Genomic DNA, 72,089 nt, shown 5'->3' on the forward strand with positions numbered 1-72,089 from the left:
TAACTCAGTGCTCTACCACTGAGCTACATCCCCAGTCCCAAGAGCTATTCCTTTATAATTTGTGTGGCTATTAAGAATAACTTGCTTTTATGTAAAATATTTCCTTCCTCAGTGTCTATGTATCCCCAAATAATGCCAGCCTCTGTCCATTACCAGTTCCAAAGCCACACCCACATTTTTAGGTGTATGTTTTAATAACACCCCATTTCAGCTTTTCCCCTTTAATTCCTTAGTTTGCTTTGTGCCACTGTTATAGAAAACCTGACACTGGGAAATCTGTGAAAACCAGAAATTTATTTCCACACAGTTCTGGAAGCTGGGAAGTCCCAGATCATGGCACCGGTACCTGGTGAAAGTCTTCTTGCTGTGTCCTGTCCTGACAGAAGACAGATGGACAAGAAAGAGCAAACTCACTTTTTGCAAGCCCTTTGTAGAGTGGGATCAACCAACTCGTGGGCACATGGCCCTCATGATCTAAACACACCCAAAGGCCCACTTACCTGGTAATGCACTATCTTCCCACCCAACCCTGTGAGGCAGGAAGCTGACCAGTAAATGCCACACTACACTCCCAGTCTCTGGCTTCTGATAGGTTCACCTGATGGGAGGAGCCAACAGGAAACCAGCCAGTAGGACGAGAGATGTCAGTGTCTTCATGCAGTTGCCTGGCAGCCTGCTGCCCTCTACTCCAGGCCACAGCTCTGGCTGAATCTGCATTTACAGTATAAGGCGCAGGTCCTACTGGGTAGTGAACTCTCTTCCAACTGCTTTTGAAGGGCTAATGATGAACGTTTATCTGCTGTGGCTTGGGCTCATCATGGACTGCACCTCACATGGGCTATCTGAAATTTCATCTGTAATTTTCTAAGTAGCTCCTTCATTAACTGTTTCCTCACTGTAGTTTTTTATGTGCTACACATTTCTCCTCTGAGCCCTGCCTAAAATAGAAATCTAACTCGGGAGGCAGAGATCAGGATGATCCAGGTTTGAAGCCAGCCCGGGCTAACAGTTTGCAGGAACCTATCTCAAAAAAACCTTTCACAAAACAAGGTTGCTGGAGTGGCTTAAGGTGTAGCCCCTGTGTTCAAACTCCAGTATCATAGGGGGAAAAAAATAGAAAGCTACTTGAGAATCAATGACAAGGGTGGGATGGAAAAGTGGAGGCTTTGAGGCCAATTCAAGTTCTACATGCAATGATATGGTTGAACTGAGCATGGTTGTACATGCCTGTAATTCGAGCACTTGGGAGACAGAAGCAGGAGGATCACAAGGGAGGCCAGCCTGTGCCACATAGCAAAAAACCAAGTGAAGTAGCTCAGTAGTAGAGCTATGCCTACCTAGCACGTGCACAGCCCTGGGTTGGACCCCCTCGGTGCACATAAGAGTATATGGTTAATATAAGACATGAGGCTGGATGGGTGTCTAGCTCAAGTTGTATATCGCATTACCAAGGGCATGAGAGCCTCACACATTATCCTCACCGTTCCAGGGCTTGGGAGCTTCCAGTGGTTGGCTAACTTGGTTCCAGTGAAGGCTGTCTTCATAGCTTTCCAGTGGGAAGCATTTTGCTATGTCCTCACAGGTGACACAATCTCACTCACTCTCCTCTCCTTAGGAGTCTAACCACACTGCGAGGACCCATCCTCATACATTCAGGAATCCCTTCACTGTTACACCCCAACCCCAAATTCCACCAAGTTTCATTGTAGGGCTTTATTTTGAAGTATAAATTGAGGGGAGAGGGAGGGACAACACTCAGTACACAGGAAGGGGGGACAGAAGGAAGTTCACAAAAGGGACATTAATCTCTGCTAAGATTTGACTATCAGTTAGCACATGAGGGCAAAGTTCAGCGAATGAGAGATGTGACAATTTAGAATGCCAGACAGAAAGAACACTGAGGGAGTAGTTTACTTCCATGAAGGAACAAACCCTGTGACCCTGAGTTCCACATGGTCAATCATTTTAATTATGTAAACCAGGAAGGCAGTAGCAGTAAAATGTTTTACAAGTGCAATTTCAATGGAACTTACAATGGCAATTCTGCCACGATAGAAATTATGTCTTGGGCACCTTTCTTTCCCTACACTAAATGTTCAGTAACTGTTGGGGGCGGAAATGAGCACAACCAACGCTTGCAAAAATACGAGTCAGGGTCCAAGGATTGATCTTTCCTGGGAACTTCATTCAGGTAATTGTTTTTCAAACATTGTAAACTGTACTTTTTTGTATAACTGGCTTTGAACTCAGGGCCTTAGGCTTGCTAGGCAGGCACTCTACCACTTGAATCATTCTGCACCGTAGGTACAGTTCTTTAAAGGTAATCTAGTTTATGGGTAAGATACTCACGTGTATTAAAATTATGAAGGAACAATCAAGAAAGACTATCTAAAAGCTTAGACGGTTGAGAATGCTGTACAAGGTTCCACTCTAGCTAACAGCTCTGTGCCTAATTAGGACATCTAACTTAAAAGTTATTTTGGAACAACTGTTATCACCTAACAGCATGTGTGGTCACACCATCCAGAGGCACATACTTGCACATGATAAAGGGTTTATGGGGGGCTGGTTTTTCTCACCTATGGTCCCACTGCAGGAACCATCATCCATCCTTATCGCCCCATCACTGACAGGTTGCCAGTCTTCATTGTGTACAATTGAGCTGCTCCCTTCTAACCATGATGCTAAAGAATTAAAATTACATCTGGGCACCAGCAGCTCACGCCTATAATCCTAGCTACTCAAGAGGCAGAGGTCAGGAGGATTGCGGTTGGAAGCTAGTCTGTGCAAAATAGTTTTTGAGACCCCATCTTGAAATAAAACCATCACAGAAAAGGGTTGGTTGGTGGAGTAGCTCAAAGTGTAGGCCCTGAGTCTAAAGCACAGTACCTTTAAAATAAATAATAACATAAAAATACCTTTTGTTGTGGTGTTCAAAACAATTTTGTATAACTTTTTTTGTGAGAGGGGGGTTTGGATTCAGGGCCTTATGCTTGCTAGATAGGTGTTCTACTGTTTAAGCCGCTCAAGCCAGTCATTTCTTGTGTTGGGTATTTTCAAGATAGTGTCTTAAGAACTATTTGCCTAGGGCTGGTTTCGAACTCTGATCCTCATTTCTGCCTCCTGAGTAGCTAGACTACAGGCGTTCAACACCAGGTGACCAGCTTGTGTAAATTTTTAAATTAACTTTGTCCACAGCTTTAAAAAGACTACATGTAAGAGATTCAAAAGAACTAAGGAATGGAGGATATATCGGGTAATAAGGTAAAAGGATGGGATAATTTATGCTATTTGGAATCTCTAAGGACTATTTTTTTTTGTTTGTGTTGTCATACTTCAACTGAGGAGTAATTTGGTGACACAGAATTTAATTCCATGTTTTTTCCCTGAACAACACCTAAGAACTTTTGATGTACTAATTTTGTAGTAGGAAATAAAACACTTCCATCAATGAAGAAACATGTTCAGTTTTTAAGTACATATGAAAATTTTTAAGCCACACACATAAAAATAATATTCACGATGGTTTCAAGAGCAATCAGCATAAATCTCAGGTCTACATAACAATATTTTCCTGGAGTAGCAAGTAATGACACACTTCCAGTGAGATACACAGATATAATTAAATAAACATTACATAAATGGTTAGACATGGAAATTTCATAAGTTAAGAAATCCAACTTATTCTTATGCAGTAAGTATTCAGACACCAAATTTTTTACTCTGTAGAACAGAGAATGAGCATTTTACCAAACATATATTTTGTCAATATTTTCCTTAAGACATAAAAAATTTCCATCAGCCAGGCACTGGTGGCTCGTGCCTGTAATCCTAGCTATCTGGGTGGCTGTTATCAGATAGTGGCTCAAAACCAGTATGGACAGAACAGGTCACGAGAACCCACCCCAAAATAACCAGAGCAAACTAGATTGGCAGTGTGGCTCATGTGGTAAGAAAGCCTGCTTTGCAAGTGTGAAGCCCTGAGTTCAAACCCCAGTCAAGGGTTTGAACTTCAAGATGGAAGAAACAAAACATCCTTTTGTCAACTTCACAGGAAAAATAAATAGATTATAAAGTAGCAAGCCAGTGTGGTAGCACATCCCTGGAATCCCAGCATTCAGGAGACAGAGGCAGGAGGATCATGAATGTAAGACCACCCTGGTGACAAACTCCTTGTCTCAAAAGATAAAATCAAGCTGGAGACGTAGTAGCTCAGTGACAGAATACTTGCCTGATGCTCCAGATATCAACGTTGATCTCCAGCACCACAGAAAAAAAAAAACTTAATATATAAAAAATTATATATCATATATATGCAATATTTATTGCATATATTTTAGACCATAATATATAATGTATACATAACATAGGTGGTATTTATTGTTTGTATTATTTTAGACCACAGATAAATTCTTAGAAAAATGTCAAATTCCCTATCTGGTACATGGATGTGGATGCTGGTGACTCAAATTAAGTTGTCAAGAAATGGAAATGGTATTCAAAGTCCTTACTTCCCTAAAATCATTTCCCAAGTGGGTTTCTAAACAAGCTCTACTAGACTTTTAAGAAGTAATTATAGCTTTTCAGGGCTAGATGGGCTCATCTGTCCTCCACAATGTCAGATAATCTGAAAAACATTAAAAAGGCTGGAGGCATAACTCATCTGGTAGAGCACTTACCTAGCAAGCATAAGGCCATGAGTTCAAATCCCAGTACTGCACCTCACTCCTACCCCCAAAAACTACCCAGCTAACAAAGAACATCACCCTGGCTGTTGCTGGGCTCGTTTTCCACATGCCACTCGCACTCCGTGAGGACCATCTGTTGAGCATCTGTAGAGCCTTTGTCAGTCTCACTCGTTTTGAGTGTACTACCATTTCTCCTCTGAACCTTGGCTAAATACTATTTAAGTCTAAAAGGCATGCACATAAATGTTATTTGAAGAAAACAAAAATAAAACAATAGGAAACCCATGTGAAAATTGTTCATTTGTTTAGGTCAAACCTCACACATGAGGACAACTAGGAAAAGCCAAAGAATTAACAAGAGCATTTTTAAATGGTTCATTAATCATTTTAAAACAACATAAACATTATACTGAATGGCAAATTAGGGACACTTCATTTCACTTGGGGTTCTAATGTAGTTCAAAATGAAAGGAAACAAACACATTACTGATTTGATTTCAAGACACCACCCATTAAACTCATACACTTTTGCATAAGCAAAATGTACACAATTAGGTCACTTTCAAGGTTTATTTTCAAGAGTGAAAATAAGAATTACACAGTCCACCTATGTACTGCAAGAACAAACCACAATATGTATTTATACATTGTAAAACATTTCCTTTAGGGTGTGAATTTTCTGGAGCTTCCACTGAAATCATTTTTCATCAAGCTTTTCATATTACTTTTGTTTATAGTATTCTGCTACATAAGGAACGTTCACAGGACTTTGAAAATATTTGTAGGACTGACAACTTTCTTGTATGTTTCACATTCTTAAGTTTTAACTCGACCTACATTCCTACAGGTACACCCAAACACCTTGTTGTCACAGTTTATCTCTTTAACATGTCCTTTTTTATCTATGAATTGGTCAGTGGTGGCTATGGGTGTTTCCACATGCTTTATTTATATTGATGCGAGTACTCTCCACTACACCTTTTCCTAAGTGGCAGAAAGACTATGTGAACTTCAAGATACTAATACAAAGATTTCTTGACCAGGACTTCAACTGCTTAGTAGATAATAGAATTGACAAATAGGATTGCATCAAATTAAATAGCTTATGCACAGCAAAGAGAACAATGAATAGAATGAAGAGATGACACAAAATCCTTACGATCTTCCACAAGATTAATATCCATAATGTATAAAGAACTGAAAAACTGTTATCAATTAAAAACCAAATCAATAAATAGGCATATGAACTTAACAGACACTTCTCAAAGGAAGTACAAATGGCTGGGTGCTGGTGGCTCACACCCGTAATCCTGGCTACCTAGGAGGCAGAGATCAGGAGGATCGAGGTTCAAAGCCAGCAGGAGAAATAGGTTTGCAGGATGTTATCTGAAAAATGCCCAGCACAAGTAGCTCAAGTCTACTTGTCTAGCACCTGTCTAGTGTGAGTATACACCCAAATGTATCATTATTAGCAACTTTACAGATGCTCACATACCCATGTTTGTAATGTACTATTCATAATAGCCAAGAGCTGCTGGAGTGGTTCAAATGATAGAGTGCCTTCCTAGCAAGCGTGAAGCCCTGAGTTCAAGCCACAGTACCATCAGGGAAAAAAAAAGCATAGTAGCCAAGATATGGACTCAATCTAGGTGTCAGTCAGAAGACGAATGCATAGAGAAAATGTTGTATGGATGGTATATATAATCACAGCTACTTGAGAGATGAAGATTAGAGGATCATAGTTCTAGGCATTCCTGGGCAAAAAGCTAGCCAATCCATTTCAACAAGGTGGGTGTGGTGAGGCAAACCTGTATTCCCAGATACACAAGAGGCAGATAGGAAGACTGTGGTCCAAAACTGCTCAGGCAAAAATATCAGACCCTATCAGAAAAATAACTAAAGCAAAAAGGGTGGGGGATGTGCCTAGCAAGAATGAGGTCCTGAGTTCAAGCCCCAGAACCGACCTTCCCCCACAATAAAAAAAAATATGGTACATAACACAATGAAGTATTAAGCCCTATCATTTGCATGAAAATGGATGGAACTGGATGAAATCATGAAAGCAAAATAAAGACGGTCTATTAGAAAAGAGAAAGGGAAGGGGCAACAGAAGCTAATGGGGAGAATATGATCAAAGAACATTATATGCAGGTATGAAATTGTCACAATGAAACCCATTATTTTATAAAACTAATATGCCCTAGCAAAATTTTTTTTTATAAAACCTCATGTGATAATAAGACATTCTCACATTTTGTTTTCATGGCTTTCAATGAAGCTGGAATAATTAAAGGTTTATTACCACAGTGTTTACATACACGGGTCTTCTTTCCAGTGAGTTCATGTATTTGAGGAAACTATTTGAGAACATCTGAAGGCTTTGTCTCATTACTTAAACACGTACGTTTTCTTCAGACTGTGAGTTTTTTCATGTTTTCTAAGGGAACTGCGATCACAGTAGGCTTTTCTACATTGTTTACACACATACGGTTTCTGTCCACTGTGAGTTTGTTCATGTCGTCGAATGTTACTCAAGGAACTAAAGGCTTTCCCGCATTGCTTACACTCATAGGGTCTCTCTCCAGTATGAGTTCTTTTGTGCTTTTGAAAGGAACTAGAAGCACTGAAAGCTTTGCCACAAAGTTTACACAGATAGGGTTTCTCTCCTGTGTGAGTCCTTTCATGCAGCTGAAGGGAACCAGAATAAATGAAGGCTTTCCCACACTGCTTGCATTCATAGGGTTTCTCTCCAGTGTGAATCCGCTCATGTATCTGAACATAACTGGAACCATTGAAGGCTTTCCCACAGTGCTTACATTCATAGGGTTTCTCTCCAGTGTGAATCCTTTGATGTTTTAGAAGGGAATTGGAACCACTGAAGGCTTTCCCACATTGCTTACATATATAGGGTTTCTCTCCAGTGTGAATCCTTTCATGGTACCGAAGGGCACTAGAACCACTGAGGGCTTTCCCACACTGCTTACATACAAATGGTTTCTCTCCGCTGTGAGTTCTTGCATGTATTTGAATGTAACTGGAACAACTGAAGGTTTTTCCACATTGCTTACATTCAGGGTGTTTCTGTCCATTGTGAGTCCTTTCATGTCTGTAAAAGGAACTGTGACTACTGAAAACTTTCCCACATCGTGTACACACATAGGGATTATCTCTAGTGTGAGTTTTTTCATGTATTTGAAGAGTACTAGAACGAATGAAGGCTATCCCACATTGCTTACATACATAGGGTTTCTCTCCAGTGTGAATTCTTTCATGTATCTGAACAGAACTGGAAGATCTAAAGGCTTTCCCGCATTGCTTACACACGTAAGGTTTCTCTCCAGTGTGAATTCTTGCATGTATTTGAATGTAACTGCGCTTTCTGAAGCCTTGACCACACAGCTTGCATTGATGCCGTTTCTCACCAGGGTGAGACCTTTCATGATTCCGAAGAGACCTGAGGCACTTAAAAACTTTCCCACATTGTTTACACACACAGGGTTTCTCTCCAGTGTGAATTCTTCCCTGTATTTGAAGAGCACTGGAATGACTGGGAGCACTGCCATATTGCATGTGTTCATGATGTTTGTGTGTACTGGGAGTCCGTTGATGCTTCTGAAAGGATTGTGCACAACCGAAGGTTTTCTTGGGATCCTTATATTTATGTAGCTTCTCTCCATATTCCTGGTACTCATATGATTTTTGTCCAGTGACACCGATGAGAGGCATGTTTATGGATGGATGACCAATGAGGACTTCACACGCATGGCTTTTATGTGATTTTACTCCACAAGTTTTCTTCTTCACAATATAATCTGGAGAGAAGATTTCTCCACATTGACTACTCTCCTCATGTTCACAGAGTCTCTGTATCACTTGACTTCTGGAAAAAAAACAAGCAGAACAATACTAAGAGTTTATTTCTCAATGACTTGCTGGTAGAAATATTAGTTGGACTCCCTGTAAGATTTTCAGAAAATGAACGGGTTCCTGACTCTGCAAAAAGGTCCAAGAACAGCTATTATCAAAACAGTGATACTGCTATGCAATATTTCAATTAAGTAAACACTCAATGTCTGTATCACATTTAAACAGCATTGAGTATTCCTTCTGCAAAATGACTGGGATCAAAAGCATTTGGATTATAAAATATTGGTATATACATAATGTATATTATTGGATAGTAATACATAATGTGTATATTGGATCAGTCATCTAAACACAAAATCACTTTTATATCATATCATGCTCACAATATTTTGCATGGAATACATTTTCTGTACAATAAGCCATCATAAAGTACCATATGTGGCATCATGCTGGTTTTCCAGAAATATCCAATATAGGGGCATTTTGGATTTCAGACTTTCTCATTACAGATCCTAAACTGAATGCATATTTTTCTATTTGAAACTTGATTTATTAGTATCATTTGTTTGTTTTAAAATTTTCCTGTCACTTTCAGATTACTAAGGGACAATGCTTTCTCAGTGAAAGTAGAGATTACCGTAGATTTCTTCTGGCATTATTGTACTCATCTTCAACGTTCTGCCCTTCCTGGTTGTTTCCTAAAATGTAGATCCAGAAAAATCATTATGAATTATTACATTATACAAAACTAGTCAAGACTCTACCTTGATTCATAGTATACATGTTTGGTATAATCACCAAAATGTTCCCTTTCCATATTCCAAATCACTGAGAAGCAAAAAGAACTTATTTGATTGACTGAGTAAGGTAATGGTGTCACCCTTACCTATAAAAGCCAGATTTCTGAAGGTTTCCATCATCACATCTCTATACAGTTTCTTCTGGGAAGGATCCAGCAAAGTCCACTCCTCCAGGGTGAAGTTCACAGCAACATCCTCAAAATCCACTGACTCCTAAGACATCACATATATTTCCAGGAGGGTGAGACTCAAAGCACTGCTGACCTAAACTCATTTATTAAAAGTTCTTAAGTGGCTGGGGATGTAGTTCAGTGGCAGAGTGTTTGCCCAGCATGTGCAAAGTCCTGGGTCTGATCGCCAACATCATTTGGAAAAAAAAAATCACATAATGCCATGTTCTCCAAATGTGCACTCTTGTCTTGGTTGCCATACTTGGTTGCCGTACTCTTATTCTCCATATAGCAAGTCATATAGCCTGTACACAGCAATTCTGATACTGAATTAGAAGTATTTGGTAAAGCAACAGTAGAACAGTAATACCCATTGTCCTGCTAGATGACTCCAGTTTTTCCATGTGCACTGGGTCTGTAGTATCTACTAAGTCCAACTATTTGAAGCACAAAAGAGTTAGCATCAATTGTCCTGAGTCTATATATATTTTTTTATAAATGTTTGAGTTCAATCTTATGTGGTATCTCAGAACTACTATTGGGATCAGTCTTACCAATCTGAGTGTAAAGAGAGGCTTAGTGTTCCTAACAGTTCCTGCCAAGTATATGCTATTTGTTTAACTTCTTTTGTCCCTCAGAATGTTTGCAATTTTCTGACATGCTCATCAGAGGGAACCTACCTGATCAAAGCCAAAATATAATCTGGATGATCAGCTAGTCTGATATATACAATTTAACACCTCTTGTCATATCTTGGGAATTTAGTGAATCCTAAGTAATTAAACCAACAGAAATATTTGGAAGCTTGTGCTCAGGTTCGTACAAACCAACTGTTATGGTCTGAATATGGAATGTTCCCACAGCCTCTTGTGATGAACACTTGGTTCCCAGTTGTGTTTCTGGAAACTTCAGGTGAGACCTAAGCTGGAGGAACCAGGTCATTGGAGGGATTTCTTGAGGAGGATCTTGTCTCTGACCCCTTCCTGCCCTTTCCTCCTCCACACACCTCTGCCAAGGTGATATTCTGCCTCTGCACGTGTGGAAAAATGACAGAATGATCCCTCCAAAACCATGAGCACAATAAATCTTTCCCCCCTTAAGTTGTTCTCTCAAGTATTTTGGTCACAACATCAAGAAAGCTAGCTAACACAGAAAACCGACACTATACAAGTGGGGTTGTTGCAGTAAGCAAATTTGTGCGGTTCTTAAGCCTTTGGAACTGATTTGTGGGAGGAATTTGGAAGGTTGAAGATGTGGGCTAGAGAAGCCCTGTACTGCAGCAATGTGGACAGTGAAGGTCAGGGAGATTTCAGATGAGAACAAGGACTCCATTGAGAACTGATTACAGGTCATGCGTGTTACATTGTGCCAGAGAATCTGACATTTTCCCTGTCTTTAGATGTTATCACAGATTGTGTTTAAAGGTGATGGATAAAAGGACCCAATGAAGCCCACAAGAATAATTTAAAAGAAGACATACTACAAGTACTCAATGAGAATTTTATAGAGATGATACTGGATAGGGTCAACCAAAATGTACAGGAGACACTCAAGAAATTCCAAGACAATAAAAATAGAGAATTTGAAAAAGCAAAAGAAGAAATAAAGGAAACCATAGAAGCACTGTATAAACACCAAAGTGAAAGAGAGAACACAATGAATAAATGGATAAATGAACTCAGGACAAAAATAGACAACAATAAAGAAGAAAACAGCCAGGATATGGAAAACCTCAGAAAAAAGAACGAAACAGAACTGCAAAACAAAACGGAAGGCCAATCCAGCAGAATAGAACAAACAGAAGACAGAATCTCAGAACTTGAAGATGAAATGGTAATTAAAGGAAAAACCGAAGAACTATTAATTAAACAACTCAAGACCTGTGAAAAGAAAATGCAAGAACTCACTGACTCCGTCAAAAGACCAAACTTGAGAATCATGGGCATCGAAGAAGGAGAAGAGGTGCAAGCGAAGGGAATGCGTAATATATTCAACAAAATAATAACGGAAAATTTCCCAAATCTAGAGAAAGATATTCCCATACAAATGCAAGAGGCCTCCAGGACACCAAACAGACCAGATCAAAATAGAACTACCCCACGACATATCATCATTAAAACAACAAGTTCAGAAACTAAGGAAAGAATATTGAAGGCTGTAAGAGAGAAAAAACAAGTAACATACAAAGGTAAACCCATCAAAATAACAGCAGACTTCTCAACAGAAACACTAAAAGCAAGAAGAGCGTGGGGTGAGATCTTCCGGGCACTGAATGAAAATAACTTCAATCCCAGGATACTCTACCCAGCAAAGCTATCATTCAAAATAGATGGAGCAATAAAAGTCTTCCATGATAAGCAGAAACTAGAACAATATGTGACCACAAAGCCACCATTTACAAAAGATTCTGCAAGGGATCCTGCACACAGAAAGTGACACCCAACTTAACCATGAAAAGGCAGGCAGCACCAAACCACAGGATAAGAAAAAGCAAGACAGTAGAGAGTAACATCAAGTTAGGTACACACAATCAAACCTTCAAACAACTAAGATAACTAAATGGCAGGAATCACCACATACCTATCAGTACTAACACTTATTGTTAATGGACTTAATTCACCCATCAAAAGACACCGTTTGACAAAATGGATTAAAAAAGAAGATCCAACAATTTGTTGCTTACAGGAGACCCATCTCACCGACAGAAATAAGCATATGCTTAGGATGAAAGGCTGGAAGAAGATTTACCAAGCCAATGGCCCCCGAAAACAAGCAGGAGTAGCAATACTTATCTCTGACAAAGTAGACTTCAAACCTACATTGATCAAATGAGACAAAGAAGGACATTCCATACTAATAAAAGGGGAAATAGACCAAAAGGAAATAATAATCATCAATCTGTACGCACCCAATGTCAACGCACCCAATTTCATCAAACATACCCTGAAAGACCTAAAAGCATTTATAAACGCCAACTCAGTGGTTGTGGGAGACTTTAACACTCCATTATCATCAATAGATAGGTCATCCAAACAAAAACTCAATAAAGAAATCCAAGATCTAAAATATGCAATAGATCAAGTGGACCTAGTAGATGTCTACAGAACATTTCATCCAACCTCTACACAATATACATTCTTCTCAGCAGCCCATGGAACCTTCTCCAAAATAGATCATATCCTAGGGCACAAAGCAAGCCTCAGCAAATATAAGAAAATAGAAATTATACCGTGCATACTATCTGACCACAATGCAGTAAAAGTAGAACTCAACAACAAAAGTAAAGACAAAAAACATGCAAACAGCTGGAAACTAAATAACTCATTACTTAATGAAGAATGGATCATCGATGCAATAAAAGAAGAAATTAAAAAGTTCCTAGAAGTCAATGAAAATGAAAACACAACCTACCAGAACCTATGGGACACAGCTAAGGCAGTCTTGAGAGGAAAGTTTATAGCCATGAGTGCATATATTAAAAAGACTGAAAGATCCCAAATAAATGACCTAAGGATACATCTCAAACTCCTAGAAAAACAAGAACAAGCAAATCCCAAAACAAATAGAAGGAGAGAAATAATAAAAATAAGAGCTGAAATCAACAAAATAGAAACCAAAAAAAACCATACAAAGAATTAATGAAACAAAAAGTTGGTTCTTTGAAAAAATAAACAAGATCGATAGACCCCTGGCAAACCTGACTAAAATGAGGAGAGAAAAAACCCAAATTAGTAGAATTAGGAATGCAAAAGGGGAGATAACAACAAACACCATGGAAGTCCAGGAAATCATCAGAGACTACTTTGAGAACCTATATTCAAATAAATTTGAAAATCTAAAAGAAATGGACAGATTTCTAGATACATATGATCATCCAAAACTGAACCAAGAGGAAATTAATCACCTGAATAGACCTATAACACAAAATGAAATTGAAGCAGCAATCAAGAGTCTCCCAAAAAGAAAAGCCCAGGACCTGATGGATTCTCTGCTGAATTCTATCAGACCTTTAAAGAAGAACTGATACCAACCCTCCTTAAACTGTTCCATGAAATAGAAAGGGAAGGAAAACTGCCAAACACATTTTATGCAGCCAGTATTACACTTATCCCAAAACCAGGCAAAGACACCTCCAAAAAGGAGAACTATAGGCCAATCTCCTTAATGAACATTGATGCAAAAATCCTCAACGAAATAATGGCAAACCGAATTCAGCAACACATCAAAAAGATTATTCACCACGACCAGGTAGGCTTCATCCCAGGGATGCAGGGGTGGTTCAACATATGAAAATCAATAAACGTAATAAACCACATTAACAGAAGCAAAGACAAAAACCTCTTGATCATCTCAATAGTTGCAGAAAAAGCCTTTGATAAGATCCAACACCATTTCATGATAAAAGCTCTAAGAAAACTAGGAATAGAAGGAAAGTTCCTCAACATTATAAAAGCTATATATGACAAACCTACAGCCAGCATTATACTTAACGGAGAAAAATTAAAACCATTCCCTCTAAAATCAGGAACCAGACAAGGATGCCCACTATCTCCACTCCTATTCAACATAGTACTGGAATTCCTAGCCAGAGCAATTAGGCAAGAAGAAGGAATAAAAGGAATACAAATAGGTAAAGAAACTGTCAAAATATCCCTATTTGCAGACGACATGATCCTATACCTTAAAGACCCAAAAAACTCTACTCAGAAGCTTCTAGACATCATCAATAGCTATAGCAAGGTAGCAGGATATAAAATCAACATAGAAAAATCATTAGCATTTCTATACAGTAACAATGAGCAAACGGAAAAAGAATGTATGAAAACAATTCCATTTACAATAGCCTCAAACACAATCAAATACCTAGGTGTAAACCTAACAAAAGATGTGAAAGACCTCTACAAGGAAAACTATACACTTCTGAAGAAAGAGGTTGAGGAAGACTATAGAAAGCGGAGAGATCTCCCATGCACATGGACTGGTAGAATCAACATAGTAAAAATGTCAATACTCCCCAAAGTAATCTACATGTTTAATGCAATTCCCATCAAAATTCCAATGACATTCATTAAAGAGACTGAAAAATCTACTGTGAAATTTATATGGAAACACAAGAGGCCACAAATAGCCAAGGCAATACTCAGTCAAAAGAACAATGCAGGAGGTATCACAATACCTGACTTCAAACTATATTACAAAGCAATAACAATAAAAACAGCATGGTACTGGCACAAAAACAGACATGAAGACCAGTGGAACAGAATAGAGGACCCAGATATGAAGCCACACAACTATAAGCAACTTATCTTTGACAAAGGAGCTAAAAATATACGATGGAGAAATAGCAGCCTCTTCAACAAAAACTGCTGGGAAAACTGGTTAGCAGTCTGCAAAAAACTGAAACTAGATCCATGTATATCACCCTACACCAAGATTAATTCAAAATGGATCAAGGATCTTAATATCAGACCCCAAACTCTTAAGTTGATGCAAGAAAGAGTAGGAAATACTCTGGAGTTAGTAGGTATAGGTAAGAACTTTCTCAATGAAACCCCAGCAGCACAGCAACTAAGAGATAGCATAGATAAATGGGACCTCATAAAACTAAAAAGCTTCTGTTCATCAAAAGAAATGGTCTCTAAACTGAAGAGAACACCCACAGAGTGGGAGAAAATATTTGCCAATTATACATCAGACAAAGGACTGATAACCAGAATACACAGGGAACTTAAAAAACTAAATTCTCCCAAAACTAATGAACCAATAAAGAAATGGGCATGTGAACTAAACAGAACTTTCTCAAAAGAAGAAATTCAAATGGCCAGAAAACACATGAAAAAATGCTCACCATCTCTAGCAATAAAGGAAATGCAAATTAAAACCACACTAAGATTCCATCTCACCCCTGTTAGAATAGCCATCATCAGCAACACCACCAACAACAGGTGTTGGCGAGGATGCAGGGAAAAAGGAACCCTCTTACACTGTTGGTGGGAATGTAGACTAGTACAACCACTCTGGAAAAAAATTTGGAGGCTACTTAAAAAGCTGGACATCAATCTACCATTTGATCCAGCAATACCACTCTTGGGGATATACCCAAAAGACTGTTACTCCAGAGGCACCTGCACACCCATGTTTATTGCAGCACTATTCACAATAGCCAAGTTATGGAAACAGCCAAGATGCCCCAACACTGACGAATGGATTAAGAAAATGTGGTATCTATACACAATGGAATTTTACGCAGCCATGAAGAAGAATGAAATGTTATCATTCGCTGGTAAATGGATGGAATTGGAGAACATCATTCTGAGTGAGGTTAGCCTGGCCCAAAAGACCAAAAATCGTATGTTCTCCCTCATATGTGGACATTAGATCAAGGGCAAACACAACCAGGGGATTGGACTATGAGCACATGATAAAAGCGAGAGCACACAAGGGAGGGGTGAGGATAGGTAAGACACCTAAAAAACTAGCTAGCATTTGTTGCCCTTAATGCAGAGAAACTAAAGCAGATACCTTAAAGCAACTGAGGCCAATAGGAAAAGGGGACCAGGAACTAGAGAAAAGGTTAGATCAAAAAGAATTAACCTAGAAGGTAACACCCACGCACAGGAAATCAATGTGAGTCAATGCCCTGTATAGCTATCCTTATCTCAACCAGCAAAACCCCTTGTTCCTTCCTATTATTGCTTATACTCTCTCTACAACAAAATTAGAGATAAGGGCAAAATAGTTTCTGTTGGGTATTGAGGGGGGGGAGCGGGAGGGGGTGGAGTGGGTGGTAAGGGAGGGGGTGGGGGCAGGGGGGAGAAATGAACCAAGCCTTGTATGCACATATGAATAATAAAAGAAAAATGAAAAAAAAAAATAATAAAGGTGATGGATAATCTGGTAGAAGAAATTTTAAGGCAGTCCACCATGCAGGCTGTGACAGGGTTATTGATGGCTGCTTTTACTCAGGTTTAAAGTGAGAATCGGGAGAAAAAGAAGAGCATAAAGACCTGAAGTTCTAAAGTTGATGAGAAAAGAAATGTGTCCAGGTGACGCTAAGGAAGATGCAATTTCTGAAGAGGCGAAAGCCACAAAAAAGAAGCCAAGCAGTTTCCACTGGGACAATAGGAAAGATGCTTTGAGGACATCTCAGGAATGTAGAAGGTCTGCCAATGAAATCTACAGGTAACAAGTGGAGCCAGCCCAAGAGAGAAGTCATGTGCCCAAGCCCTTGGGAGCACACCTCATACCATCAGCGTCTCATGCTTAACAAGGAGGTACAGAATTTAGTTTTTGCCTGCTGGGCTTCAGTCCTGCTTTGGTCCAAATCTTTCCTTGCTCTTTTTTTGTTCCTTTGGGAATGACAACATTTACTGTGCCAGTGTATATTAAGTGTAACTTGCTTTTGACTTTACAGGGACTCACAGTTTGCCTTAACTCTTAGAAGAGACTTTGAATTTGAACTTTTATTATTATTATTTTTTGGCCATACTGGTACCACTTGAGCCACACCTCCGACCCTGAATTTGGACTCCTGACCAATGCTGGAACTGTTAAGACTTGGGGGACTCTAGGAGATGGACTAAATGCATTTTGTATTATGAGAGGACCATGAGGCAGAATGCTACCATTCAAATATGAAATAACTCCCACGGGCTCATGTGCTGTATGCTTAGTCCCCAGAAAACTGTGTCATTTGGGGAGGTTTAGGAGGTAGAACCAAGCTGGAGGAAGCAGGTCAGTGGGGGCAGGTCCTCAGTGCCATCTTGTCCTTGACCCTTCCTGACCCAGCACAGAAGGCCATGCAACTGTAGAATCAACCTTCTAAAACAATGAGCCCAAATAAGTCTTCCTCCCTAAAGCTGTTCTCTCACATGCTTTGGTTACAGAGATGAGAAAGTTAATACATCAACTTCCCTTAAAAACTAAGTAAGACTCATAAAGTAATTCCCTATGCTAATGGAAAATCATTAGTTTTACTTGAGAATATCAAAGAGCAATGAAATAAAGGGAAGGAACGCACTTGTTTTTAGAGCTCAATGTCAACAAGCTGACATTTCTCATGCAAATGTATAAAATTATATAAATCACAACACACTTTTGACTAGTCAACAAAACTACTTTACCAACTCTAATACATATAAAAAATGTCTAACAACACTTAAAATTTTGGGACCAGAAAGAGAAAGACTACCTAGCATACACAAAAGACTTTGGAATTTCACTATTAAGGCACTGTTGTACTATTAACAGAGAAATTAAAATAAATTATGGGAAATGAAAACAGCCTACAATGGGCTCATAAACAAACAGAAAACATCTGTGATAGAGCAGACACTATCAGCAGCAGCAGAAACATATACTATATTCCCACCTATTCCATGAACAATAATCAAAGCACACAAAATAGTGGGAAAAGTAAGACTTGAACCCACAGCATTTGCAAACAAATGCATTTTAGATGAAAGAATAATTTCTTTGCATGAAAATGAACAAAAATTTAAATATGAAAATTAAGGAAGGAAAAGAGATAAAAAGAATAAAACAAGAGTCATGGCCATAGTTCAGAAAATACCTAAATAAAATCTAGGGGGGTGAGCGGGAGGTGGCCCAAATAATGTATACACATGTAAGTAAATGTAAAAGCAATAACATAAATAAATAAAATCTAAGTTTGAAGACTATAGCAAACAAACAAGCAAGAAGTTATGCATAAATGGAGGATCTGTTTATACACTCCAATGCTTTTCCTGTAATATGAATGACTGCAATCTGCAGACTGCTCGTTCTTCCCTAATGTCCACAGAACATATTGTGTTTTATACCTGGAAACGTACTGTTTTTTTTTTTTTTTTTTTACAGCACTGAAAAGCACCCTTGAAGAAGCCCCTCAACACAGTGGCCACTGGAACTGAGGAGGAAATAATTTGGTTCCTGTCTCAGATACTAGCGGTTATAAAATATAGTGGGACAGAGAAAGTATCCACAATGCTTTTTCTTCCTAATCCTTTTCTACTGTTTTTTTGTTTTTTTTTTTTTTGTAGTACCGGGGTCTGAACTCAGGGCCTAAACCTTGAGCCACTCCATCAGCACATTTTTTCAAGATAGGGTCTTGAGACCCATTTGCCCGGGCTGACTTCGAATCTCAATCCTCCTGCCTCCTGAGTAGCTAGGATTACAGAAGTGTACTACCACCACCAAGCTACTACTCACTTACTGAAAGTCCTAAGGGAGCAAAACTGAAGGAACAGTGCTTAGTGAGGAATCACACATGGTTAACATAGGAAAAGTAACCAAAGAATCAGGACGGTGGTCACCTATGGGCAAGAATGGGATGAGTCAGGCAGGGAACCACTTACTGATGACCCTGTTAGGAATCTTAATGAGAATTCCAAGAATATTATTATTGTTATTATTACTAAATCTTACAACAAATTTTTTATTCTTTTCTTATTATACCCTGTTTTTTATTCTTTTCTTATTATACCCTATGTTGGATAATTTTAACAAAAAATTAATTTTGCGAAAGGATATACTAATTTCTATATGCTTGTGTCCCCTGTAGCATGGCAAAGTAAGTTGTAATTCACAGATGGGCAGCAATAAACAATAGAGCCCAAGTTACAGCATGACAGCCCCAGACCCCTAGCAAGCATAGGTCACATTGCAGGCTGGCCATCTGGCAAGAGAGTAGGTCAGTGAGAACAGACACACACAGGAGGCAGTCAATGTCTCGACATCCTGTTTACAATGCAATTTGCTCTGGTTATCTGCAGAGGTGTGTATGTTTCCATGTTGACACTGATGACAATATGGCACAAAAAAAAATCTGGAGGACATGCAAAGGCTTATTACTCAACTAACGCAGAGCTTCACTCTTGTAGATACACAGAACCAAGGTCAGGAACAAAGAGGCAAACACAGAGAAGCAATGCATATTCTGACAGAACCTGTGAGCAGAACAAGGGGAGGAAAATGTCAATTATCTCTGAGAAGAAAAATTTGACATAAGCCTCTATAGGGGACCCAGGTTCAGCAGGCCCTATAATTTATTAGTTTTTATCTCCAGAAACCCTACCAGATTGTGCAGTAACAACCAGAGAAATGTCACTTCCTGCTTCTGAAAGTAGGCAGAAAAGAAGCCACTTTGAAAATTGTGGCTTTCAAAAGTTCAATTGTGAAGAAAAACAAAGTATATCCCCAAATCCGAATCAAATGGGTGATCTTTCTTTTCTTTTTTCTTTTGTCTTTCTCACTCTCTCTCCCCCTCTCCCTCTCAATGGTACTGGCAGGTGAACCCAGCACTTTGCACAGAGTAGGCAAGATGGAGATTTCTAAAGCCAAAAGTGGGCTGGCATAGTAGCTCAAGTGGTAGAGCACCTGCCTAGCAAGTATTAGACTCTGAGTTCAAATCCCAGTACTGCAAAAAAAAAAGAAAAAGAAAAATCATCTAAAACCAAAGGTTTGGGAGCAAGTGAAAAACCAAACTTTAACCTTTGTCTAAAATCTCTGCCACAACACTGGAAAGGAAAGAATCTAATTTCCACAGGTACCCCATTAGCCTAAATAATAAAATGTCAACTTACTGACATTAACAACAACAAAAAAGAATTACAGAGAAGGAGGGAAATACAGCCCAGCAACGAAAAAAATTAATTGAGAGAAACCAAGTTTGAGAAACCACAGACAATGAACTCACTAGACAAAGTTTCAAGCATCTATCTTGACTATATTCAAAGAGATTAAGGCAACCATGGTGAAAGAATTAAAAGAAACCAGGAAAAGGTTGTATGAATAATATGACAGCAATAAAGAACTGAAACTTCTCAAAAGGAGCAAGGCATACTATGCTGGGTGCCAGTGGCTCATGCCTGTAATCCTAGCTACTTGGGAGGCTGAGGTTGGGAGGTTTCCCAGGCCACCCTGGGAAAATAGTTCATGAGTCCCCCATCTCCATCAAAATAACTAGAGCAAAATGGACCGGAGGCATGGCTCAAGGAATATACCACCTGTATTGGAAGTGTAAAGCCCTAGTCCCGCCCAAAAAAAAAAAAGAAAAAAAAAAGGAGACAAGCATAATGGCAAACATCTGTAATTTCAGCATTCAGGAGCCCGAGGCAGGAGATTTTGAGTTTTTTGAGACTAGCATGGGCTAGAGTGAGTTACAGGCCACCTGCAATTATTTAGCAAGCCTCTGTCTCAAGAAAACAAAAACAAAAAAACCAAAATCAAGTCAAAATATAAAAACCCTGAAAAGAACCATATAGAAATTTCACAGGTGTAAAACAAGAATTTAAATGAAATCATCACTCCAGTTACTCAATGACAAGACAAAGAATAAACTTAGGTGAGGTTACCATTGAATTTATGCAGCCTGAAGAAAAGAAAGAAAACAGGATTAAATTGAGATGATGTCTCCAGAATATATACATTGTAAGAATTAGTCAAAGGTCTCTTTGAGAGAAGTTAGAACTCTGATCTCATAAAGAACAGAATATCAGACAAGAATTAAATGGCCACAATAAATGCTTTGGTTCTTACTTCCTGTATTCACAATAATATGTTTGTTCATATTGTTACTATCGATAATATACTGGCTGGTTGTAAGGACTAAGAAAAATAAATGACAGTGATTGTATATGGGATGGGGAGGAGCTGGAAACATTACAAGGTATCTGCAAGGCCTGTGAAAACAGTGCAGTGTTATTGTAAACTGCGTTTACATTGGCTGCAATGGTACTGTTAACACTGGGAAATCCCTTAACATTTTTAAGTTTAATAAACATACAAGACAGTCTAGTGAAGGAAAGAAAATGGATCATAAAATAAGAACATAGAAACAGATGAGAAGATTAAACAAACACCCAGAAAAACAGGCCAACGGGCAAGCAATAGTCCAAAACTGGGGATATAAAAAGCATGCCCAGAGAGTCCCATATGCCAAACAAGAGAAAGAAAACCAAGGTAGTAGTACCTCATGAATTGCTTTAGAATGAGTGGGTGCTACTATGAAAGATAAAAACAACTGTCAACTACAATATGCTTACCACGTTCTCAAAGTGAAGAACATACCTACTTAAAGAAAAAAAGGAGAAAACAGTGACAATGTGGTACATATTAATCCAATGTCAACAATATTTAAATGTAAATTAGCTAAGCACAGTAATTAAGAATGTCAGGGTACATAAGAAAATGAGATCTGTGTTGGCTACATGAAATACCATTTGAAATACACAGACATAAGGGTTAGTTGGAGAGAGAATGTTCACAGGATGTGAAATATCAGTTGGATAGGAGGACTAAGTTCATAAGACCTATTACACAATATGGTGACTAGTGAATACCAATAAATTGTACTCTGGAAAGTCACTAAGAGATTACATTTTAAATGTTCTCACCACAAAATGATAAGGATGTAGTAATGTATGTATTAATTCAGTCGATTTATCACCTCCACAAAAAGTACATAGTTAACAGCATCATTTTACGTTATAGATGCATTTAATTTATATGCACCGGTTAAAAAATATATAAATATTTAAAAAGATAAAAATGACAAAGACAGATTAAATGCAACGCTATGAAGAGAGATACATTTCTAGCACAAAAAGAAAGCTGAGCTAGCTATATTAATTTCACACTAAACTGGCAGTAGTAGCGTTAGGAAAATCACAAAGGAATGCAGGGATCAAATGATAAAGGGATCCATTAAGACATTATGTTGTATTCCCCTAAAGAGAACATCAAATTACATGAGACAAAAAAGATACAGAACCAAAAACAAAATTACAGATCCACAATTATACTTGGAGACTGCAACAGACCACCACCAGGAATTGACAGTTGAGACAGAAAATTAGTCAGAATCAACTGAAGTCATCTGATACTGCAATGAGTAAGTTCAGAGAACTCTAAATACAGAGAGCTAGCTCTAAATACAGAAATGGATCTTTTACTTTAGAAAAACTGAGAAAGAAGAGCAAGATAAAGCCAAATTAAAAACAGGAAAACAGGCAGGGTGCTGGTGGATTACACCTGTAATCTATCCTAGCCACTTGGGAGCTTGAGATCTGGAGGATCGAGGTTCAAGGCCACCCAGTGCAAACAGTTCGAGAGACTGCATCTCAAAATAACCAGAGAAAAATGGACTGGAGGTGTGTCTCAAGAGGTAGAGCACCTGCTTTGGAAGCATGAAGCCAAGTTCAAAAGTCACTCCCACCAAAAAAAAAAAAAAAAAAAAAAGCTGGAAAACTATAATTGTCAAAGACACCAGTGAAATTTATGCATGACAAATCAAGAAGAAATCAACAAAACTAAAAGCTGGTTTTCTGAAAAGACCATAAAACTGACAAGCCTCACTTAGCCAAACTAAGTAAAAAAGACAACACAAATTACTAATGACAGTAATGAAAGTGGTGTCTTCCCTATTAATCACAGACATTAAAAGGACCATCAAGGGACTAGCAGAATGGCTCAAGTGGTAGGAGTGCCTGCCAAGCAAGTATGAGGACCTGAGTTCAAACCCCAGTGACTCCAAAAACAAAAACCCCCAAAAACAAAGTTTCTTTTCTTTTGTGGTCCCTGTTACATTTTCCCCACTGTCAATTTATTCTTCCCATTTCCTTTCTTTTCTTTGCAGTACTGGGGTTTCAACTTTGGGCCTACACCAACCTTATTTTTGTGATGGGATTTTTCTCAAATTTATTTCCTCGGGCTGGCTTGGAACCACGATATTCCTGACCTCTGCCTCCTGAGTAGCTAGGATTACAGTTTAAGACACTGGTGCCTGGCCTATTCCTCCCATTTCCATAGAAAAGAGCCTTGCAATCATCTTAACTGCCTTTTTTTTGCAGTACTGGGGTTTGAACTCAGGGCCTCACCCTTGCTAGACAGGCACTCTAACACTTGAGCCACTCTGCCAGCCATTTTTGTGTTGGTTTTTTTCGAGATAGGGTCTCCTGAACTATTTTTCTCGAGCTGGCTTTGAACTGATCCTCCTGATCTCTGCCTTCTGAGTAGCTAGAATTACAGCCGTAAGCCCAGCATCTAACTGCTTTCTGCCTTTAGTTAATTTCTGGACCCAAGAAAGGAGTCCGTGCTCCTCAGCAAAAGCAGCTTTCGAGCTCTAGAATCTCTTCCAGGAAACAAAAATAGAAGTAATGGTTACTAATTCAAGCTATGTGCCCCACACTGATGACCAAACAACAGCAACAAAAAAACTTCTCAACAAATCCCAGAAAGTTCTATCTATCTATTTATAAATGGAATTTCACACCACAACCAAGTAGGAATTACCATATGTAACACTGAGAAGAGCATCACCTCAACAAGCTAAAACACAAAAATTCTAAGATGAATAGACACAGGGAAAGCATAAGACTAGAAAGAACTAAAGAAAGGCATCAAGACCGAGAAAGAATAAAACTGTCAATGGTTACAAATGACGTAACTGTATATGTAAAAATCCCCAAATAACAAAAATTCCTGAAATTAATAAAGGATTGTAGCAAGGTTGTACAACACTACCTATCACTTTGCTATATATCAACTATCTATGAATAAAGTTGAAGTTAAAAGCATAATACCATTTGTACAGAAAATAAGTATGTGAGAAAGAGAGAAACAACTTCATAAAACATGAAGGGCCACACAGAAAAATGCTCAATGACAGAGGTAATCAGTAAAAGCAAGATTAAACACACAGAGATACTATTTAACACTGAATGAACAAAAATTTTTTTAAATTACAAGCTAGTGCCAGTGGCTCATGCCTCTAAGCCTAGGTACATAGTCTGAGAGACCCCATCTCCAAGTGGTAGAGCGCCTGCTTTGCAAGATCAAAGACCTGAATTCAAACCTTAGTTCCACAAAAAAAAAAAAAAAAAATTACATTATTCCAAGTGTTGGCAAATCGCACAACTAATGAGCACACATTCACAAAAAAGTCAGATGAACAATTCAAGCATTATCTAAATTTCCTACTAAGGGCTTAAGGCATGGTTTAGCAGGTATAGGACTTAGAGTGCCTGCTTAGCAAGTTTGAGACTTTGAGTTCAAATCCCAGAACAGGAAAAAATAATCTTACTAAACTTGAATTTCTCCATAATGGACAAGTTTTTTTTTTTGTTTTTTTTTTAACCACTAGGAGACAAAAATCAAGATTAGTATTGTCAAAACATCAAAAATAAACATGTAACAAATGAACTCCCAAAGGTAGAGGAATGAGTGAAAGAGAGTGAACTTTCTCTCATCACATGTAAAACAGATTAAAGGCAAAAAAAACACAAAAAAGCCTTTTCAATGTAATACTAATGTTATAGTAATCGCTATATTAACTCATTCCAAATCCAAAAGGGGCAAAAAGGATCAAAACCAAGTGAAACTGCTTAGTGATACAGATGATAAAAATATTAAAACACACACAGACACACACACACACACACACACACACACACACACTGCAGAGGAACAAGCAGAAAAAAAATATCCCTTGGTTAGATTCACCTCTATGGTGGTTCCATGGATATATATTTTTACTTAAACTTAATATTAACAAATAATTTATTTTGAGAATTTTTTTCCTTCTTCAGACCTTATTTTATCTACTCAAAGAACGACACATCATCACCTTACACTCAAATCATAAAATGTATCATAAGCCATTTTGAAATGGTTTTGAAAACTAGTGATTTTTGTGGGGGGTACAGGGGTGGAATTCTAACATATGAAGAAATTCTCAACTTCCTTGGTCAAAAGGAAATGTAAATCAAAACTACACTGAGAGTTGGTACAGTGGCTCAAGCAGTAGGAGCGCCTGCCTAGGAAGCAATGCCTTGAGTTCAAACCCTGGTGCACAAACAAAACTATTTTGAGATTCCACCTCATCCCAGTCAAAACAGCTATCGCCAATAACACAAACAACAACAAATGTTGGTAAGAAGATGGGGAAAAAGAAACACTTCTACACTGGTGTTGGGAATGTAAATTCATGCAACCGCTACGGAAAGCAATACAGAGGTCCCTCAAAAGAACTAAAAATAATCACTACCAGTGACACCACTCCTGCACATATATCCAGAGGAATGTGCTCCAACACACGACAGAGCCACTTGTACGCCCATGTACACTGCAGCACTATTTACAATAGCCAAGCTTTGGAAACAGCCAGATATCCTAGAACTGATGAATGGATTAAGACAACGTGGTGTATATACACGATGGAGTTCTATTCAGCCACAAAGAAGAATGAAATTATGTTGCTTGCAGATAAATGGAATTGGAGAACTTCATGTTGAGCACAGTAAGCCAAGCTCAGTAAGCCAAAGGTTGCATGTGGAAGCTAGACATGTAAGTTAAATGTATATATAAAAACATGTATGATCATATACGTATACACACAGATATACAGTGAGAGAAAAAAGTGCATTAGTCTGTCTGAGGGGACGATGGGAGGCAGGAGAGGTACAGAAAATATTAGAGACCAAAAAATATCGAGACAACACATTTATATATGAATATAATACAATGCACTGTACTGTAAGGTAAATATTAGAGGAGCATGGTGATAGAGAATGAGTAACAGGGAGAGGGGGTTAATTTGATTAAAGCATGATACATACAGGCCTGAAGTACCAAGGCAAAACCCCCTTGGACTATCAATACTCACTAAAAAAGAAAAAAAAAAAAAAAAAAGAAGGGCAGGAGGGAAAAATAGGTCTTTTTGGGGGTGAGTACTAGTGGGAGGTGGGTGAGCATAAGGAAAGGAGGAATAAGGGTGACTGTGGATGTATCTTGTATCCATATACAAAAAGAGAAGACTGAACCCTGTTGAAATTGTTCTAACAGTGGTGGTGGGGAAATACAATGGAGAGGGTAAATCTAGCTAAGATATATTGTAAGCACATATGTAAATATCACAATGTATTTCCTTGTACAACTAGTATGTACTAATATCATTTTTTTAAAAGACTGACTACAAATTAAAAAAAGATTCTACAAAGGAAACAAAAGGAAGCAGCTTAAGAAAGCAGCCTGCAAGGCAACCCTCACACCAAAGATTAAATACAACCCTAAACTTAGAGACCACTGGCACTGTGCAGATGCAGCCCAGGGTGGCTCACTCCCACGAAAGTGACCCGAGGAAAGCCTGAGCAGCCAGATTTAATTCTGGGACTTCCACACACCCTAGTTTCACTTCCTCTCAAGGTAAACAGGCTCCCTCCTTCCACTGGCTCAATTCAAACCAATGACCAACCACTTACCCAGAGTCAGCTGAAAATTCTAACCTGTGGTGGTTTTCTGACATCACTCTGACACAAAATGCATGATGTTTACTGAACACCAACCATTTCTCAAAAACCATCTGGGGGGTCCCACAATTCAATTCTGACACCATCCACACTTAGCACAGTCCCAACAAGTTCAGGGCTCAGTCCCATCACACTGCACCCTCTACAAATGCATGCGTTTCCTCTGTCTGGTCACCCCGCCCCATTCTGAGATGGTACAGGGGTACCTGAGTCACTTCATCAGGATAAATTCAGGTACTACTTAAAAGGGGTTACTATAAAGAATCAAAACTGTGCTATTGCTCAGGAAATTCCAAGAATCTGGGATAAAACCATTTTTTTTTAATTATACTACACACTCAAACACACCATGAAATTCGTAAATCTTTCTCTCCAATAGAACCCAAAGGTGTCTCTCGAACTGCTCCTCATAGACCTTCAAGTTACAGAGTAGACCAATAAATTACCAGAAAGGAAAAGTAAACAGCTGACGATGTTGAATTTTACCCAAGCACTATAATCCTGGTAAATCCCACCCCAGGGTGCTTTCTGTTCTGGAAAAACACTGTTCCTTCACACTTCCATAATGCCACCACTCCCCGCCCATTTTTTAACCTACAATTTGGCCAGGCACAAACTCCCATTTCCCACTTTTTGCTTCAAAAATGACTGGCTGACCTGATCAGAGGAAACAACACACTAAGCAAACATTCCTGAACTGTCCCTCCAGGCCTGTGATCTTTGACCACCCCTAGCCTGAGCCAGCATTAAGATCCTTCCTTTCACTGTCACCCTAAGGCCAGTTGACCTTTGTCCCAGGAGCTGATGTGCCCTCCATCGCTCCCCTCTCCCCCTTCTTTCTTCTGTTTGCTCCTCCCTAGAAAGCACAGCTCTGCCAGGCCTCGCCCTGGAGACCCCGCACACTTGGGGCTGCCCGGCCACTGCGACCCTCCTTTCAACAGTCCTGTCCTCCTTCAAGCCGCATTTCATTACATAAACCACCGGAGGACAACACAATTACAGCAGAAAGGGCAGCAGGTCCACTACAACCCGAACCGCAGGGGCGCGTGGGAAGCACCAGGGAATTTCGGGGCTCACTGACAACCCTACAAAACACTGCTGGCGAGGGGACAGTCTTGGATTTTAGACGCTGCTTCCCACGAAGCAGAGCCACAGGGAAAGCCGGCTCTGCAGCGGAGAAGGAGGGAACCCACACCCACAGCTCCTCCCGCCGACCCCCGCGGTCCGGGGCAAGAGGCTGGGGTCCCGGGGAACGAGGGGACCAGGGCGGTGCGAGGAACTCGGCCGCAGACTCCGCAGCTGACGCCGGGAGCCCAGGCACAACAGGGCGTCCAACACCACCCACCATTTCAGGCTTTCGGGAACGGCCTGCTGTTCTCACGATGGCTGCTGTGGGCAGCGGTCACACCGTGCGGAGGCCAACACACCTGGAAGTCTCTCTGCAGCCAAAGACACTGCGGCGACGATGGCGGCACTATGGCGCCGCCAAAGGAAAGTCGCGCGGTGAGCACGGTCACCGCCCTCCACCGGCGCTTGTGATTGGCCAGCTCTGCCGCCAGTAAGGAAGCACCTCCCACCACTGGCGCTTCTGATTAGACAGCTGGCAACGCTCCGCACTGGCAACCCAGCGGTTAACGACCCCGCCCTCCGGAGCGCCTAGCGACAGCACGCCTGATACCTCACCCCCCTGAGCAGTCAAAGAAGAACGCGCGCAGCCCTGCGCTGCCCCAGCCAGGGGCAACTGCACCTGCTTCTTTCTGGGCTCTTCTTGTTTCCTCCTGGACATGGGGTCAGAAGTTCAATCAGGGAATTCCAGACTCACTGTACCCTGGGAACTACCTGTGACCTCATAGAAGGACGGGTGCCTAGGACAACATTGCACAAGGAGGGAGGACCTGATGTTGTCATACTTGAGGAATCTGTGACGGGGCAGTTAATTTCATGGCTAACTCTTTCTCCCAACTCTTCTCTCAATTTATCAATTTTCAACCAAGAAGATGAAAACATGCCAACAAGAAAATGCAATTATTCAATGCATGGAGAAACAGGAGTTATATGCCAGCAATATTCTACAAAGAAACCATGAAGGAAGAAAACCGAACACATTCAGAAAGTAAAACATAGTCCCAAGCTTGGATCCAGACTGACTGCTAGAGCCCCAGAGGGTCACTTCCTGGTGCTGAGACAGGGCCACAAAAGGATGTAACTCTGGGAGCAATCTGCCTTGCTCAGCACACTCCGCACCCCACCCCCACACCCTCTACCCCACGGTGTGGAAAATCCATACTTCAACACCTTCATATGCACCAGAAAGAAACTCACCTGGAGTCACTTTTTGGCTCTGACCTGTCAAATTCATAAACTGTTCGCCAGGAGACTACATAAATGAGCCTTTCTCTAAGGCTGACCTTTGTAGATTTTTCTAACATATTCAAGTTAGATTGACCCCAGCAACTCTACCCACAGCAAAATCAAAACACTGTCCAGAAAACGGGTCACCAGTCACCATCTCAAAGGACAGAACCACCAACTGCATCTGCTCAGGGGTCTTCTGCTCTCCAGAGCTCTGCAGCTTCTCACTGCCACTTCTTCTGTCCTTGTTCTGAGCAGCTGGAGGACACATGCAGGGGAGGGCAGCTGCCCTGGAAGCCCCAAGGAGACCTCACTGTCCCCACTTTGCAGCCTCAAAATGGGGCTTAATGAGTCACTGGATTCAACCCTCTTCCCCTCTCCAGGATATTCTCCAATACTGATAACAAATGAGAAAAAGATGCTGAATCCAATTCTTTAAATATGAACACAGAGGTGCTGGGACCTCCAGATGGGACATGCAAAGTCCTCACATTTCCCTTCCTGAATACCTTGCCTACTTAATGTGGTTGCTCCTAGGTTGTATCTTTTACCACCGACTGGTAATCGTGAAGTATTTTACTGAGGCCTGAAAGTCATTTTAGCAATTAGTAGGCATGAAGGGAGGGGACATTCTAAGAATGTGACATTGTAGCCACATTGAATCAAGATGTGGGAACTCTGGAATCAACTTTTACTGACATCTAACATGACTACCACTGGGGGACTGAACCCTTAACACTGTGGAGTCAGACACTAACTCCAGGTAGTGTCAGAATTCAATGGAATTGTGGGTTAAAGTCTGGAGACATGGAAAACTGGTTGAAGGTGTGGAAAGAGTCCACGTTATTTTCTTTCAGAAGGGCGGTGAGTAAAAGCACTTCCCTTGCTCTAACCTTTGGGCAATACCTAACACTGCCCATCCCACCTGTGAAGTCAGTCCCAAATCACCTAGTCTTCACTCCATGACACCCATATCTACCACAGGACAAGATTCCTGGATCTCCCCAAATCATTACAGCCTATTCTCTCAGCAGCCAGGGAAAACTCTGTACACAAAGGAATCTGGCCATACTCATGCTTAAAACCAGCTAATTGCTTCAAACCCTTTGAAAAACTGGAAGTATATATGCAAGCAAGTGGAGGCATCCCCTTTGACCCACCAACTACACTACTAGGTGCACACCCAAAAGAACTCATGAAAATATGTGCTAAGGTCATGTACTAAACATTCATGGAAACCCCATGAGAAACAAGTTAAATATCTAAGAATATGGTCACACGATGTAATATCATTTAGATTCTTGTGACATGCATGCAAAAATATTTATTATGTCCCACTGCTGCCAGGTCTTGTGAACTCTTTCCCTCCCCTTTCTGCTTTCATGTCCTAAAACAACCCTCAGCTACTGCCCACTGGCCAGGCTCAGTGGACACACCATCATTCCTGAACAAAACATGCCTCTTATCTCCCTGAGCCTTTGCACTGGCTGTCTCCTATACCTGGAAACCACTTGCACACCTGCCTCATTCACTTGAATCACAGTTCCATTTTTAGCGGTACTGAGATTTGAACTCAGAGTTTCATACTTTTGAGACAACTGTCTCCAGCCATATATCCAGCCCAAACTGCCCTCCTTTAGGAATCACATTAGAGATCACCACTTCCAGATGTGCTTTCTAAGATGCTATCTGGGTGTTTGAATGACACTTCACTCCTATAGACCCCTTGGCTTCCTTCATCACATCTTTGACCACTCCCACAGCTTTGTGGACCAAACCAGGAGAAGCTGAGGGTACACAATACCTTTGTTCAGTCACTGCTGACCGATATTCACATAAAATGAGCATTAAAAAACATCTGTTGACTCTGAGAAAATGAAGGAAAGATGCTGTGAGAACAAACATGGCAGGGAGTGGGAAATGACTAGGTTCATGGAGGAGGTAGCCGTTTACCTGGGGGTTTGGGGGGCGTTGAAATACAAATAGAAGTTTCCCAGGCATTCCTGTCAGAAGAAACCGTGTGAGCAAAGGCTGGAAGGTGTGCTGAGCATGGAGAGAGGGAAACCTGGAAATACTGAATGAGGGAGACCTCAGAGAAGGGGACTGAGGACATCTAGAGAGTGACTGGGTAGAAACCCAGGTAAAAGGTTGGGACGTCCTGCAGGTTGAGGTCAGTTGGAACAAACGGGCTATGTTTTTCCTTTCTGCTATGTTCTAGGTAGGTCTATACTGCCCTGGATCTGGGTGGTTGGGGAACCAGAACTTACCTCATGTATGTCAATCAACTAAAGAATGTGGGGCTCCAGGAATTAATCCTATATTTTATTGTTTTTATATTTATAGACTTTACTTTATACAAATGAGGGCTTTGTGGCTTGCAAAGCAGGTGTTCTACCGCTTGAGTCATACCTCCAGTCCATTTTGCTCTGATTATTTTGGAGGTGGGGTCTTGTGAACTACTTGACCACGATGGTCTGGAAACTTCATCCTCTGGATCTCAGTCACCCAAGCAGTTAGGATTACAGGCGTGAGCCACTGGGACCAGGTTGAGTTCATCCTTTATTGATCCTGATGGTACCCTGAGGCCCAAGGGGGAAAGGACGCAGGGCTCAGGCACAATGGTGCAACAGAGATCGGCCTGGACAGAAGGTTTTGATGTTTCTCACAGACCTACTTCTCCACTAGTCTACCATACAAGATGAGATTCTAGTGATCTAAGTGAAGACTCCTTCCTTTTTCTTTTTTGCAGCACTGGGGTTTGAACTCAGGGCCTCATGCTTGGTAAGCAGGCACTCTTACTGCTTGAGCCACTCTGTCAGCCCCAACACTCCTTACATGTTTCAGAATATGGATGTTGCTGGTTCCCCACCACCCCCATTTCTGTGAAAATACAAATAACATCAGGACAATAAAAGACCTCTTCCTTGCCTCAAAAATGGCAGACCAGATCTTGTCCCACCTATACAGCAGTCCAGTCCAACATCAGTTCACATCAAAATAGTTATCAAGACACTCATTTAATTCACTTACTTTATAGAAAGAGAAACTAAGGTCAGGAAGAGGAAGTAATCAGGCCTACGTGCCACAACAGGTCTACACAGGCTTGAGTGACTACTAGGGCCCTGGTTCCCAGATAGGAACAGGATTGGGAAGGGCAGGGATGGCATGGCCACCAGGAGTTTTCAAACCCAGTGTGCTCCCCTCCTCCAAATCCTCCTCTAAAGAATCCTTAGTGAATTGTTTTACTGAAGGAAAAGAATTTCTGTCCTTTGAGGACAATGACTACATCACTCAGGGTCTTCTTAATATAAGGCAATATGGAATGCGAAGGCTAGGTGCCGGTGCCTCATGCCTGTAATCCTAGCTACTCAGGAGGCAGAGATGGTTCAAAGGCAGCCTGGGCAAATAGTTCCTGATACCCTATCTTGAAAAAACCAACACAAAACAGGGCTGGCAGAGTGGCTCAAGTGGTATACATGTGCCTAGCAAGTGTGAAGCCCAGAGTTCAAACCCAGTACCACCAAAAAAATAAAAAAATTAAAAAAAATGGAATGTTAGGTACAAGTGGTCGTGTTATCTATATTGCCACATGCTCTGCAAAGAACCACAGTTCCCTGAAGATTTACGGTCTGGACAGGGAAGGAACCTAATATGTCTTGTAGCAGAAAGAAATGAACATTTTACCAAGAAGCAGGAAAATGTCAAAAGGACAATGGTCCTGACCTTAAAGATGCTTAATGGCCAAAATTGTGACAACTGGAACAACAGAAGGGATAACACTACCAGAGATGACAGAGGAAGAAGCTAAATGACATCACTAAGAAAACTCAGCGACATTCAGAAGGTGCAACAGTCAATAGAACTATTGGTATGCTATAATCAGTTTACTGGGGTCACTAATAGGAAGAAGAAAAACTCAAGGACATGACAAACACATGTGTTGTAGCATACATTTAGGTAAACCATATGAAATGTGTCTTTAAGGCACTACAAAACTGGCTGGGTACCAGTAGCTCAATCCTAGCTTCTTGGGAGTCTGAAATTGGTAGGATCAAAGTTCGAGGCCAGCCTAGGCAAACAGTTTAAGAGAACCCCCATCTCCAAAATAACCAGAGCAAATTGGACTGGAGGTGTGGTTCAAGCAGTAGAGTGTGGCTTTGCCAAGTACAAAGCACTGAGTTCAAACCCCAGTCCCACCAAAACAAACACTGTATACCTGAAACAATACTTTCAGGAAAATATATAGCCTTCAATATATTTGTCACGACACTTCATTGGGCTCGAGAGTGGTAAAACACCTCCTAGCAAGCACAGCACAATGCCCTGAGTTCAAACCCCAATACACCGAACAACAACAACAAACAGTACTTAAACCAGACTCAAGTTACTGGAAAAGATTAAAAATACAGGGAATAATTAACAAGGACACCTATAATCCTAACTACTCAGGAGGCAGCGATTAGGAGGATCGTGGTTCAAAGCCAGCCTAGGCAAATAGTTCATGAGAACCTATCTCTAAAAAACCTTTCACAAAAAGGGGTTGATGGAGTAGCTCACGGTGCAGGCCTTGAGTTAAAACCCTAGTACCACACACACACACAGACAATGTGCCAGTAGCAAAACACAAAATGAAAAATGGCAAATAATTACAAAGATAATGGACATCAAAGAAAGTGTGGTAGGGAGGTAGAGACTCAAAAACTTATCAAAAACTGAAATGGGCTGAACACTGGTGGCTCCCACCTATAATTCCAGCTATTTAGCAAGCTGACATTGGAGGACTGCAGTTCGAAGTCACCCCAAGCAAATAGTTGTCGTGATCCTATTGCCAAAATAACCAGAGCAAAATAGACTGGAAGAGTGGCTCAAGTGGTAAAGCGCCTGCTTTGCGAACGTGAAGCCCTGAGCTCAAACCCGAGCAATGCCAAAAAAAAAAAAAAGAGGGAGAGAGAAAACCTGAAATGGTACTCAAATCATCCCCTACCTAAAATCATTTCCTCAGTGGGTTTACAAGTGAGTTCTATTAAAACTTTTAAGCAAGTTAAGAGTTTAAGCAGCAGTTGAGATAAGAAATCTTCCTAACTCATCTCATCAGATGAAGACAATTTCCTAACTCATCTCATCAGATGAAGACAATTTTCATCTAAATCAGGTAGGAAGGTATATAGGAATAGGCACTTATAGGCCCAAGTAATCATTGCATGTACATTTAAAAAAATCCAGGGCTGGTGGAGTGGCTTAAGTAGTAGAGTGCCTACCTAGCAAGCAGGAAGCCCTGACTTCAAACCCAAGTACCACCAATAAAAAAATATCCGGCTTAAAGTGTTGGTTTATCCCATCAATGACAGGGATCTAGCAGCACTTGAAAACCAATCATGAGGCTCATTATGTCAAGCAAATAAACATCCAATGATTATTTCAATATTGGCAGAGATGTATGTTCCAAACCTCAATTTCTTTGGATGATTTTCTTGGCAGTACTTGGGGGCCTTGAACTTAGGGCCTTGTGCTTGCTAGGGCACATGCTCTAGCACGCCCCCATCTCTTTTCTGCTTTTGTTATTTTTCATATAGGCTTTCACATTTATGCTCAGGCCAGCGTGGATCTCTAGCCTTCAATTTACAATTCCCATGTGGCTAGAATGACAAGCATGTGCCATCATACCCAGCTTCCTTGTTGGTTGAGATGGGGTATTTTTGCCCAGAGTGGCCTTGAACCTTGGCCCTCTTCATCTCCACCTTCTGAGTAGCTGGGATTACAGACATGAGACACGGCACCTGACTCTATTGATAAATTTTTAAAAGACCTCTTCAGAACACAAAATAAAAGACTTACTTACCTTGATAAAGCATATATGCCATAAAAATAGCACTAAGGACCATTCAATGGAGAAAGTATAGATTTTTCTTTTTGATAAAGTCCAGGCTAGCCTCAAACTCATGATCCTCCTGCTGAGCCTCCTGTGTGTTGGGATTACAGGTGGGTGGCACAATGCCTAGCACTGGAGATGCATTATTTTAGAACCAAGAACCAGCCAAAGATCCTCGCTGTTTCTGTAGTTCTTTCACATGGAACTGAAAGCTGTGAGTCGTGCTAAAAGGAAAACAAAGGAAATAATCTAAATAAGGATTACAAAGGAAGAGACAGGGTCACCACGCAAAAAAGTAAAAGAATCAAGACGTAAAATTAGAACAAAACAGGAAAGCACAAAGCTGCCAAAGACACGATCACCTGACAAATCACAGTGTTTCTCAGTTTTAGGCCAGTAATCATCACTGAAAGATATCATTTAGATAAAAGGAAGCAATTCACAATGGGGCCACTAATTATTTAAAAAAAAATAGTTATCAAACATTTTGTTCTCAGATGGGAGCTGGTGGCTCACACCTATAATACTAGCTACTCAGGAGGCAGACATCAGGAGGATCATGGTCTGAGCCAGGCCAGGCAAATGGTTCAGGAGCCCCTATCACAAAAACACCCACACAAAAATGGGGCTGGTGTAGTGGCTTAAGGTGTAGGCCCTCAGTACTGCAAATAAATAAATACATAAATAAATTTCCAGATCCTTTTATAACTATGGAGGAACCTAAAGGGCTTTTGCTTAAGTTGGTTTACGGACTGAATTTCACCATGTTGTACGTTAAAACAGAAGAAATTAAACTTACTCAGTTGTTAATCTAACATCTGCCTAAAAGGTTATAACACAGCTACCATATGTTAATATTAGTAACTTTAAGAAAGTATTGAGCTGGGGCATTGGTTGAAGTGGTAGAGCACCTGCCTAGCATGTGTGAGTCCCTGGGTTCAAATTCCAATTAAAAGAAAGTGTATATATATATATATATATATATATGTATTTACATTTGCAAAACTACACTTAGGGATGTGAATCTTTTTTTTTTCTTTTTTTACTGTTTTGGCAAATATTTCTAATGTCTAGCTTCATGGGGCACAGATAGATGCTCCTACTTGCTTCCTCAGTCAGTTTGTGACAATTTGTTGTTCTAGTTGAGGAAAATACCCCTTAAATTTCATTGGGGATGTCACAGATACCAGAAAGGGTCTCAGGATCTCCCAGGGTATTCCAGAACATACTTAAGCTGAGCATTGTAACTCATGCCTATAATCCCAGCACTTGGAGACTAAGACAAGAGGACCACAACTTCAAGTCCAGCCAGAGCTATAAAGTGAAGCCACATTTCAGAAATAGTCATCTCAAGCTGGGCACCAGTGGCTCATGCCTGTAATCCCAGTTACATGAGGCAGAGATCAGGAAGATCGAGGTTCGAAGCCAAGCCAGACAAATAGTTCTTGAGACCCTACCTCAAAAATACCTATCACAGAAAAGGGCTGGTGGAGTGGCTCAAGGTGAATGCCCTGAGTTCAAACCCCACTACCACAAAAAAAAAATTATTCTCATTTTTACTGTAGATGTCTTGTTTTCAGTCTATTTACTGAAGTATTTCCTTTCCTAATAAACTTTACTATCACTTTCATTAAACCAGAGAGGGGAGAGAGAGAGAGAGAGAGAGACAACATTGAAAAACATGCTATGCAATACATAGGAATCAACCAAAAATTTTTTTCCCCTTTTTCTTTGGGAAGATGGGGGGAAGACGTGAGCTTGGAGTTCATGCTGCAAAGCAGGTGCTCTACTGCTTGAGCCAGACCTCCAGTCCATTTTGCTCTAGTTATTTTGGAGATGGGGTCTCTAGAATTGTTTGCCTGGGCTGGCCTTGGACCAAGATCCCAAGTCACTTAGGAGTAAAAGCAGGATTACAGAATCACCAGTGCCTGGCAGCACAGTCTTTAAAGAAAAAATTTTAAAGATAATAAAATTACAGAAGATGAGGTGAATATATAGAAGAACTTATAGTCTTGGATGCAATGACCTGGTATGATGTCAATACTTCCATATTATATCCTAAATACAAAGTTACTTACAATTCCAGTGAATCAACTTAAATTTGATTAAAAAAAAAAGTTTCCAAATTCACATACACTTTTTAAAAGAAATAATTTAAAAAAAAAGAAAGAAAAGAAAAACAGTACAATACTATACTGGTTTCTTTTTAAAAAGGAGTAAAGAGAAGAGCCACCCACTCCTAATAACTGGGACACACTACAGAGATATTTAAGTGTGGATATAGAACACAGATTTTTTTGTAATACTGGAGTTTGAACTCAGGGCCTAAATACTTGCTAGGCAGGCACTCTACCAAGTGAGCCACCCTGCCAGCCCTTTTCTGTGTTGGGTATTTTCTTCTTTTTCTTTTCTTTCACGGTACAAGGGCTTAAACTCAGGGCCTTCACCGTAAGCCACTCCACCAGCCCTATTTTTGTGAAGAGTTTTTCCAGACAGGGTCTTGAGAACTATTTGCCCAGGCTGGCTTTGAACTGAGATCCTTCTACTCTCTGCCTCCTGAATAGCTAGGATTACAGGTATGAACCACGGTGCCTGGCCTATATTAAACTTTTCAGGAAAAATAAACTGAACAAAAAACCTGCATTATTCAAAACAGAAGATAGGGGAAAGCTGGTAGCACAAATGAAGGGGAGGAGGTAGACTATTCACTCATTTGTGGTAGAAAAGTTACTTGTTTTATAAAACTATGAAAATCTGATTTCTGACTAAGATCACATGCAAAGGTGAATCCAATGGATTCTTGACAAATGTAAAACATCAAACTATAAAGTATAGAGGAAGTGTATGAAAAAAAAAACTGTGACAAACTTCACATTTGTGCAAACCCACAAGATGATTTTTAGAAGATAAGCAAATGATATTTATGACTTCTACAAAGGATACCCTGAATAAAGCTAATGGACAATAGGAAAATTGGGGAAAGATATTTGCAGTTTCCAAAAGGGACCAGGGGATAATATAAAGAATAAACAAGAAACCAGTTAGATCAAGCATTAGGAACCTAAATGCAAAAATGAAATGAAAGCAGGGAGGGAGGAAAGGAGGGAGAAAGGAAATGAAAAATGGACATTGAGTTATACTCTCCAAATGAAATTCCAAAACACTGACAACAAGCAGTACATAACAGAATCTTGCACACCACTGGTGGGACTGTGGAATGGTAGAAATTAAGATTTAAAGTATGTACATGTTCTGTACACCAGTATTTTTGGTGGTTTCATGAGCCTGTTACTAGGTCAGCATAAGAACATGATCCCTTACAGAATTACTTTTAGTAAGGAAACAGGAAAAACCTACTTACCCAAAGATGGGGAGCAGGGAGGTACAAATTGGTGTACGCCAACAATGGAGCCCCTGGTAGGTGTGAGATGCATGTACAGCAATATTAAATAAATCGTGTAAATGACATGAACTGAATAAAGCAAAAATGAGGATGAACTTGTTAGCATAATTCAATTTGGGCATATGAATAAAAATATATACATGAAACTATTTTGTTTAGTCCAGTAATCAGCAGGGACACAGAAACAGAAAATATACCTGCAATAGGGTTCCTCACCCTCAGCAGTAGGGACGTTTGGGGCTAATTTCTCCTTGCAGTGGTGCCTACCTTGTGCATTGTGTGAGGTTTTTAGCAGCATCATTAGCCCCCCCCACCACGCCAGTAATACGCACCGTCCACATCACAACAAAAAAGGCCTCCGGACATCCATGTTCCTTGAGGACCAGAATCAACACTGACTGAAAGGACTGATTGAACAGCTCAACGGGTGGCTCAATGACAGGGAACCTTAACTGGGTAAAGACCCCTGGCACCATCTCAAACTGGAAGATTCTTCATTCCAACCTTGTTCCCCAACACCAGGCTAGGTGACTACCCAAATCACTCCCATTCTGCCCTTGGACCATCTGCCCAGTGCTCCCCTCCTACTAAGGACATCTCTTTCTTTTTGTTCTTCTCTGATAGTACTGAGCCTCACGCTTGCTAAGCAGGCACTCTAGTGTTGTTTCGTTTTATTGAGACAGGGTCTTGCCGTGTAGCACAGACTGGCTGTAAACTCACGATCCTCCTGTCTGAGTGCTGGGATTACAGGAATGTCCACCATGCCTAGCTTGTGCCACCTCTTCCATGATATATGACAGGAGTGAGGAGGCAAAAGAGAAAGCCCTGCTTGAGGTTCTTTGGTAACACCCTGACATCACGACCTCAAAAGGCCAGGAGAGGCTTTTGGAAAAGTTTCCAGTCCCTCCCCCAACACATAACAAAGTCTCCCTTCCACCTGTTTCTCCCCAGGGGGACATCAGAACCTGCCCAGTGTAAGGAGGACCCAGTCTTAGGAAAGACAGAAAGGGACAGAGGTACCTTCAGCTCCTTCAGCGCAAGTCAAGGGCAAAAGGAAGACAGGAGATGAAGGAAGCCAGGATACAAAGCCAGGGTTTGCCCTGAGTTGAAGGTTCTTTGGAGGCTTCCCAAAATACAGGCAACTTACTGGGAGTAGAAAAGTGTTTTTCTTGGCCAATGAAGTGCTCAGTGCCTTCTAGTCAAACCTCTCTCTTTGGTCAGCTTCTACCCTATCTATTTGCCTTGATGTCAGCAAGTTGGATATGACTGGTGTGCCTCTCGGTGATATAATACAATACAAAATGCAGAAGGTTCCTGTTATCTCAGGGAGATTTGTTCCAGGTCCTTTAGGAGGTGCCTCAAACAGTGGCTCATAGTTAATCCTATATATTTTAAGTATTAAACCTCTATGATGAGGCTTAATTTACTAATTAAGCACGGTAAGAGACTAACAATACCTAACTAGGAAGCAAAAACTATTGTACTAACAGACTGCAGTAAGTCATGTGAATGTGATCTCTTCGTCTCAGTAAATCACAGAATATTACACTCACTTTTCTTGCCTCAGTGGGTCTATTTCACACCATTCTGCCCACATGGAGGACTATCTGAGACTTTGAAATCTAGGTGAAGGAAGCCACCCTTCCCTAACTCTTCACTTGTGGTCTTGGAGAATTAGCATCCTGTGGACAGATTTATCCTCTTTGCCTTTCAGAGCAGTGGCCAGGCAGACATTAGTCTACTAGAATCACCAGTGGCATGGCTGATATGTTCTAGATGTCAATGCAGGGAGGAGAGATCCAATGCAGCCATGTACAGTGAACCTTAAGGTCTCACTGGTGCCCCTGGGCCCCTCCCATTCTGCTCTCAAGGCTCGATCACTTTGGGAGTGGTATGTGAGTATAGCTTTGAAGATCTCCACACCACCTTAACAAAAATAACACCTCACTTCCTCACAGCCACTTGCATTGCTTCAACTGTCCTGCACACACATGTGGACACAGTCCACACTAATTTCTTCAGGTCACTTGGATGAATCCGTGGTAATGTCACAAGCATAAATTGTGATTTTTAATATGGCCAGGCTGACAGAATTTCAGATGAATTTTTTCGGGTGGTACTGGGGTTTGAACCCAGGGCCTTGTGCTTGCCAGGCAGACATTTTACCACTTGTGCCATACCCCTAGCCCAACTCTTCAGGTTGGGATTCTACTGATCTTCATACCACTAATACGTGGAAGTAATAAGCTGATGAAATTTCCACCAGCTACAGTAAGATTACATACTGATAAGTTGGTGATGTCATGTTAAAAGGCATTTAATAAATCTAAATATCAAACAACAGAGCTTAGCCTAGCCTACCTAAGTGTGCTCAGAACCCTTCCATTAGTCTTAGGTGGGCAAAATCATCTACCAAGTAGCCTGTTTTCTAATAAAGTTTTGAACAACTCATGTAATTTATTAACTAGAGTATAATTAACTAGTAATTTATTAACACTGTAGAGTGAGTACCAGTTCTTTTTTGTCCTCATCCACAATGCTGAGTGGGAGAAGTATCAAAAAGCATACTGCCAACTAAGCAATATGTCTGGCAATCTGTCCTGCCTGAAACTCCTGGGTAACTATCTCTGGGGACTGAAAACCTAAGGGCCTTCCCAAGAGCTCCTTCGAGACTTGGGACTCCCGGAGGACTTCTCCCAGGAAAGTAGGCCCTGGGAATCTCCAGTTAGCCATTTAGGAAGTAACTGCCAAGACCATGGAGCCAAGAATAAACTTTCCAAACATGAGGGAACTCACATTCTAAACTAGGAGCTGGTGAGACAGGGGGCACAAACATACATTAGTGACCAAATCATGTAATGCAATTTCAGAGAGGAAAATATGCTGTGAGGCATAATGCAGAATAACTGGATCCACAAGGAGAGGCATTCTATTCTATTTTTTGGTGGGACTGGGGTTTGCAATCAGTGCTTCATGCTCACAAAGCAGGTGTTCTACCACTTGAGCCACTCCTCCAGTCCATTTTGCTCTGATTATTTTGGAGATGGCGTTTTGTGGAAATACTGCCGAGGCTGACCTCAAACCCCAATCCTCTCAATCTCAGTCTCCTAAGCAGTTAGGATTACAAGGGTGAGCCACCATGCCTGACTTATTAAATTTTTTAAAAATCTTTGTTTCTTTGAGGCAGGGTCTCATTATATAGCCCAGGCTGGCCACGAATACATGAGGAGATGCATTCTAGAGAGGGGGTCATGTTGGGACCCTTCAAGGACGTAAGAGCTGAGGCCTAAAGAATGCAAAACAGCTAGTCATGGAATGTGCATTCTGGAAGCAGGGAACTGCCAGTGCCAAGATTTCAGCTGGAATAATGAAGGCCAGGGTAGCTTGGAGAGGAAGTAGCTTGAGACAGAGGTAAGGAGGAGTTGAGGGCAGGGACTAGTGACAGAGGTGAGTGACACTTGGGTTTACAGTTCCAAAGGCAAAAAAATTCTAAATTTTCAGTAAGGAAAATTTTTTCAAAATTTCTATTGAATGGTTATCACTTTCACACTACCATAAAGTTGAAACTCTGTGAAGTTGAACTATACAATATTGGGAGTATCTATGCACTTGTACACTTACACCACTGTAAATGGTATACTAAGCTGGGCAGTGGAGCTGACCATGTTCAAATTTCCTTCTTTTCAACTCCTGTTCACATATTATAATCTAATGGGGAACAAGCTGTTATAATCCTACTTAACTTACCTCAAGGAGAAAACTTTGATGTCTAGTGCAGGAAGCTGGAGAAGGAAACTAACAATCTCTGCCCTTTAAAAAACCCACACAATGACTTTCCAAACACTTGATACCCGAACTGGGACTAAGATAAAGCAAAAACCAACCCAGTGCTAAAGGCACTTACTCATCTTGTAGATCCACTCTTCCCCACAATTCCCTGTGACCAAGGAAGCTGGGCTGTAAGTACCACAAGTCAGAATCCTATAGCCTCTGGACTCTGGTTGATTCCGTCAATGGGAGAAGCCAACATGGAAACAGCCAGCAAAAGAACTCAGGGCACTGGCTCTCCTAGCTGCTCCCTGGTGTCCTGAAGGCATGGCAGTCCAACTTCCCTCCTCTACAGGCCACAGCTCCTGCTCAATTAGCATCTCAATCCTACTGAAGCTCAGAGTCTCTCTGTGTTCTGGTAAATTCTGCCTGTTGCACCTTATGAGCTAGTAATAAACATTCACTCCTGCTGTCACTGGCCTCATGCTGCACATATCACAAGGACTTCCTAAAATGCCATCTGTATAGACCAAGGAAAAATTGGGGAGAAGGACAGAAAAGAACAAATGAGATACTAACAATTGTGAGATCAGATAATATCCATAGGGTGAAGAAGACATAACTGAAGAGACGGACAAAGAGCAGATTTTCTCTACTTGTGGATAAAACTCAAAGCAGTTACTTTTCTCCCTTTCTTGTATAAATAAATGCTAAAAGCATAACTAAAGCAAAAGAGCTTTACTTTCTCTTAAGAGAGGTAGAATGCCTGCCTAGCAAGCATGAGACACTGAGTTTAAATCCCAGTACTGCCAAAAAATACAAATTAAAATTAATAAAAAAAAATAAAATTACCATCAAAGCGCATATTCTAAGCAACAAAAGCTTAACTTTTAACAGTGACTGTGTCTCCAGGGTTGTACCTAAACATATTGCTCTCCTTAACTCATAAAGGAGATTTAAAGTGAAGTTACTATACAGCTTGCTAAGGAGTAAGTCAATGTATGTATTTTAACTGCAATAAGGATCTCTCACTTATCATGGTTGGCTTACCATTTCTGATGCTACAACAAGAAAGCAATATGCACGCACCAGAAAATGTCGACAAATTTCAAGGTCTGACGTTTCACCACAACAGCAGTAAGTGGTAAGCAGTGATCTCAGTTCACACTTCAACACAAGACCATGAGAGAAAGCAAATGATACCATATAGTACACTGCATATAATGAATTACACGAGCAATTCAATACCATATTATGCAACAGAAACTGTAGATTAATCTAAGTGATCTGAGCAACTTTCATGTAGACTAAGCTCAGCTTTGATGTTCAGTGGTTTAGGTGTGTTAAGTATAATTTCAAGCTATAAGATTTTCTTCCTACTTTTATGGAAACATAACCCCAACCTAACTTTAACAACATCTATTATTTACGAACAGCAGTGTAAATAATAAATGGTAAGAAGTACTTCATTGTTTAGATAACAAATCAGAAAGACAAAAGCAAGTCCAGAAGACAGGGGCTCACAAGACACAAGACTTACAACAAAACTTGTGAAGATACAAGTCACACACCTCCACCATTAGATAATGCTCCTGAGTAATGAGGATGAATACAGACAAAAAGACATCCAGTAAAAGGCATCCTGTAAATGTACCTCTAAATCTGGTAAAAAAACAAAACACCCTTAAGATAAAAAAAATGAGCAAAATTCCCCTCTTCTTAGTTATGTGACTGACTGGTACTTCTCACGACTTAGGTTTACTCTCAGTTCATTATTCATTACTGCTGCCTTACCACAGCACTCCTCTGATAAACTAAAGACAGAACTGCAATCAACCCCTCAGTGCATCCACGAGGAAGACACCTCACTAAACGGACCAGCAGTCAATCCTCACAAAAGAAACATTAGACCTGTAAGAAATTTACTGAGACTGTTCTTACTGATGAACCAGTGAGTTACAGTGTGTGGACAGACGCATTGCATCTTATGTGACAGAAGGCATGATCCTGGTAGTTTTGGCAGGAGGACTATCAGAAAGCATGATTTAACTTTTGGTGTAAAATAGAAATTATGATCAAAATTCAAACTTTTTTTTTGGAAGCCAGTATCTTGCTATAACCCAGGTTAGCCTTGAACTTACAAACTTCCCCAGGTGATGGAATTGCAGCTGTGGGCCATCATGCACAGTTCAAAATTCAAGAGTATTAACGATATAATCATGAAAAATAAAATTTACAGCCAGGTGCTGGTGGCTCACACCTGTAATCCTAGCTACTCAGGAGGCAGAGATCAGGAGGATTGTGGTTCAAAGCCAGCCCGTGCAAAATAGTTCCATAAGACCCTATCTCCAAAACACCCTTCACAAATAAGGGATGGTGGAGTAGCTCAAAGTATAGGCCCTGAGTTCAAGCCCCAGTACTGCAAAAATAAAATAATACAATAAAATTTACACAAGGAAAAAACAGCTGAAGGTAGATTTACATTGTAATAATAACTCCCAGTGCTAAACAAAACACTTGGCAACAGTCTGTACACACCAATACTCCCAGCACTTGGGAGGAGGCCAGCTGGGGCAAAGGTCGCCCCAACAACCCTTCTCAGAACAAAACAAATAAACTTGGCAAAGTTGTAAACTTAATCTGATTTATGATTATAATGTGATATTTTCATTTATCTTCTCAGTTTTTTGGCTTATTTTTGGGGGGGTGGGGGTTGAACTCAGGGTTTCATGCTTACTAGGCAGGCACTTTACCACTTGAGCCACTCCACCAGTCCAATTTATCTTCTCAGTAAATGAAAAACATTTGTTAGTCTACAAGTTGTCTGAAAGAGCAAATAAATTACTTTTAAAAAATGTACAAAAACTTGTTTGAAAAACATAATACTTCAAAAAGAAAAAGATTAGGGTTGGAGCTGTACCTCAGTGGCAGAAGTGTTTGAGTAGCATGCAAAAGGCCTAGAGTTCTATCCCTAGTATTGCAAATAAAATATATAAATAAAAATAAATAAATATATAATTGGCTGGCTGGCTGGCTCTAGCCTATAATCCCAGATCTTTGGAAGGTGGAGATTAGGAGGATCACAGTTTGAAGTCAGCCTGGGTAAAAAAGTTAGCAAGACCCCATACTCAACCAGTAAGTCAGGCAGTGGTGGCACAGGTCTGTGATCCTAGATATGTGAGAGGATCATAATCCAAGGCTGGCCTGGGCAAAAAATGCAAGACACCATCTGAAAAATAAAAAAGGACTGGGGGTGTGTCTTAAGTGGTAGAACACCTGCCTAGCAAGCAAAGGTTCCAATACCATCAAAAACATACTTTGGGGCTGGGTGCCAGTTTGAAGCCCGCCCAGGCAAACATTCACGAGACCCTCTCTCAAAAAACCCCAACACCAAAAGGGCTGGTGAAGTGGCTCAAGGTGTAGACCCTAAGTTGAGATCCAGGAGCACAAAAAAAAATAAATAAAAAATAAAAAAACTGGGGAACCTGGTAGATTGGTTCAAGTGGTAGGGTGCCTGCCTAGCAAGTATGAGGTAGAGTTCAAACCCTGGTATCACCAAAACAAACAAAAAGTATTTTTAAAGGTGCATTTTAAGTATTTTTATAATTTGTTTATATTTTAATTATATATAACATACAATTATTATTTATATTAAGTTACATGTTAAGAGTTTATATTAAATTTTATGGTACACAAATTTTTTTAATTTATTCTTTTAGTGCTGGGGATTGAATCCATTGCCTCACTCATGCTAAGCAAGTTCTCTACTGGTATATGACCAGCTCAAAAAATATTATTTTTCCATGAAAAAGTCACATGGAATATACACAAAGACATATCTAGAACACACCACTTTAGGCCAATAGGATAATCCCAATTTCATCAACCAACTTGAGTGAAGAAAACATGATGTATAAAACTCAAACACTATTGCTTCAACTGTATTATGTCACCATGCTTGCTTTCAATAGCATGGATGGCACATCCATGTCTAGAGATGTACTTATGACCTACTGATGAGTCGGGCACCAAAGGCTCATGCCTACAATCCTAACTCCTTGGGATACTGAGATTGGGAGGATCATGGTTCAAGGTCAGCCTTGGCAAATCAGTTGGCGAGACCCCCATCTTCAAAATAACCAGAGCAGAATGGACTAGAGGTATGGCTCAAGCAGTAGAGTATTTGCTATGCAAGTGAGCCCAAACCCCAAAAAAGAATGAGTCACTGATGAACACAATACATCTATAGCATTTAGGTTTCCTACAGGTCCTGTACTTTCTGGGTCATTTTACAGAAATTACTTTGCATTAGGTTCTTCGTATTACTTACATTCATAGGATTTCATGAGGAATTTTCATGAGACACTGAAACTCTTATGGTTGATAACTTTCTTATACTTTTCATTCACATGGCTCTGATCCAGTGTACTTTCTTGCATGAGGGCCAACTGATGACTTTTGCACATCGCTTCTATTAAAGGGTTATCTCCATACTGCTTTTTTGTTTTGTTTTAATATCTGTGGACTGAACTGAGATGACCAGAGGCTTTTCCACAATCTTTATTGATAGGAGTCCTTTCCATCATGCTTTCTCATGTATGCTACAATGGTCACATGATATTTATATTTAGTGTATCTATCTAGCGTGAGTCCTTTCGTGTTTCTGAAAGGAACTGGAGAACCTGAAGACTTTCCAACAATGCTCACACACATAAGACTTCTGTCTAGTATGAATCTTTTCATGTCTTTTCATTTTACCATATTCTCTGAAGGCCTTTCCACATTGCTCACATACGTAAGGCTTCTCGCCATTGTGATTTCTTTCATGTATTCGAAGAGTACTGGCACGAGTGAAGGCTTTCCCACAGTGCGTACATACGTAAGGTTTCTCTCCAGTGTGAATTCTTTCATGTATCTGAAGGAAACTGGAACATCTAAAGCCTTTGCCACAGTGCGTACATACGTAAGGCTTCTCTCCAGTGTGAGTCCGTGCGTGTCTTCGATAGTAAGTGGAACAACCAAAAGTTTTCCCACATTGCTGACATTTATAAGGTTTCTCTCCAGTGTGAGTTCTTTCATGATTTCGAAGGTCACAGGGCCACTTAAAGGCTTTACCACACTTTTTACACTTATAGGGTCTCTTAGTGTGTCCTGAGTCAGATACAATATGCCTCTCATAGGATAAATGGCCAGTGCATGCTTGTCCACACACATGGGTTTCACATGGTTTTATTCCAGTTTTCATGTTCATGATATACTCTAGATTCCAGCTGAACATTTTTCCGCGTTGTCTACTTTCTTCATGTTCACATCTCTTCAACACTTGTCTTCTGCAATGAAAGAGCCATACATTACAAAGAGATATTAATGATTTTACATCTATTAATAGGAATTAGACTTACTTTCTTTTCCCCCTAGTTCTGGGGTTTGAACTTGGGACCTACACCTTGAGCCACTCCACTAGCCGCAGCTGGTGTGATGGGTTTTTTCAAGACAGGGTCTCGAGAACTATTTGCCCAGGTTGGCTTAGAACTGTGATCCTCTGTTCTCCTGAGTAGCTAGGATCACCTGGCTAGACTTACATTTAACACCATTAGAGAATGTTTAGGCTTTTCAACCCATATAAACCATGCAAACACTCTTGGACAGAATGCTGGGCATGATGGCTTCGTATCAACTGTTACCAAAGTAATCAAAGCAGTACCATCAAACCTCACAAGAGGTTTCCCAGTTCTGTTTCCAAGTTGACTCTTCCAAACAATGAACAACTAGGTCACAGGAAAGAGCAGATTTTGAGTGTTCTTCATCTAAGATGCATGGGATCAAGCCAGGCACTGGTGGTTCATGCCTGTAATCCCAGCTACTGAGGAGGCAGAGATCAGGAAGATAGAGATTTGAGGCCAACTGGGCAATAAAAGCAAGACTGTATCTCAAAAATACCCAACACAAAACAGGACTGGCAGAATGGCTCAGGTGGTAGAGCTCCTATATATCAAGCATGGGGCCTTGAGTTCAAAACCCAATACCACCAAAAAAATTGTTGGATTCTAGTGTAAGTATGAAATTTATTTATGTTTAGAACTTATACCCAAAGCCTGAAAGTAATTTCATGCAGTTTTATTAATTTTTTTTACATGAAACAAAAGTTCACATACATTAAACCATCCAAAGTATTACTTGTGACATCATGCTCAGGATCAAAAAGTTTAGGGTATCTGAGCCTTTAGGATCCTGAATTTTTGAAATGAGGATGTCCAACCTATATGCAGTTTTGGTGGAATTTTTCATAGCTAATTATTTCAGGGTTGAGATTATTTGTTTAGTGTGCTTGTCTTAAATATTTCTTGCCACTTCAAATTTCTTGAGGACCATTGCTTTCTTTTATGAGTAAAAATTACCTTCGACTTTTCTTAGGATCTCTGTATACATCTTTGATGGTCTGGTCTCCCCATTTTTGTCCTACAATGTAGACACAGAAAAATCATTACATTATAGAAGAATTATGAAGTTCTAGGTTCATGCTACATTGCAACCATGCTGAATTTATTCACCAAGGTATTCCATTTTCATGTTCCAAATCTTTGAACACTGATGAACAAGAAACATTATTTTGCCAGGCACAATGGCTCACACCTGTAATCCTCCACTTAGGATGTGGAGATTGGGAGAATTGCAGTTCGAGGCCAGCCCAAACAAAAAGTCCATTTCAACTAATAAAAAGCTGGGCATAATGTCACACATCTATCATCCCAACTATACATGGAGCATAAATAGGAGGACTGTGGTCCCAGTCAGGCTGGGCAGAAAAGTAAGACCCTATTTGAAAAATAACAAAAGCAAAAAGGGCTGGGGGCTTGGCTCAAGTTGTAGAGCACTTGCCTGGCAAGTTCAAGACTCAAAGTTCAACCCCAGTAGCCCCCCCAACCCCCCAAAAAAGCACTTGCTTTGTAACTGACTAAATGAAGGAATGATGACGTCACCCTTACCTACAGCAGCCAGGTTCCTGAAGGTTTCCCGCATCACATCTCTGTAGAGTTTCTTCTGGGAACGTGTCAGCAAAGCCCACTCTACCTGTGTGAAATTCACAGCCACATCCTCAAGGGTCACTGACTCCTAAAATATCACAAATACATTTTCAGGAAGAAGAGTGAGCCTGACATTATCTGGGGACCTGTACTTCAATTCCCAGGCAGTTCACAGACTCTGTGAACCCCAAACTTCCACTGCATGACCTGGCTGGTGGACAGGTTCACAGGCCCTCCCACATACCTTTTCTTATGCTCAAGTTGACCATTCCCATGAACAAACAGCAGAAGAGAAGCACATTTCTCAATGGCAAGTTGAGATGTACTAAAATCTCATTGTATGGTATGTAGCATTTCTCTAAGTGCTGCTATCAGCCAGTGTGGTGGTATATACCTGTAATCCTAGCACATGGGAGACTGAGGCAGGAGGATCACAAGTTCGAGGTCACACTGGGCTACATAGCAAGATTCTGATTCAAAAAAAACTAGTCCTCCCACCAACTGTACAAAGTAGAGATAACACCATCAGTCTTAAGACTTTTATTCTTAGGGCTGGGGTGTGGCTCAAGTGGCAGAGTGCTTACTTTGCAAGGGGGAACCCCAGGTTCAAACCCCATTACCACCACCATTAAAAAATTAAAAAGAAAAAAAAAAAGACTTTGTATTCTTACAAATACTCATTAACTCACCCTACCTCCTTTATTGATAAGAGAAGGAGCTTACCAATCCAGTTGACAAGAACTCAGTCTGCCTAATCAGTTTATACACATACAAGCAGGACGGCATTTGCTTCCTGTTTTCCCCTTAAAACTTTGTACCTTTCTTACATGCTCCATAGAAACAGTCCACCTGAGTAGCCCCCAAAATCTCCCAAGGCAATGATGAATTCATTATTGGGCATACTAATTGTGCTTATTGGACACTATTAACTAGTGTCCATTTGCTAATGAGCTCCATTTCACGACAGTTGGTACAACTTGTTATCTGGGAATCATGGCACATCCTCAGTGATCACACTAAGGGACAACATTTGTATGCTCGAACCTGGTGCTCTACAGATCAAATTTAGCTCAAAACTAGGTAAGATAAATATATGGCAGAGAAATTAGGTAACTATCATTGACAATAATTTACTATATACTCCAAAATGGGAAGGAGAACATTTTTAATGTGTCTAACACAAAGAAATAGTAAATGTTTGAGATGATGGATATGTAATCTATTCATCACATATTGTGAACAAGTACTGAAATATCATAGAGTGCTCCATTAAAAAAAAAAAAACAGTTGTCATGTACTAATTAAAAACTTGGAAAACATGCTACTTAAACCTTTTGTTGAGGAATGTCAAAAGGGAATGAAAAGGGGGGAAAGAGGAAGATAAAAAGATGCAATGTCACCAAGATATCTCTCATACATATTTATAAAATTCAGGAGGTGTGGCTCAAGTGGTAGAGCATCTGCTTTGCAAGTGTGAAATCCTGAGTTCAAACCCCAGTCCCACCAAAAAATAAGTAAGTAAAATAATTACCATTTGCCGGACACCACTGGCTCACACCTGTAATCCTAGCTACTCAGGAGGCAGAGATCAGGAGTCGAAGTTCAAAACCAGCCCTGGCAAACAGTTGCAAGGCCCTATCTCAAAAACACCCATCACAAAAAAAAGGGCTGGCAGAGTGGCTCAAGCCGTAGAGTGCCTGCCTAGCAAGCGTGAAGCCTTGGGTTCAAACTCCAGTACCATCAAAACATAAAATTAAAATTAAATTTAAAAAATTCCCCTAAATTCCTCCAAAATAGTAGTCAACCAAAATACTTGACCAAGGCTACTAGGAATAACAAATTCTACCAATGCTGAAAAATCTTCTGAGGGGGAAAAGCAGCAGCTTGTCTAACACACAGAAAGGACTTTCAAACTATAACATTAAGGACTTTAACATGAAACTAGGTAACTTATCTTGGCCCAGATAAGCCTCTAGGATGCCGAAGTGCTTATGTCATAAGATTTGGGAGTCTTGTTTGAATTAACTCACCAAACTATTAACCAGTGGGGTTTAATCAAGGTTGTTTTGTTAATTTGAAGATGGCAGAGTAATAAGTGGAAGTGGAGATGAAGTTCATTACTGAGTCACCAACGGCAGGCACTATTCCAATAAGTGGTTTACTTTTTAATTTAATATTACTTTCTGTGATGATAGTAAGTAGGTAACACACTATGCATAAGTATTTATTTCTAGTCTTTTCCTGTAGGAAAAGGGATGCTTTGGCAATTTAGACAACAGGTCATGAAATGAGAAATGAGAAAAAGAACAGGTGGGTTCCTTCAAGAATGCCACCAACCACTACAACAGCAGCAGCAACAAGCCTTTTAACTGTCCCTAGTCCAGAGCCATCCTTTGCTTGACATTCACTAGAACTCCTCTTGGTCACTAGAATAAGCATGATATAGACAACAATGACTGTTTATGTTTGCTTTTCTGCTTTTTGACTTTTAATCTTTAGGTACTTACAGTTGGTTTAAAATAAAGTTCTGTGACTGAACATAAAAAAAAGAAGAAAAGTCAACCTGAGGGGCTGGTGGAGTGGCTCAAGCACTAAGAACGCCTTCCTAGCAAGCATGAAGCTGCCAAAGGGGGGAGGGGGTTAAAAAAATAAAGTCAGCCTGAAAAACCCTGAGTAAAAGAAACCCTAGGAATGAATAATCTAGCCCACACCCTCAGACCCTAGCATTTCTGAAACATTCCTAGGCACGGAAAATGCTCATAAACCTTTCCATTGCAATTCCATTAGGACTCATTTTCTCAAAGGAGGCGAAACTAAAACAACACTGCTTAGTAAAAAATACCAGATGGTAAAGAAAAGGAAATAGGAAAAGTAAGAAAAATAACCACAGAATCACTTATGGTATATGACAGAAGTTAGGCAGGGATCTGTTGTGACTGCCTATAGCCATGTTAGGAACTTTTTTTTTGGTGAGGCTGAGGCTTAAACTCAGGGCTTCATGCTTGCAGTGAAGACACTCTTACTGCTTGAGCCACACCTCCAGTTCATTTTACTTTGGTTGTTTTGCAGACGGAGTCTTGAGAACAACTTACCTGGGCTGGCCTCGAAACGCTATCAATCTCAGCCTCCCAAGTATTAGAGTGAACAAAAGGAAGCCATGTTAGAACTGGACCCCCTCCAGCCTTGAAGGTGACTTATTGGAAACTTCACCTGGCCTAGAATGACCCACCCTTAAGCCATTATCTCAGGAGGGTTAGAGGGTCATTGAGGATTATCATGTCCAGTGACCTTCCTGGGACTTCTCCACCTATCTCCTTTATCCACCCCCAGTCTGTAAGCGGCTGTGGGCTCCAGCTCTCTTGCCTGGGACCCGCTCAGTAGGACCACTTCTCGACAATAAACCCTGTGCTGGCGTTTTGAGCCATCTACCCACCTATCCAGTCTGCACCTTTCATTCTAACACCAAGTAGCTAGGATTACAGGCATGAGCCACCAGCACCCAGCTGATGTTAGGAATCTTAATGAGGATCTTAAGTATATTTAGATTGCTATTAAAATCGTACCAAAACCTTTTACCTCACTTGCTTTTGAATATATTTCTTTTTTTCTTTGTTTTTTGAGACAGGGTCTCACCATGTAGACTAGGCTTGCCTGAAACTCATGATTCTCCTGCCTCAGTCTCCTTCATGCTGGGATTATAGGCATATACCACTACAGCCAGCTTTGTCTTTTGATGATAAACACAAAGAATTAAGGATGAAAAAGCACATCCTAGTTTGTGTGCATGTTTGTCTTGAAATGTAGCAATCTTGAGTTTCAATTCACAGATTTGGGAGAAAATACAGAGTAGTGCATGTCACAGCAGGTTTGAGTAAAGTCACCAGGTTGGCAGTCACAGGACAGAAGACAGACAAAGGGGTAGGTGTTCAAGGTCTAAGCATCCTACTTGTGAAGCCAATTATAACGGTCACCTGCAGATGTGTGTCAATGTAGCACAGATAAAAGAATGTGCAAAACCTTATTAGGCCACAACTGAGGGCTTGAGAGGGTTTTGTTTTGTTTTGTTTTGGGTACTGAGGTTTGAATCACTCCACCAGCCCTGTCTCGTGTTGGGAATTTTTGAGATAAAGTCACAGGAACTATTTGCCCGGGGCTGGCTTCCAACCTCCATCCTCCTTATCTCTGCCTCCTGAGCTTGAGCCACTGGTACCTGGTTAAAGGAAGAGTCTTAACAGAGCAAGAAAAGGAGCTCCCAAGGCTTCACTGCACTTATCAGGAAAGTGAGTTCACTCTGTCAGGGAAATGTGAGTTCATTCCCATGGGCAGAGGGCTAAAGTGGTCTGAGTCTCCTGCCAGCTGCAAAGGAGGAAGCCCCCAGGATTTCTGATCACCTTATCTTGATCTGGGCAGAGAGAAGTGGAATGCTGTGGGTTAAACGCTGAACTCACATTACTTCCCACTTCCTGTCCAGCATGGAAGACAGAAGGCAACATTCTCATTCACACAAGGAAAAAAACAAACTCGGTAACAACTTTATTATGGCTTTTTTTGGTGTGGCACTGGGGACTGAACCCAGATCTTAGGCCTGCGCTATCACTTGAGCTACACCAAGCTCCCCCTCCCCTTTTGTTGAGATAGAGTCTTGCTGGCTTTGAATTTCCAACCCTCCTTCCTCAGCATACCAAGAAGCTGGAATTATAGGCGTGCACCAAACACACATGGCTCTCAACTCTTCTAGACTCAGAGAAGTAAAGACAAGAGGAAAACCTGTTTCCAAACTGAGGAGACAAAGAGGCAGAACCAGAGAATCTTAACTTACTGGAACAGAAATCTGTAAGCAGAACAAGGGTAGGTCACGGTGAACTGCTCAAGGATGAGTGTGAACTACTTTGAGTGGTAAAAACTATAGAGGTCCAGTTTCAGGGGATCCCACAAACTAGACAGTGTTACCCTCAGAAACCCTACCAGGTTCTCATAATGAAGATCAGAGAAAATGACTTCCTGCTTCCCACAGAACGAGGGAAAAAAATGGCTATTTTGAAATAAGTCAGAAGAATTTCGTTTTGCATAAGTACTCTCTTGAAAGGAAATTAATTCCCAAATGCCTAACCAACCAGGTTTCCACAGACAACTTCAAGAGTAAGTGAAGAACCTAATTCCAATCCATTCTGAACTTTCTGCATAACACCAGAAAAGAAAGAGAATCCAACTTCCATAGTTACCCATGGGACTATTCTAATGTCCATGTGTAAACAACACTAATAAAAACAATGACAAGAACACAGAAGAAGCAGGAAATATAGGTCATCAATGAAAAAAACGAATTGAGAGAAAGCATTTCTCAGAAGCCACAGACATTGTACTTACCACAAAGACTTCCAATCAACCGTCTTCCCTGTGATCAAAGGGCTGGAGGCAACCATGGTGAAAGAACCAAAGAAAATCAGGAAAATGGGTATGATATTAACATAGAGGGATGGGGATGTAGCTCAATGGTAGAGAATTTGCCTAGCATTCATAAGGCCCTGGGTTCCATTCCCAACACCAGAAAAAAAATTAGAACTCCCATAAAGAAATTGTGCAAGTGCAAGGCACTGGTGGCTCATGCCTGTAACTCTGGCTACTTGAGAGGTCTGTGGTTTCAAGGCCAGCCTGGGCAAATAGTTCTCAAGACCCCATATCCAAAATAGACTGGAGGTGTGACTCAAGTGGTAGAGTGCCAGCATCTGTTTTGCAAGTGAGAAGCACCCTGAGTTCAAATCCTAGAACCACACACACACACAAAATGTCAGTTTAAAGTATTACAAATAAAACCATCACTGTAAGTATTCCAAAGAATTTGAGCAAGCATAACAATCAAATAATGCATGAAAAGAACTGAAACGATGTAGTCTAGAGAAAAAAATAGAATAAAGTTGAGAGAATGTATTAACAGTATGTCTGCATTTCAAGAATTATTGAGCCAGGTGCCAGTGGCTCACACCTATAATCCTAGCTACTCAGGAGGCAGAGCTGAGAAGGATCTGAATTCAAAGCCAGCCCTGGGGCAATTAGTTCACAAGACCCTATCTCAAAAATACCCAACACACACAAAAAAAAGAACTGGCAGAGTGGCTCAAGTGATTGAGCGTCTACCATCTACCTAGCCTACCTAGCAAGTGTGAGACCATGAGTACAAACCCCAATTGCTCCAAAAAAGAGAAAAATTATTGAAAAGTTCTTCAGAAAGAAGCATTTAAGAACTCTGATCACATAAATAAATCAGTGCTAGAAAATAAATAGAAGCACAAGAAGTCTTTACTTTCTTTGTTCTTATCGGTATTAACAAATAAACATTCTTTCAAACTGGTAATACCAACAAAGTACTGGGTGCTTATAGTTCCTGATACAGAAAATGAGCTATAGTAACTGCATATGGGATGGGAAGGAGTAATATGTTTTTTGGTTTTTTTTTTTGGTAGTACTGGGGTTTGAACTCAGGGCCTTGTGCTTGCTAGGCAGGAACTCTACTGCTTGAGCTACACCTCCAGTCTATTATAATGTTATTTTAATTTAGATTCACATTACTCGCAGATAGATATTGCTAATGCTGTAAAATTACTTTTAAAAATTTAGGAAACAAGTATACTTCATATCATAACGGAGGAGAGAAAATACATAAAAATGGAAAATACAAAACAATCACATAAAATGGGCCCAGTGGCTCAAACCAGTAATCCTAGCTACTCAGGGGACTGAGATCTGGAAGAAGTCAGCCCCAGCAAATAGGCAAATAGTTTGCAAGACCTTATCTCAAGAAAACCCATCACGAAAAAGGGCTGGTGGAGTGGCTCAACTCAAGGTGTAGGTCCTGAGTTCAAGCCTCAGTGCCACCAAAAAAAATCAGCTTGGTGCTGATGTCTCATGTCTGTAGTCCTAGATACTTGAAAGTCAAGAGATTGGAGGATCTCCATTTGAGACTGGCCCAGGGAAATAGTTTGCAAGACCCCACCTCCAAAATGTCCAGAGCAAAAATGACCTGCAGATGTGGCTCAAGCAGAAGAGCACCTAAACCTTGAAGTCCCTAGTTCAAACTCCAGCCCCACTTAAAAAAAAAAAAAAAAAAAGGCCAAGACAAAGAGATTAAATACAAAGCTATGCAGAGAGAGACTTCATTCTAGCAATAATCCAAAAGCTCTTTGGAGGCTCTATAAATTTGAGACTAATCAAGCTATACCTCAAAGAAAATAGCAAGGCATAAAGACAATGATAAAGGCCTCAGTTCTTTCAAGAAGACATGCTCCTTAATATGTATCCCCTAAACACAGCATGAAACCACATGAGGCAAAAAAAAAAAAAATTCAATAGAAGGAAAATTCACAGACCCACAATTAAATCAGAGGACTTCAATACACCTGTACCAGAAATTGACAGCCCAAAGAGAAAATTAGCAATCACATAGTTGAAATCAATAGCATCACCCTCCAATGGAGTTATGTGATATTGCAGTATATTTCATTCAACTGCAGAATACACACTCTTATCAAGATCACAAAGGATATTCACCAACCCAGACTGCATTCTGAGCCACAAAATCTACCTTGCCAGGAGTAGTGTAGTGGTGCATGCCTGTAATCCCAGGACTCAGGAGGGGAAGCAGGAGGATGATGAGTTTCAGGCAAGCTTGGTCTATTCATTCAGACCCTGTGTCAAGAAAAACAAAACAAAACAACAAAACAGTCCTTGGGCTGATGGAGTGGCACAAGTGGTAGAGTGCCTGCCTAGTAAGTGTGAGGCTGAGTTCAAGCCCCCAAAATAATAATAGTCCTTAAAAACCTAAAGGAATAGAAACCATGTAAGGCATGCTTTCATACCACATAGGAATTAAACTGGAAATTAATAACGCAACCATAATTGGAAAACCTCCAAGGAATGGATTAAATTTTGAACTTTGAAATGACACATGTGAAAGGGAAGTCTCAAAAGATGTTATGTATTTGAAAATGATCCTGTATCTTTTTGGGTTTTTTTCCAAGATGGGGTCCTCTTATGTAGTCCAAGTGGCCTGAATCTTCTAATCCTGTGCCTTCACCTCCTAAGTGCAATGAGCACAGATCTTAACATCAGTTGTGCAGAAAAAGCGGTTCATGAGGAGAAACTTAAAAGCAATGAATGCAAACACTAGAAAAGAAAGACCTTGCTGGGTGCTGGTGGCTCAGGCCTATAATCCTAGCTACTCAGGACACAGAGATCAGAAGGATCACAGTTTGAGACCAGCCCAGGCAAAAAGCTCATCTGACCCTATGTTGAAAAAAACCATTACAAAAAAGGGCTGGTGGAGTGTCTCAAGTGGCAGAATGACTGCTTAGGAAGTGTTAGGCCCTGAGTTCAAATGCCAGCACTACAAAAAAAGACAAAGATCTGAACTCAGTGGTCTACATTGGATTTCATAAATCCATATAAATGAGAGCAAGATAATCTGAAATCAAGCACAGAAAAATAATGACAAAAGATATCAATAATATTACACACAAGAAATAGGTAGAAGCTGGGTGCCAGTGGCTCATGCCTATAAGCCCAGTCACTTGGGAGGCTGAGATCAGAACTGAGGCTGAGGTTCAAGGTCTACCTGGGCAAATAGTTCTCCAGACCCCATCTCCAAAATAAGCAGAGCAAGCTGGGTACAACTGGCTCACATCTGTAATACTAGCTAGCTACTCAGGAGGAAGAGATCAGGAGGACTGAAGTTCAAAGCCAGCCTAGGCAAATAGTTTGCAAGACCCTATCTCAAAAAAACCATCACAAAAAAAAAGGCTGGTGGAATGGCTCAAAGTATAGGCCCTGAGTTCAAACTCCAGTAACAACAACAAAAAAAAAAAGATAAAGCTCTCACCAGACTGTAAACCATGCACAGAAACAGCACTTCTGTCCTTAACCTAAACTTTTAGGTGGTTTCTCCCTATTAAAAACCTCATATGTATCTCATGCATAACATTAAAATTATGGAATGGCAATCCCAGAAATGTGCATAGGAAACTGCAGGAACCTGTCAATCACCCTGCCAATTATGAGCTAATTATCCTAGGGAAGTCCCCAGGGGTGGACCTCTACCCTTGCCCCCCACCCTATAAAAGCCCAGCAAATCCCTTAGAGTACACCATCCTACAATCCTTTCTGATTTCATTACATTTAGAGTTCCTTCCTTTTTGAACCTACAACAAGCTAAGGCACACACTCCAATTTCCCACTTACTGTCTCAAAAAATTATTAGCTAAACTGATCAGCAGAAACAAAACACTAAGCAAACTTTCCTGAAGTTTCTCTCCCCCTCCAGGTCTCTGATCTGACTACCCTCAGCCTAAGCCAGCATAACCCCTCCTTTATGTCACCCTAAGGACAGGTGACCTCAGGGACGTGTCTTCTGTCTCAGAAGCTGATGCTGCCCCTCCATCGCCCTCCTCTTCCCCTTTCTTTCTCCTCCTGTTTGCTCCTCCCTAGAAAGCAGTGTTGCTAGGCCTTGCCCTTTGGTCGCCCCACCACTGACAACCTCCTTTCAATAAGCTCAGGTCCCCACTCCATCTGTATTTCATAAACACTGTCTAGGTGAGATAGGGGTCCGGAACTTACAGGGTCAATGTGCATACTAGTTGGGGAGATAACATCTGAACCTCCCCCAGACCATCCAGAATCGCCTCTTTTGCCTTTAACACTGCAGTGCTTGTGGTACCTTGCATCCTGCAGAGGGGAGTGAGAAAAACCGGTTCCAACCAGTTCTGAAAGCATGCATCCTGTAGCCCAACTGTACCTTTGGTAACTTTCAGGTGCTTTTCTCTACCTAGGACTTCATAAATATTACTTGCATCTCATGCATATAACTAGAGTGAATTATGGGCAAGCTTAGTCAGAAATAAGTGATATGACATCTGGCTGTCAGTCAAATCTGCGAATCGCCCAGCCCCACCTGCAAAGAAGGCCAGGTGTTTCCCTACAGCCGCACCAAAACCACATAAAAGACCCCCAGACATCGTTTCTCCTTTAAAGGAATTACTCTCGCTTTCAATAAACCTTGCCGCTTTGCTACTCTCTGGGCTCAATTCTTTGATCCCAACCCCAGACAAAAGCCTGACACGACCCCAAGATCCCCAGCCCACCTGTAGCCCCTCCTCTCCCCCTTCTTTCCCCCCTTGTTCGCTCCTCCCCGGAAAGCACAGCCCTGCTCGGCCTCGCGCGTGAGACCGTGCGGACCTTGCACTCGGGGCTGTCCCGCCTCCACCTGCGCTTCGTTCGTAAACCCTGTGACACACAGGTCAAGCATGACAACGATTATGCCCAAGGACAACCTCAAGCCCCACCTCGGTGTCTCCCTTTCCACCTGAGCCCCAACGACATTGGCACCCCGTCACCGCAGTCTGGGGACACGCGAGGCTCGGGTGGGCGCGGGAGCTGCCCTGAGAGGGCTCCGCACCTGGGCCGCGTCGCCCGTAGGTAGAGGACAGGACGCCAGGGTCACGCCCGGGCACCCAGCCCCAGTCCGGGGACCGAGGGCCACGCTAGCGGCGACTTGGGCCCCAGACTCTGGAGCTCCCGTGGGGACGCCAGGTCTGTCACAGCCACTTCAGGCCGGTTCCAACCTCATCATCTGGGGACTCCGGTCACACTCACCATTTCCGCCTCCTACGGGCACCCGGGTCCTCCGACCGCCCCGGCGGCACACGCAGATCACAACGGGAGAGCCGTGCAGTCTCTCTCACCACCTCCCGTGCCATTGCGATAATGGCGGCGCCAGAAAAAAAACGCAGCCTGCAGGCTAAAAAGCGGCTCCTCCTCCTGCTGGCCTCTGATTGGACAGTCAGTACAGCTCCCGCCCCTCTCCGCTTCTGATTGGCTAGAAATCCAGGCCCCATCCCCTAGCACCTGAATGACAGGAAAAGAGATTTGTCTACCTCCCACTGAGTGTGGACCAGGTCACTGATGCCAGCCACACCCCTTTGCAGGACAGGCCGCCTCTCTAGTCCCTATGCAGTGCATCCTGCGGATTCATTGTATTAAACAGAGCCTGCTCCTGGCACTTCAAAGAGGACGCTGCTTTTTCCATCAGGAAAATAGACCAGGAGCCTGCTGAAGGAATTCACCACTCCGTGTCCTAAGGAGACAGCCCCTGATCTCAGAAAAGTAGCGGTGCCTGGCCTAGGTGAGGCCTCACTGGACCAGGACAAAAGGCCTGGTGCTGTCACACTTCAGGAACTTGGGATCTGGCACTTGGCTTCATGGACAAGAATGTCTCCAACCTGATCTCTCAGTCTGCACATCATCAGCCAGGAAAATAATAACATGCCAACAGGGGGATTAAATTATTAACTACAAGGAAAAACTAGCTTTCTCACTAGTACAAAGGATTCAAGAGAGACAAAACACTAAGAAAAACAGAGAAAAAAAAGAGACAAAAAAAAATCTCAATCACATTATTTGAATAAAGACCCAGCATTATCCTGTGTTTAAGCTTCAAATAGGAGAGTAAATTGGATTTTTTTTAATGGCAGATAGTTATTTTGAAAAAACTCACACTCTTAATCCTAACTACACCAGAGGTTGAGACCAGGAGGATCGAGGTTCAAGGCCAATCTGGGCAAAGAGTTCCCAAGATCCCATCTCTATAATAACTAGAGCAAAATAGACTGGAAGTGTGGCTCAAGCAGTAGAGAGCCTGCTTTGCAAGTGCACAAGCCCTGAGTTCAAATCCCAGTCCCACCCCACCCCCGAGAAATTGAATTTATACTCTCCTTTTCTACTACTTCATTGGCTTCATGGTTGTCACTAGGTATTCTATGCTGGGGAGTGAGTTATTACATTTCTGGTTTACCCATTTGAAACTCTCCCTTTGTCCTAATCCCACCTCTGAAACAGGAGTTTTAGACCCAAGACCTAAACTCCTGAGATTCCATATGCCAGGTCTGGCCACCAGTCCCTAAATGCCAAGTAAAGAGGCAAGGTGAAGGCAAAGACAGGAGATTTATTACATGGCTTGGGACATGCCACGGGATGAGGCAGAGTAAAACTCAGCTCATCTTCAGTCATCTTTGGGTACAGACATGAGTTATAGGTTTAAGATAGAAGAACTGGGGACAGGGGACAAAAGGTATGAATAGCTAAACAGTGTCAGTCACAGGTGTGTTCTGGTTGACCATTATCTCAGTCCAAGGGTTCCCAGAGAGGTTCCAGAGATGTTGTTGCTATCACCACTTGAGGGGAGCAATCTGGTTCCATGAAGTGACTGCTCCTGCTCCAGACTACAGTTTCATCATTATAGGTAATTGTCCTCATTTGGAGAGGTGGCCTGTCCTACAGTTCTCCACTGTTCCTTATGGGTGTTTCAGTCCCTTGTCCTAAAGATGTTATCAGTTTTGTCCTTTTTGGAAAACAAGGTGATTGCAAAGTGACTGTAAAGAGAATGACTTAGAGCATGGAGGCAGGGATGCCAAGCTTCTCCTGTTTTTAGTTAATTGATGTGCTCAACTAAGGAGTCAGTTCAGCAAAAGTAATTTGAGCACCACTTACATCCCCAGTTATGTAGCCAGTAATTTCTGCAGCTAAATCCTAAACTCTGCATTAATGTTTTTCCACTTAATGCCATCTTAACTGTTCCCTGGTTGAACACACCTGAGGCTTTCTCATGTATCCTCATTTCTTCTTTGAAACTGTCTTCCAGGATAGCTTGTAATACTTTGGGTAAGGACCATGGCCCTTTTATTTGTTCCCGTTCTCCCTAGCTTTTCATACCACCTTTTCACTGAAGACACACAGAAAAGTCAGAACTGATTGTCACCTGTTGTAAACATCAAGGGTCTCAGAACAACACTGAGAAATCCACACCCAATGAGTATGAGTGGATAATAACAATATCCTTGCCACAAATAGGGAGGATTACTGCCTTTTTATTTCCAGAACATGGTTCAATGTGGTGATTTGAAATATTTTATTATATAGGGGATACAATTAATAGAACTACAGCTGAGTCTACACAATTTGCTTACATTTTCCTTTCCTTCTTTTGTTTGGCGGGAGGCAGTACTGGGGTTTGAACTACTTGGGAGGCTAAAATCAAGAGGATCACTCACTGTTCAAGGGGAGCCCAGGCAAATAGTTCACAAGACCCCATGTCCAAAATAATCATAGCAAAATGGACTGGAGATGTAGCTCAAACTGTAGAGTGTCTGCTTTGCAAGTGCAAAGCACTGAGTTCAAATGCCACTCCCCCCCTCAATAAATAAAGAATTGTAAGAAATCTATCTCCCCACCTAGAAAACAATTTCACCAGCAGAATCTCTTTGATGCAGGTATTTTGGAAATCTGGATGCTACTGAAGGTTGTGACTTTCAGAGAAAGGATGGGATGGTAAAGTGTTCTTCATTTGTTCTACCACTTGAACAACTCCACCAGCCCTGCTCACTTTCTTGTCACTGTATGGGAGCCATTTGTTGCTGTACCTTTCCCCATTGTTACAAGGCCCCTCCTCCAAATCAGCAAAAGTGAAAGAATTTATAATCAGAATACTTGTTCTACAGGAAAGAGATCACTGAGGCAAGAGGGTGCAACAAGCTTTGGGGCTAGTGGAGTGGTTCAAGCATTAAGAGCACCTGCCTAGCACACATGAGGCCCTGAGTTCAAACCTTAGTGCCACCAAAAAAAAAACGGGGAGGGGGGAGGAATGAAACAAGCTTTGGATATTAACAAAGGAAATGAGAAATACGTGGGTTAATAAAACACAAATTGTCCTGGGTGCTGATGGCTCATGCCTGTAATCCTAGCTACTTGGGGGACTGAGATAGGGAGGATTCAGGCTCAAGCCCAGCCTGAAATAGTTCAACAGATCTCACCTCCAAAATAGCCAGAGTAAAATGGATTGAAGGTGTGGTTCAAGCCTTAGAGAGCCTGCTTTGCAAGCTTGAAACCCTGAATTCAAATCTCAGTCTCAGCAAACAAAGTCATTTTGGCTGAGCTCAAGTGTCTCACACCTGTAATCCTAGCTACTTAGGAGGAAGAGATCAGGAGGATCAAGATTCAAAGTCAGCCCCTAGCAAACAGTTCCTGAGACCCTGCTTGAAAAAACCCAACACACACACACACAGACACACACACACACACACACACACACACACACACACACACACAGAAAGGCTGGTAGAATGCCTCAAGTGGTAGAGCACCTGCCTAGCAAGCATGAGACCCTGAATTCAAGCCCCAGTGCTGCCAAAAGAAAAAAAAAAAAGACACTTTGTTATTGTTTAAATCTTTTTAAAATCCTTGACAGTGTAAAGTATGAATAACAAGATTGTAGTCGTGTGCAATAGGCAAAAGAAGAAAGAAAAGGGAGAGAAAGGAAGAAAGCAGAAAGAAAAAAGAAACTTTGGTGGACTTAACAAGACCTTCTTTAGGGCTGGTGGAGTGGCTCAAGTGGTAGAGTGCCTGCCTCAGCAAGTGGGAAGCCATGAGTTCAAACTCCAATACCACCAAAAAAAAAAAAAAAGAAAGAAAGAAAGAAAGAAAGAAGGAAAGAAAAAAAATCAAGGGCTACTTTAAATACTCATAATCCTGACATCATGACCAATGACTGGTACTACCCCAGCTACGTGAGGGGGCTGTGAGGGGGCTGAGGTGGGAGGATTGCTTTAGCCCACATAACCAACCTGGGTTATGTTGTGGGCTGGTGTTAAGGGTTCTTGCCATCACAGGCCAAAGAAGTGGCTCGTGAGGCAGCAGATTGACTCATGGGACAACAAAGTCAGCACACAAAGTAGGATTTATTAGAGAAAGAAAAGGGTACAGCTAGAGCACTGCAGTGGAGCCCAGAAACCAGCGGCTCCCAGCTGAGGCGAAGGCTGGGTCTTTTTTATGGATGCTTTAACTCTGGCTTAGGGTAAGGGTTAGGTGGGTTCTTTCCATTGGTTGTGGATTTGCACACACAGGCTCTCTTCAATGAGCTGGTCTGTTTGACTCTTATGGGGGGAAACAATCTTGAGAGCATTCTGTTTATCAGCCCCATGGCAGATTTATGAGACCCTGTATCTCCTCCTCAGGGTGCAGGAATCCAGATTTATGAGACCATGTAACTCCTTCTCAGGGTGCAGAGCTCAAAGTGCTCTTCATGGGGGATGGGATACTCACTCATCTGTCCTTTAGGTCCCCAGACCCAATAAGTCCCCCCTCTGAGACAAGTCCCCATCTGCAGTTGGAAAGAGGGCGATGACTCGTCTAGCTGCTTCTTGCTGGCAATGGAGTGACAGCAGGTAGGTGTGGTACTTGTCTCAGGGATTAACCATGTCGTCTCCAGAGGCTCCCAAAAGAACTGGACAGAGGGCTCATGCATAGGCAGAGGTGAGTATTTCCTGACTAAGAGCTGGAATTTGATCCATTGGACCTGTTGAGATATGAATCTGGAGAGAGCATTTATTATACAAGGCCCAAATAGGAATATTAGTAAGAGCATAAAAACAGGGCCAGCCAGAGGTAGTGTCCAAGGAGCCCAGCTCCATATGTTGTTCCAGAAGGACCATGAATTAGCTAGCTAGCTGTTGTGAGGGATTAGTGGGTTCTTTAAAGGCAAACAGAGGCTGACTGTCAGGATGTAGAAGAATGTAAAAGAAAGTGTCCTTTAAGTGCAGTACAGAGTAATATTGGACTTTTGGGGGTATTTTAGCCAATAAAGTATAGGGATTGGGAACAATTGGGTGGAGGAGAATGACTGTTTTATTAATGAGTTGGAGGTTTTGAACAAGTTTCCATTTATTTGGTCCTTTTTAGACAGCAAGAATAGGAGAATTGTAGGGGCTGGAGCAACTGATTAGTAGCCCTTGTTTTTTAAAGGAATTTATGATAGGTAAGAAGTCTAGTCATCCCTCAGGCTTGAGGGGATACTGCTTTTGATATGCAAACTGTGAGGGATGAGTTTTATTTGAATTGGGATGGCTGTTTTTGCTCACCCTACAGTCATTCCATCAGTCCACATGTGCGATCTACTTGTTCCTGAAGGAGGGGGCAGAAGAGATAGTCATTTGGGGGGAGTAGAATTTGAGCCTTTAGGTGAGATAGTAAATCCCATCCCAGCAGGGGCAATGGAGTCTCAGGATCTATGAGAAAAGAGTGACAGAAGTGAAGGTATCCCCAAGAGCAGACCAGAGGCTAAGTAAAATAGTGCTCTAGGGCCTGGCCAGATATGCCCTGAATGATAACCTTGTTATTGGACTGGGAAGAATGGTAAGACAAAGAAACAGGCTCCACTGTCTAGGAGTCAAGATGACTTTTCACTTCTCTACTATTATGGCTACCTGAGGCTCCTCAACATTGATGTCCAGAAGTGGAGCCTGGACAGGAGGTCCCAGGACCCATCAGTCCTTCAGGAGCCCCTGAAGACAGGGGCACGTAGACCTCCAGTGGTTACCTTTGCAGAGGGGGTAAGGTCCCGGTGGGGGCCGCGGCTGTCTCCTGGGCTGTTCCCCCTTTGGGCATTGACTGCAGAAGTGCCCCCTGTCCACAATGGTAGCAGGCTCAGGGTGTAGGCCTCTGTCAGGTGGGGCACTCCCTGAGAGCTGAGATTAGGTAATGAAGTTTTTTATCCTTTTCTCTCTTTTTAGTGAGTTCCTGGTTATAGCATACAGACATGGCTAGTTACATTAGTTGATCCAATGACTTTTACCCTTCAGCCACAGACTTTTGGAGTTTTTTTATGAACAGCTGGGGCTGACTGAGATAGAAGTTTATCTTTGAGGAGAACCTCTCCCACCTGTGACTCTGGATCCACTGTAGTATGCTTTCGGATAGCATCCTTAAGATGCTGTAGAAAGGTAAGGGGGTTTTCATCAGGGCCTTGTTATGCTACAGTCACCTGGGAATAGTTTAGAGGTTTAACTTTGGCCCTTTTTAGCCCTTCCACCATAAGACAGATGAAATGGCATCAATGCTATTCATTCCTCTTGTCATTTTGATGCCAATGTGGATCTGACAAGGGGACTGCCTGTGCCTCCGTGGGCATGGGCATATTTGTTTTCAAATTTCCAGGTGCCATGGGTATGGGGGCCCATTGTAGATGGAAACCGTCTCCAACCTGAGTGGCCTGGGCTAGGACCCATTGCTTTACTAATGAGGAAAATTTCTGGTCCAAGAGAAGCATGATATCCTTTCATGACAATTTAAAGGTTTGGATCACAGAAATAAAGGCCTGGGTATACTGGTCTAGGGTGTCAGCACAGTTATCCAGATCCTTTTTAATCTCCATGAGATCTGATAACTGGAAGGGGACATAGATATGTCCTCTTTCTACCACTGCCTGCTAAAGGGGGAAACATCTGTTGAGAAGTCTCGAATATAGGGGTGGCTCAGAAGGCAGGGCAGAGGGTGGAGCAGTAGAGGGAGCAGTAGGGATGGAGGCCTTGTCACTCAGAAGGGGCTTTTTTGGTCCTCCTTCCCCCCATGTTTATCCTGTGGCTAACAGAGAACAGCCAGTGTTTGAGTACCTAGATAGCAATTATGGAAACATTCTGGGTGGTCCCACAGAAAAGTTGGATATAGGGGACCTCAGTCCACTTTTCCTCCCTTTTACAGAAAATGTCTAATTGGAATATGGTATTATAATTTAAGGAGCCCTCTGAAGGCCACTTCTCTTGGTCACTGAAGGGATATTGGGACCATGCCTTAGTACAAAGAAAGATGAGAGTTTTCTTTCTTGAGATTATTAAGGTCAAGGTCCTTCCTACATTTCAGACCAGTGGAGACCACTTGGGTACTGAGGCCAGAAGATCGGAGGGGGCAGGTCCCATTCAGAAAAACTTGTCAGACTGCTCTTTCATTGGCGTCCCAACTGGGGACTGACCTGACGAGAGCAGGCATCCCTGTCTAATGATTTCTTTCTGCTGTCCATGGCAAGGACCAAAGAAAATGTAGTGACTGTTTGGACTGGCCACCTTACCAACAAAGTGAAAACCTCTAGGATCCTGCCTTTTGGCCTTATATCACCAAAAGCAGGCAGCCAAATGGAAGGGTACCTTAACAAAGGGATGAATCACCTGAAGAAGTGCCTGCAGAGTTAGAGAAGGGTACTCAGGGAGTCCCAGGGCAATCATAGTGCCACAAAGAGATGACTTGTGCCAGTATTTGGAGAAAATTCTTTTATGTTGAGGCCGAAAGTGTAGGAAGTTTTAAATGAGAAGTCCACAAACCATGGTTACACCCATTTCTTAAGCTGTTCCCAGATGATTACATTAGTGCTTCTTGGGGACCATAACTTTGGGATAAAACTTGGCTCTAAGGGATGGGTCACTCTATTGGGGCAAGCTTGGCTACTTTTCTGGGATTTTTACTGTGTCTGGAATTTACCCTGGTTTCCCCACTCTGAGTCTATAAGCAGCTGTCTGTTAGCTCTGTAAAACTGTAAGCCTCTAGCTACCTCTGTAATGCTTCCTGTAACTGTGACTGCATTCTATAGGGGGTGAGGGGCAAACTCTGTATTTAATCCAGCTCCTGACACAGATCAGGACTCAGATCTATGAGAAATTATTTCCCCTGAGTCTGCTAGTAATAAACTCCCTGCTTCTGTAAAAATGGTTTTGGTGACTTTGTTTTCCTCACCGTTTCCCACAACAGGCTGGGCTTGCATGCAAAGTGAGGCTGGGCATGGGGCTGGGTGTGTGCTGGGCTGGGTGTGTGCTGCGGCTGGGAACTGCCACCCTCACCCACACCTGGGATCAGCACCCCCTCTGCCCAGGCCCACCCCTGAGGCCTGCAGCTCCTCCTTCCATGTGCACATGTTCCTATTTCCTCTCTCATCTCTTTTTGGGGGAGTTGCAGCAGGTTGCAGTTTATCACTGTGTGTTCCTGGCAGTGACTTTGTACACTAGCTGGGCCTTTCCCATGGATTGTCTTAGCTACAGCAGGCAGCTCTGCTGTGCCCAGGGAGCCCAGCAAGATCGGCTGGTGTCCTTGTGCCCATGAGCGCTTTCCCTTCTCCCCTGGCAGGGGGTGGCATTAGGACGTGTGTGTGACACAGAGGCCCCTGTCAGTCCTCACCCTTGCCAGGTCCACCCCTGAGGCCCACCACTCCTCCTCCTGTGCAGGCACCCACGCATACTTGTTTCCCTTCTCATCTCTTTTTGTGGGAGTGGCAGCAGGTTGCAGTCACCGGTGTGCAGCTGGGGCAGCAATGGTGGTGACTCTGGATGCCAGCTGGGACCTTTCCATGGATTGCCTTAGCTGCGGTGGGGACTGTGCCTGTGCATGTGTGGCTCTGAGGCCCGTGTCAGTCCTCACCCCTGCCGGGTCCACCCCCTGGGCCATGGTTCCATGTGGTGCTCTTGCCCTTGCCTTGACTGGCACCCAGCAGCCAACTCAGAACTGGTGTGGACCAAGGGGCATGACAAACTAGTTGCAGGAGTAATTGAAGAAAGTTATAAGAAATTATATGAGTTTCCCATGGGAGGCCAGGGTCCCAGTAAACACAGGAAGGGGAAGGTGGACAGAGACAAACAAGGCCACGGAACCAGGGAAGGAATGTGTGAGTAAGAGTATGTCTGCCATTTCTGGAGGGGAAAGAAGGGATGACCTAACATCCTAGGTGAGGGAAGGGGAACAGAGCCAAGAGATAGGACAGATGTTCGCGGGATTAAGGATTAGGTGTGCTTTCAGGTCGCTCCCACTAAGTGTTACTGTCAGTCACTCTCCACTCTTGGGTTGCTCCCTCGGCAGAAGGGGGTACTGACAGGCGGGGGAAGAAGAAGAATGCCAGGTGAAACCAAACAGGCCTCCTCCAATGTAGCATAAGGCATTCCCAAATCAACCCTGGGCTCGGTCTCAATTCACAGGGAGGGAGCAGAGAGCACCCCCAGAGCCAGACTCGCATGAGGCCAAAGTTGGCTGGGAGCTGTTGGTCTGATACTGTGATGGGAAAGTCCTTCAGGAAGACAGGAACAGAGAGAGAGAGACAGGGGGAGCAACACAGGGAAGTCTGCTTTTGGCTAGTCCTCAGCAGGGGGTTTCCCCCAGCAGGAGTATCCAGCAGGGCTCCAGAGGCTCATGGTTGCACTTTGCTCAAACTCCTGCTGGTTTGGTGCTCAGACATACTGACCTTGGTCAAGGAGAGGTGTCCCTTTGTGCAGTTGCCAGAAATGTTGTGGGCTGATGTCAAGGGTTCTTACCTTCAAAGGCCAGGATTGGCTTGTGAGGCAGCAGATTGACTCATGGGACAACAAGGTTAGCACACAAAGTAGGATTTATTAGAGAAAGAAAAGGCTACAGCTAGGACAGTGCAGTGGAGCCCAGAAACCAGTGGCTCCCAGCTGAGGTGAAGGCTGGGGTTTTTATGGATGCTTTAACTCTGGGTTAGGGTAAGGGTTAGGTGGGTTCTTTCCATTGGCTATGATTCCCATGTGTGGGCTCTCTTCAATGAGCTGGTCTGTTTGCCCCTTATGAGGGGGAAGCAACCTTGAAAGCATTCTGTTTATCAGCCCTGTAGCAGATTTATGAGACCATGTAAGTCCTTCTCAGGGTGCAGGGCTCAAAGTGCTCTCCATGGGGGATGGGATTCTCACTCATCTGCCCTTTGGGTCTCCAGACCCCAAAGCAAGAGTGAAACTGTTAGGAAAATGCCATATACCGCACACAAAGGAGGCTCATGAGAGGTATCTCACGTCCAAAAGTTTAATAAGCAGGCTGGCTGGCCGAGAAAAAATGGTGCAGCAGCTTCTCTCAGTAGGTCTGGCCTTAAGAAGCATTTGGGAGAAAGCAAGGGCTAGGGACAGGCAAAGGGAGGTGGCAGGAGATAAGGGACAGTGGGGCTTTGTTCTGCAAGGGATGAGACCAGCTGCAGCTCAGGCTGCAGAATGGTGGCAAGGGGCAGTTCTTATCAGAAACCCTCTCTCAAAAAAAGTAAATATTATATAGACTGATGGAGTGGCTTAAGTGGTGCAGCGCCTACCTTAGTTCAAACCCCAGTACTGCCACAAAAAATAAAAGTACATATTATGAAAATATTATGATCAAGAGAATATGGCTTTGTTATAAAAATAGCCAGATACATCACAGGAATGTATGTATAAAGGTTGTTTTCACAAATGTGCTCAAGTGTTGTTTTCACAAGTGTTGACAATTAAGTTGAAAATTCTGTCCTCTTAACAATTATATACAACAGAATATGCATATGTAAGAGATAAAAAACTTGGATCTATTTCTTACCCCCTATGCAAGTTTTAATTCAAAATGGATCACCTAAGTAGAAAAGCTAAACTTTCAGTCTCAAAGAAAACTTAGGTGAAATTACTTAACCTTGATGTAGACAAAAAAATTTCATAGGTAACACAAAAATGCAAGCTCCATAAAAAAATGGAGGTATTAGAGCTGTGGCTGCAGCTCAGTGGGAAAGCACTTGCCCAGCATGTGGAAGGCCCTTGGTTCAAATCTCAGTACCTCCTTATCCTACCAGCAGCCAGTCATTTCTGCAGCAAAATCCTAAACTCTAAATCAATGTCTTTCCACTAATGTTCTCTTAGCTGTCCCTGAATCCTCATTTTAATTATTCATTAGAAACTCTCTTCTAGGCCAAGTGGCCTCAGTGGCTCACACCTGTAATCTTAGCTACTCAGGAGGCAGAGATCAGGAGAATGGCAGTTAAAAGCCAGCCCCAGGCAAATAATTCCTGAGACCTTATCTCAAAAAACAAAACAAAACAAAACAAAAAAACAACCCATCACAAAAACGGGCTGGCAGAGTGGCTCAAGTGGGAGACTGCCTGCTTAGCAAGTGTGATACCGAGTTCAAACCCTATTGCTGCCCCCCAAAAATTAAAAATTGAGATATTAACTTTATCAAAATGAAGAATGGCAGCTTTCATAAGGAAATACAAACATGTTGTCATAGAATGGGAGAAAATATCAAAAAATCATGATCTGATGAAAGTATTTATATACAGCAAAGCTCTCTCATAAAATCTGGGCACTTGTGGCTCACATCTATAATCTCAGCTACTTGAGAAGCTGAGAACAACAGGATCATGGTTTGAGACCAGCCCAGTTAAATAGTTTGGGAAACCCCATCTCTAAAATAACCAGAGCAAACTGGACTGAAGGTGTGGCTCAGGCAGCAGAGCACCTGCTTTGCACTGGAAAATCCCTCAGTTCTAACCCCAGTTCCACCCCTCCCCCCAAAAAACCTTTCACAAACAACCATTAAAACACAAAGAATATAATTAACACTTCACCATAGAATACCATCAAGGGTAAATGGGAATATCAAATGTCACTTAACATCATTATTCAATAGGTAAATGCTAGTTTAAACTTCAATTAAAATGCCAATACACTTGCATGGAAGCCTACAATTGTAAATATTGGCTATATCAAATATAGGCGGTCAGGCAAAGTGGCTTAAGTGGTAAGAGCGCCTGCCTAGCAAACGTGAGGCCTTGACTTCAAATCCACATAATGCCAAAAAAATACTGGTGAAGATGTGGAGCAACTGGAGCTCTCCCACCATGCTGGTTGGGATGTAGATTGGGATGACCTCCTTTGTAAATAATTACATAATTTCTGAAGAAGTTAAACATGTACCTATCTCAATGCCCAGCCATTTAACTCCCTAGTGGAATAAAATTAAGTTTCTAGAAAAACAGTATTTGTATGTGAATTTTCAATTGTAACTGAAAATACCCAGAATAGCCACAAAGATTTGGATGAATAAACACATTTTGGTATCTCCGCCAACAGAATATTATTATTCAGTTAAAAAGAGAAATATTACCAGGAACTGGTGGCTCATGCCTGTAACCCTAGCTACTCAGGAGGCAGAGATCAGGAGGATCTCAGCTCAAGGCCAGCTCTAGCAAA

The 72,089-nt window shown here is 41.7% G+C and overlaps 1 protein-coding gene and 1 long non-coding RNA gene across 8 annotated transcripts; both read right to left on the reverse strand.

Moving 5' to 3' along the window:
• Window positions 1-5,243: 5,243 nt before the first annotated feature.
• Window positions 5,244-46,863, reverse strand: LOC141416662 (uncharacterized). 6 transcript variants are annotated; one of them, XM_074053809.1, is made up of 6 exons: window positions 46,554-46,863; window positions 35,023-35,276; window positions 31,593-31,762; window positions 9,442-9,568; window positions 9,193-9,253; window positions 5,244-8,568 (listed from the first exon to the last, which is right to left on the reverse strand). In XM_074053809.1, the coding sequence occupies exons 4-6, from the start codon at window positions 9,473-9,475 to the stop codon at window positions 7,077-7,079; spliced, it is 1,587 nt and encodes a 528-aa protein (XP_073909910.1). In that variant the 5' UTR covers window positions 9,476-9,568; window positions 31,593-31,762; window positions 35,023-35,276; window positions 46,554-46,863; the 3' UTR covers window positions 5,244-7,076. The 6 variants fall into 6 exon arrangements, with proteins under 6 accessions (XP_073909910.1, XP_073909906.1, XP_073909907.1 ...); XM_074053805.1 differs by lacking the exon at window positions 31,593-31,762 and adding an exon at window positions 38,414-38,466; XM_074053806.1 differs by lacking the exon at window positions 31,593-31,762 and adding an exon at window positions 38,414-38,524.
• A 2,345-nt stretch (window positions 46,864-49,208) lies between these two features.
• Window positions 49,209-59,906, reverse strand: LOC141416665 (uncharacterized). Of its 2 annotated transcripts, none has more exons than XR_012441285.1 (2): window positions 59,890-59,906; window positions 49,209-49,336 (listed from the first exon to the last, which is right to left on the reverse strand). It is a non-coding gene; the product is annotated as an uncharacterized lncRNA (long non-coding RNA). The 2 variants fall into 2 exon arrangements; XR_012441284.1 differs by lacking the exon at window positions 59,890-59,906 and adding an exon at window positions 54,616-56,821.
• Window positions 59,907-72,089: the final 12,183 nt, after the last annotated feature.

Source organism: Castor canadensis, chromosome 14, assembly GCF_047511655.1.
Source record: "Castor canadensis chromosome 14, mCasCan1.hap1v2, whole genome shotgun sequence".
Lineage (NCBI taxonomy): Eukaryota > Metazoa > Chordata > Mammalia > Rodentia > Castoridae > Castor > Castor canadensis.

Excerpts from the sequence above, each read along its gene's own strand:
- LOC141416662 (XM_074053804.1), bottom strand. The coding sequence starts at position 35,124 with ATGAGTTTGAGGCTAGCCTGGACTTTATCAAAAAGAAAAATCTATACT. Across the intron at positions 9,254-9,441 it reads CAGAAATCTGGCTTTTATAG|GAAACAACCAGGAAGGGCAG; the intron begins GTAAGGGTGACA and ends TCTACATTTTAG. Across the intron at positions 8,569-9,192 it reads AATGCCAGAAGAAATCTACG|AAGTCAAGTGATACAGAGAC; the intron begins GTAATCTCTACT and ends TTTTTTTTCCAG.